At 43.5% G+C, this 60,948-nt stretch overlaps 1 protein-coding gene across 1 annotated transcript; it reads left to right on the top strand.

Moving 5' to 3' along the window:
• Positions 1 to 1,055: 1,055 nt before the first annotated feature.
• Positions 1,056 to 24,636, top strand: ASB9 (ankyrin repeat and SOCS box containing 9). The gene is made up of 6 exons (XM_075263068.1): positions 1,056 to 1,397; positions 11,978 to 12,057; positions 12,329 to 12,436; positions 16,507 to 16,657; positions 22,979 to 23,113; positions 24,431 to 24,636. The coding sequence occupies exons 1-6, from the start codon at positions 1,316 to 1,318 to the stop codon at positions 24,634 to 24,636; spliced, it is 762 nt and encodes a 253-aa protein (XP_075119169.1). The 5' UTR covers positions 1,056 to 1,315.
• The last annotated feature ends 36,312 nt before the right edge of the window (positions 24,637 to 60,948 follow it).

Raw genomic sequence — 60,948 nt, 5'->3', positions numbered from 1 at the left:
AACTGTATTGCAATCTATGGGTGATTCACTACATTACTATTGAGGCTGGTCACAGCTGTCATAGGAATAGATTGGTTCTGTTGATGCCGTCACAGGGAAGCCAGCCTGCAACACAAAAGGTACATTTTTTAATGGGGGCATTTATACATTTTGGAGGGGGGGGGGCACAGTGCAGTGCAGTGCTCTCAATAGGAGTAATGTACAGCGGAGATCCAGCTGCCATTCTGCGACACAGAGACTGCCATCTTTAAACACCCGGCATCCGCCACGGATTCAAATAAAACCCAGATTTTTTTCTAACATATTAAAAAAAAACCACACAGTTAAGTTTCCTTTGTTTTGATGGTAGTATACCATACTTTTGTGTCCGTCAAAAAAACAAAACAGGCAGAAATGCATGGTTTGGGTATTTTAACATTGATGTCTCTGTAAAGAGATGACCATTAGTTTGCATCCGTTTTTACGTCTGTTTTTTGCATCCTTTACACTGATCTGCTCGCAATCTACATTAAAAAAAAAAAGGTTATGGGACCTAAGTCCTATTTCGTGGCAGTCCCTGGCTGAGACTATGGAGGCGCTATGTTTATTAAATACATTCCCATACCGCACTATATACACTATAAATAGTGCATCCATACACTGTACATATATAACTAGACGTGACTCATCCCTACAGTTCCAGCCCAAAAGGTAAGAACTTCATTGGGCCATTTTGTACATTACAATGTCCCTGAACTTTTTGTGCATGTTTTTACTTGCAGATGTTGTGGACAATGCCTAGAAGCCCCTACACGTCTACATACTGTTGTGTGTGTAACTCTATATGTATGGGTGCTGACAGGATGGCAGTGAACTCTTTGTGTTTGCATGTTTTTTTCCCCTCCTGTCTCGCTTCCTCAGGCATTTTTATTTTCTGCTGAAGTTGCCTAACTGGATTACCGTGTCCCACCCCCTCCCTCTTCTCTCACACTTTTTTTTTTTGCAAAGATATATTTTTCATTGAAAGAAAGTGCATGCCAGCTATATTCTCCAGATGATTGGCCGTGGTTTTCTAAAGGATGTGACATCAATGCAGCTTTTTGTGTGTGAACTGTCTGTATTACCATAAAGTTTGGGACAGAATGAAGGAGGGATGATGTTCTTATTGCAGAGTGCCTGCTCTCAGGTTACACAGGTATTACTGAGCTCCACACACAGCTATGATCTGCATCTTCCCACAGGACTCCACTAGTGTAATACTGCACGTCACTCTTGTAACCAGGAGCGTATATACTACGGGGACCCTGGACTCTCAAGGTGCTACTATATACTGAGGATGGAGTCTGAAGATGGTCGACGCTGTCAGGATGATAGGGATCAGCCACCAGTAACGTACATCTCAAACCCCCTGATGAGCGGTAAGTATATATCGTCCCTCTGCTAACAATTGTGTATGTAATGTTACATACTATATGGTAGTAGCAAAAATTGTGCCATGAGTGTCTTTTGCTGTTGCACTGGTCACACAAAGCTGCATGTAAGGTTTTCTATGTGGATGTTTGCAGTGTCGTTTGCTCCTTAGTTGTAAGAAGATATTCCTCGAGTGACAAGAAATGAACAAAAGAAAAAAACCTGCTCATCTAGTCAATAGCATGTAGTGTATATGGGCTCCCGTACATGCCTATGATATCATATTATATGTGCCTTGTTCTACTGCGTATCATATTATGGAAATATTCTACCCTAAGAGCATTAATTGCAATGGCCCAAATCTACTGAGAAAATAGCCAAAAATGTACATCAGCTTGGCACTTTTTTGGTGCACGATGGCACATCTCAGCTCCTGCATACCGCTCACCAGTTTCTTACATGGTGGGCAGAGTAAAGCGAGAGAAATGCCAGTCTTTATAAATTCCCACCAGTGTGTATTAAGACACTTTAAGGTGGCCCTCGAAGTTCCTACTGAACCTCAGCTTGTGCCTTGTGTATGATATCTAAAAGTGATGCTTGACACGCCCGCACAATATGACACATCATACAGTATACATCATTCCACATTATATCACTCCTGAAGCCTAGGGCCTCCTGCACATGGGCAAATATGGTCTGAAAAATCAGAACCATATATTGCCCACATTTTCTGGATGGAAGCAAGAAGTCCTGGTCCCCGGACCACACTCAATCTGGGAACTGTGACCTGTATATAATCCAATCTTTGGGATCACATTTGCCATGTGCATAGTGCCTAACATGGGTTTGTCATTAGAGATGAGTGAACCGGTTCATAATAAGCCAGGTTCGCTATGAATTTTCAAAAGATTTTTGGGGTTCGTCACCCACCAACTGTTGTTATACAGGGGATGTTGCATGACACAAGGATTCAAGGAACACTATAAAAAAGCCTTGTCATGTGATCTACATGTTTCAATGACATATAGTGGTGGGTAAACTTCACAAAATTTGTTTAGCAAATATTTGTGAGGTTCCCCGACATGTTTTAATCAAGTCTGGTCCAAACTCAATGGGCTATTATAATCGGAGGCCCAAGGGAGGTGTGGACAAAATAAAGAGCACAGATACCTCTCCTCATTTGGTCTCATTGGTGACCTCAGGGTGTGTGACATCACAGAAAATTTCACAAAAGGCCACAAGATCCCTTGGGTGAGGACCGGATGCTGGGAAAAAATACCGGACCTTCAGGAGAGGTGAATAAAGGTGAGGATTAGTGTTTTTTAAATTTGCCCGCACCTCCCGAATCTTTGATTATTATACTCTGGGGCTCGAAGGGACCTCAGATTAGAATGATAGCCCTTCTGGTTTGGACAGAACTTGATGGAAACTTGTGGGCGAACCTCGCAAGCATTTGGGAAATTTATGAATCTTGTGAGGTATGCCCATCATTATATGTTATTAAAACATGATATATATATATATATATATATATATATATATATATATATACAATATATATATATATATATATATATATATATATATATATATATATATAATATATATATATTTTTATATACATATATATATATATATATATATATATATATATATATATATATACACTCACCGGCCACTTTATTAGGTACACCTGTCCAACTGCTCGTTAACACTTAATTTCTAATCAGCCAATCACATGGCGGCAACTCAGTGCATTTAGGCATGTAGACATGGTCAAGACAATCTCCTGCAGTTCAAACCGAGCATCAGTATGGGGAAGAAAGGTGATTTGAGTGCCTTTGAACGTGGCATGGTTGTTGGTGCCAGAAGGGCTGGTCTGAGTATTTCAGAAACTGCTGATCTACTGGGATTTTCACGCACAACCATCTCTAGGGTTTACAGAGAATGGTCCGAAAAAGAAAAAACATCCAGTGAGCGGCAGTTCTGTGGGCGGAAATGCGTTGTTGATGCCAGAGGTCAGAGGAGAATGGCCAGACTGGTTCGAGCTGATAGAAAGGCAACAGTGACTCAAATAGCCACCCGTTACAACCAAGGTAGCCAGAAGAGCATCTCTGAACGCACAGTACGTCGAACTTTGAGGCAGATGGGCTACAGCAGCAGAAGACCACACCGGGTGCCACTCCTTTCAGCTAAGAACAGGAAACTGAGGCTACAATTTGCACAAGCTCATCGAAATTGGACAATTGAAGATTGGAAAAACGTTGCCTGGTCTGATGAGTCTCGATTTCTGCTGCGACATTCGGATGGTAGGGTCAGAATTTGGCGTCAACAACATGAAAGCATGGATCCATCCTGCCTTGTATCAACGGTTCAGGCTGGTGGTGGTGGTGTCATGGTGTGGGGAATATTTTCTTGGCACTCTTTGGGCCCCTTGGTACCAATTGAGCATTGTTGCAACGCCAAAGCCTACCTGAGTATTGTTGCTGACCATGTCCATCCCTTTATGACCACAATGTACCCAACATCTGATGGCTACTTTCAGCAGGATAATGCGCCATGTCATAAAGCTGGAATCATCTCAGACTGGTTTCTTGAACATGACAATGAGTTCACTGTACTCCAATGGCCTCCACAGTCACCAGATCTCAATCCAATACAGCATCTTTGGGATGTGGTGGAACGGGAGATTCGCATCATGGATGTGCAGCCGACAAATCTGCGGCAACTGTGTGATGCCATCATGTCAATATGGACCAAAATCTATGAGCAATGCTTCCAGCACCTTGTTGAATCTATGCCACGAAGAATTGAGGCAGTTCTGAAGGCAAAAGGGGGTCCAACCCGTTACTAGCATGGTGTACCTAATAAAGTGGCCGGTGAGTGTATATATACAATATATATATATATATATATATATATATATATATATATATATATATATATATATATATATGACAGTGCGTAACATACGGCTATTTTATGGTGTTCCTTGAAACCTTTTTGTCATGCAACATCCCCTCAGGCCCGGGGCGGGCTAAGGATAACACAGTGCATTCGTTTTTCCTACACATATACATTTTGTAGTCATTTAATCTGTGGCTAACCATGGTAGACATGAAAAGATATATACAGTGGCGTAACTAGGAATGGCGGGGCCCCGTGGCGAACTTTTGACATGGGGCCCCCCCTCCCCAAACCGATGCCGAAGACCTTGACTGACCCCCTCCTCCGCACTCTATTATGTCCCTTAGTAAGCCCTGCACACAGTATTATGTCCATTAGTGGCCTCTGCACACAGTATTAACCCCTATAGTGTCCCCTGCACACACAGTATTAACCCCTATAGTGTCCAATGCACACACAGTATTAACCCCTATAGTGTCCCCTGCACACAGTATTAACCCCTATAGTGTCCCCTGCACACAGTATTATTAACCCCTATAGTGTCCAATGCACACACAGTATTAACCCCCATAGTGTCCCCTGCACACAGTATTAACCCCTATAGTGTCCCCATATGTCCCACTGTGGACACCTATAAACATTTATTATACTCTGGGGTCTGAAAAGACCCCAGAGTATAATAATCGGAGACCCGGGGGATTAAAACCATTAAAAGAACAGAGATAGTTGCTTACCTGTTCTTGTCGGCTGCCGCTCTGGTCCAGCTTTAATGACGTCAGACGTCACATGACCCGGGAAGCTGGCCTGGGTCATGTGACGTCAGACACGAATGACGGAGGCCTGGCAGGATCGTGGAGAGGTAAGTAACACTGTTTTTTATGTTACCTTACCTCTCCGGTCCGCCGATCATTATACTCGGGGGTCTGCAAAGACCCCCGAGTATAATGATAGCCTCTGTGGGGCCCGCAGTGTCACTTGCCGATCCCGGCCCAGCCAGGATCGGCAAGTGAATAGGGCCCGTAACGGACTTAAAAAAAAAAAACAAAAACGCAGCGGTAGCGGCTGTCACCGGGCCCCCTAATGGCCCGGGCCCTGTGGCAGCTGCTACTGCTGCTACCACGGTAGTTACGCCCCTGGATATATATTTCCTAGGGTGACAGATTAATTTCAGAGCTGTAACATATCTGAAAATCCCGCTCTCTTTTAATATATAATTTAATATAACTATATACATAAATTTAAAAAAAAAATAAAAAAAAAATATATATTATATATATATTTACCATATATACTATATATATATATATATATATATATATATATATATATATATATATATATATGTGTATACAGTAATATTATATATATATATATATATATATATATAATATATGGTACATATATAATATATGGTACAAGTAATATATGGTACAAGTTTTATGTAGCAATTTTGTCTGTTTCACCTATAAATCGTGACAGCAGGCAGAAAGGAAGCTCAGTGCATTCATAAGGGTAATGGAGCGGTTTGTACATAGGCCAAAACACCTCTGGGACAGAAAACATTCAGCACTGGCTCATCCAGCAGGAAAACTACTGGTTATCGGAGCTCGGAGTGACAGAGAATAACTGTTGTTGTAGTCAGTCTCGGGAACTTTGGACTCTATTCTAGAATCATCTGCGTTTTTCATTAACTTGAAAACCTGAATTAAAAACAAATATTTTTAGGTCAGGGACAAGCGACAGAGTGACTGTGACATTAATACTAATATATTCACAATTATACAATGGAGATGAATAGAAAGTATATTTATATAGTGAGAGAGAAAGTTCTGAGTTCCACAATGTATCATTTGTATGTACTGGAGTTCTATATGTAGTGGAAACACTGCAAAAATCCTCAGCTCTATTACATTTCCTTTTATTCTTGCACAAAATCTTTTTTTGTTTTATTTTATTTGTGATACCCCCATAACATATGGTAACGCCGACAGTGTACCCCTATCCATATAAAAGTAACAGCTAGACTATTCTCATGTCCACCTAACAATGAGGAGAGTGGCTACATGGGGTACAGTATGGGGTTGTATATCGAATATATGTAAAATGCAGCACCAAGAAATCTTTTTTTTTTTTTTTAAATGTAGAGTGTGAGCCCCACATAGAGCTCACAATGTACATTTTTCCCCTTTTTGGAATATGGGATGGAAATCCATGCAAACACGGGGAGAACATACAAAATCCTTGCAGATGGTTTTTTACCCTTGGCGGGATTTGAACACCAGGACTCCAGCGTTGCAAGGCTCCAGTGCTGACCACTGAGCCACCGTGTGGCCCCCAACAAATCCCTATAACGCTAGATTCACACTAGCGTTCTGCAGTCAGTTCTGTGGTTTCCTGTCAGACCAGGTCCGGCCGTGAGCGGCGGTGAGCGTTTTATGCTCTCCGCCGTGAAACCATTCTTTTAAATCGGACACAGAGTACTGCATGTCCGACTCTGTGTTCGATTTAAAAAAACGGTTTCGTGGCGGAGAGCATAAAACGCTCACCGCCGCTCACGGCCGGACATCTTTCAAACCCATTCAAATGAATCACATGACATTACTTGACCATGTGCCGTCCATCATATGACCATGGACCGTCCATCATATGACCATGGGCCGTCCATTACATGACCATGGGCCTTACATCAAACAACAATGGACCATCCATCACATGACCATGGGCCGTACATCACATGACCATGGACTGATTTTTATTCACTTGTAGTAAGCAGAATGAATGACACAGCTAAGTTCAGGTTTACTACATCAATGTGCATTACAGGTAACTTTACTTCTCACTAAAATTGTGCGTACTTGTTATGGCTGAAACATTACAAGGCTTTATTTTTTCTTGCACACGAGCTGATCATTCAGTCCCCAGACAAGTCTGAACTGGTCACTCTACAATAAGCTTAAAGTAATGCAAATTCTTAGCCACAAAAAACAGGTTCTCTGCTAAAAAAACACAGCGATTAGCAAGACTTTTACCTTCTTGCTGTCATCGTACACAGAGGAGACATCATCAATAAGGATAATAGGTTTTTCGTTAATCAACCCTTATAAAATACACCCTAGTAGCAAGTAAATAGGGCCGTCTTCAGCTGGCCTTTATGGGGTTGAATAATACATAAAGGCTTGGGCTTATTCGGTATCCTCTGTTGGACAGGGCCAACTCTGACTGTAATGGTTCTGATCCCTTCATTAGTGACACCCAGCCCACCTTGGCATATACAACTATAGTATCAGGGCCACATTTACCGTACCTATTTAAGAGCTGTTCAGCTAAGGTTAATGGTAGCTTATATATCTTAGTACTCTATCACCCCTAGGGTGCATCCACAATCACCTGCGTTCACATATTTGGGTCATTCCTTGAAGGGGCTCTATCAGCAAAAGTATGCTGATAGAGCCCCACATATGTGTGAATAGCCTTTAAAAAGGCTATTCAGGCACCGCTAAATTTATATTAAACTACCCCCCTCCCCATTTTAAAATAAAACCCTGAAAAAGAATATGTTAATCTTATCTATCGTGCACGGTGGGCGGGCATTCAGGATCCGACGTCATCTTCAGCCACGCCTCCTCTTCCAGCGATGTCCTCGGGTCCTGTCTTCCTCCAGCACTCGCGAACTGCCATTAATAAAAAACGGCACGGGCGCATGTGCAGTAGCAGTAGTGGCAGCATGCTACTGCGCATGCACCTGCGCCATTTTTTATCAATGGCAGTTCACGAGCACCAACGGGACCCGAGGACATCGCTGGAAGAGGAGGCGTGGCTGAAGATGATGTCGGACCCTGAATGCCCGACCACTGTGCACGATAGATAAGATTAATATATTATTTTTTAGGGTTTTATTTTAAAACAGGGGGGGGGGGGATAGTTTAATATAACTTTAGTGGTACCTGAATAGCCTTTTTAAAGGCTATTCACGCATATGTGGGGCTCTATCAGCATGATTTTGCTGATAGGGCCACTTTAATAAACAGTGTATTTATTAGGAAGGCCATTTATTATTGGGCATTGACTTGGTCATTGCAATGAATATATTAGTCACATGACTCAGATTACACATGTCTTTAGGAGAATATGGAGAGGAGAGGGGTGAGCCGAGGATAAGGGAACAGCTATCACAAGCAAAGCATTTTCTTCACTTTTTTACAGGTCAGTTCTATACATGTGCTTGATCCTGTTTAACAGCAGATTCTCCTTTACTTACTGTGAGCAGTGTATGATAGCCAGTTTCTACCCACCAGCTTAGAGACAGATGAAGAGGAGAAAATGCTAAATGTAGAATATAAGTCATAAGTCAGTTTTAAAGGTATCATATATATGTAGATAAGACACAGAATCCACCAGTCACAATAAATGATGTCACAGCTTATCTACTCCCCCCTGTACACAAATCTCTCCCAAAGTTATTAGGGTCTGCTCCAGTCCACTGTGTTTATAGCCTATGGTCCTTCTATAGGAAACAGGAATGGTTTTAGGCTTAGTGGCAAGATTTTTCTTAAATATAGATATTAATTTGGAAAATTAAAAACATTTTCAAAAATTCTTACAAAAAAATATATTCAACATAAAAATGGGATTTAAACAATAGGTCATTCACTGGCGACATGTTTCTTTTAAAGTTACCCTTTAAGGCCCCTTTACAGAGGCTGATATGGAAGGTAATGATCGGAGTTGGAAATTCCTAGGATCCTTCACTCCCAGGCATTTGCATTGTTTGCATGCGGCATTGCCAACTATCTAACATATTTTATGATGACTCTTTACACACTTAAATAGACCAATGCAAAGGGGTCCTTACATTATGAGCCCCACTGGGCACAGAGACTCAAGACAATCTATGTATGCTCCTATAGAAGCAACAAGGAAATATGTCAAAGTAACATTTACCATCCAAGACTTGGAGAACACACAGATGTTGATACAATACATGCAGTGTACATGTACATGTGCTTGTTTTCATCCTACTCCAAACTCCCAAAATAGAAGCAAATGTTCTAAAGGACGTCCAAGTGGGAAAGAAGAGAATTTCTTAAAATGAGGTCCAATCCCTGTAAGCAATTAGTTTTCTACTATCATTTATAGATACACTATCATTCAGTGGGAGAAAAATAATACTCAATAGCTGATAATACAATAATCTGCAAGTCTCAGGACCATAAGAAAGCTTGAAGGGAATATATTATTTTATATGATTATTGTTAGATTTTGATACTGAAACATGTAATTTATACCTTGTTTTTTTAATGAATGAATGAATGAATTAATGTATTAATTAATCAATTTTCTTGATATGATTATGGGGCGGCTCTTTGATTATAAGGTCACTGCTGACCCTGTCCCCTCTGATGGGGCCATGTTCCTGAATTGACATCTTTGCTAGCCAGTAGTGAGGGCGGGTTCACATCTGCGCCCCGATTTCTGTCATCTGCCCGAGAAACTGGACAGAAGATGGAAACCGACAGTCACTTTTCAAACCCTCTTATGTGAATGGGTTTGCAAAGTGTCCGCCCGTGAGCGTTTTATGGTTTCCGCGGAGAAACCTTTTTTTTTTTTTTTTTTTTTTTTACCGGATACAAAGTCGGACATGCAGGACTTTGTGTCCGGTTAAAAAAAAAAAGTTTCTCTGCGGTGACCACAAAACACTCACAGGTGCTCATGGGCGGACACTGTCTGCCGGATTTCCGTCTCCTGTCGGCAGAAGATGGAAACCTAAAAGCGGAGACCGGGGCGCAGATGTGAACCAGCCCTTAGTTGGCATAAATGATTATAAATCTGGTGGGACTCGTGGCTGGCATATGCCATTTGCAACAATGTTTGTTGTAGACCTCAGGTTTTCAATTTTTAATAAATGTGCCCCTATCTGTGTTATCCCTGTGCGTAAAGTAGAACAAAATAATCGTATACATCTGAAATTCTTCAGATTGTAGCCTTGCTGATTAAGGTGGTAATGGTAGTGTGCGGTCCAATTACAAGTCTTGGTATGGGGTCTCCTGGTTACATTATACACCCCATGTCCCCCCTTTTGAATGGTATGGTGGATGTAGATATGCATTGCTGCTCTATTTAATTTCATTGGACTGCTAGATGTAACCAAGCACCAGGGGTGTAACTAAAGGCTCAGGGGTACTGGTGAAAATATCTCACCCTGGGCTCCCTCCACAGGTTCTCTTTACAACTGTCTACAGCATCCCATTATAGCAGCATTTATATTTCCTTTTCTTCTCTACCTGGACCTAGATATACTTGTTCACATCATGTTTGTGCTTACAAGCTTCCTATCATTTCTATCCCCTGTTCGTTCCCCCCACATTATGCCCCCTTTTGTGCCACAGCCTCCCTCACAGCAGGTCTCTTGACTATATGCTGCTAACCAACTGCCATGAAATGGTTAATATTGGCTTTTCTGATGAGAAGGCCGTGTATCATAAATCTCGTCACTCCAGTGCACCAGAGGGTAGGGGACATACATTTACAATGGACAGACTACCAGCCATAAAAGGATACACACAATCGCATAGGTAAATGTAGCAACAGTGTGTATTGCAGGTGTTAGGAACCTGATGCAACAAATAACTCAGTAAGTCCTGGGAAAGTAGTATCCCCAAGCACTGAGGCAAAAACAGTTCTGGGTGTGCCCTGTTCTCCTAACTGGAGCAGAACTAGGCCCCAGAGTTCTTCACCAGAACCCCTGATGGTGGAGTTGGACTTGGTAAAAGTCTGAGCCTGGATCTGCAACTGCCCAGAGAGCGACGCACACCCAGCGAACCCCAAGAAGGAGGAACCAGACACTAACCTTACCATGAAGTCCAAGAGAAGGGGAAGGAATGGAGTAGCAGATGAGCAGGAGGGTAATACAGGGAATACACGCAGATATCCGAGGAACAACACCGTGGTCAAGCAAGGTTACCTGGAGGTCACGTGGTAGCAGAAGGCAGAGGCAGAAGCATAATCAGGGAAGCCGGATCATACACAGGAGGTCAATGAAGTAGCCAAATCAGGATCCAAAAGGGAGGTCAGGTGAAAGCCAAAGGTCATACACAGGAGGTCAGGAAGGTACCAAATCAGGATCACGGAGAAGAGGTCTGAAAAGCAAGCCTCGTCATACCCATACAGATTGTTCAGGAATAGCAGGGACAGGAGTCAGGCAGGGAGATATAGCTAGGGAGCTGATGCCGCGGGAAAATGAATAACCAGTGGTGGGCCAGGACCAGAACAATGCCTAAATAGCCTCAGGCCTGACGCTGATCCCCCTGACTCTGGAAGTGCTGGCTCCGGCGCAAGGGGAAAACTGGAACCTCTGCTAACTCCAGTGGAGGCCTTTGGCCTACCCTGCACCAGAATAGCATCCATCCCGGCTCTGGACACAGAGCGGGCCAGGAGCCTCCGCACAGCACAGCGGAGGCCCCGTCCCGTCCTAACAACAGAACTTCCATTTATTCAAAAGAAGGGACTTAGGACCGCCCAGCATTTGGACCCCTACAGATATAGCAGTTATCCCCTATCCTGTGAATAGGGAATAATCTCATAAATTCAGGATATTCATTAAAACTATGAATTGGTAAATGTATTCATATTGTAAAATAGAAATATGTGATGTGTATTACAGCGTTTCCTTCTTCCTCTACAGACTTTGTGTCTGACTGGTCTCTGTTACACGAAGCATCAATACATGGACGACAAGTGACTGTAAACAAATTAATAAACCAGGTAATAAAATCATTATGTGCTCGGCCGTAGACCACACACTGGGAACCCCAAAAGTTACACAATCCGTCAGACATGTATGTAATGGCTCATTTACAGCTGGGATCATGGCATCCACATATCCTCTTATATACATGACATATCCTAGAAATATACTAGGAATCACTATGATGTTTTCGGATGTGGCCCAATGTATTAACCAGCACTTTAACCAGATTAAATATTGAACATTGTACCACTTTCGCCATATTTTGCTTTTTTTGGTTATCCACAGGGATACAGCGTAAACTTGATCACAGCAGATCATGTGACTCCACTTCATGAAGCGTGCCTTGGGGGCTATCCCGGTTGTGCCACGATCTTACTAAAACATGGAGCGAAGGTACGGAGTGATTCTGATCTATCCTAACAATAGAGATGAGACCTGGACAGCACTGAACACTAAAGTAACTTGATGTTCTCATTTACATTTCCAAGTTATGACAGGTTAACACTATTGTCGCCTCTCCGTTGTTCTGGTTTGTCAGAGAAACAGAACAATGGTGAGGTGGACCGCTAAAATAGTGGTAACACACGGTTCCCAACGAACCCCATTGACTTAAAACTGAAACCGCCAGAGAAAAAAGTCCTCTGTGTGGGACTTTTTTCTCCACTGATTTTCAGGTGATTATGAAAATTAACCTTAAGGGTTATTCCGATTTTCAGCATTTTATGGCTAAAATGCATATACTCATACCAATGCCACACACTACTAGCTGGCTGTACTATACTGTTTCTGTAATTCCTGTGGAACTGAATGGGAACTATAAAAACAGAGTAGCTTAACATTTTTAGCTGCTTTCATTGCTCCTTGCTCATGGAAAACATTGAATGAGAAATTCACTATCACACGGTAACTGGAAATCATCTGCACAAAAAATGCAGCAATTTAAAACATACTCCATCTCCCTTCATCTCCTGTTTTGTCTGAAATGACACTTAAAACTGAGAAATATGTAAAGATATCTTTTCTCTGTGTCTCAGAAGCTCAGAATCCTGCAATACAACTGGCTGGAGCAGGAGATTCCCTGCTGTGCCCTGTTGCAGGAGAACAAAAAGATTGATGGGATCATCCAATGTCAGCAAATAAATATTATTGTTTCTATAATGAAACGTTGTACATTTTTCCACTATACTTTCAGTATCAATTCCTCACAGTTTTCTAAATCTCTGCTTGCTGCCATTTGGCCATTTGATCTTTGTTACTTCCAATGAATAAAAATCAGTCCACGGTCATGTGATATACAGTCCATGGTCATGTGATATACAGTCCACGATCATGTGATATACAGTCCACGATCATGTGATATACAGTCCACGATCATGTGATATACAGTCCACGATCATGTGATATACAGTCCACGATCATGTGATATACAGTCCACGATCATGTGATATACAGTCCACGATCATGTGATATACAGTCCATGGTCATGTGATATACAGTCCACGATCATGTGATATACAGTCCACGATCATGTGATATACAGTCTACGATCATGTGATATACAGTCCACGATCATGTGATATACAGTCCATGGTCATGTGATGGGCACAGGGATGCATGGTTTGTTATAAGACAGATCTCTGTTTATTGTGCTGTGACAGCATCAAAAAGCATACAGCTAGGAATCTGGCTTCTGGCTGGTATCGGGGCTAATACATTAATGGTATTATCTCATGAAAATCACAGGATAGGGAATAAATTGCTAATTGTCATACCCCTGAAACCCTCAATAATTCCAAGAACAGGGGTGTTTCACCCCATTGTGAATGTCGCAGTGGATACAGAATATGTGCCCTGCTCCATTCAATTAAATGGGAGTGCCAATGATATCTGAGCGCTGTACTTTGGCTACTTCCGGTTCTCCCATTGAAGTGAATGTTTTAGGATCAGTGGGGATCTGTGTGGTTGGATCCCACCAGTCAGATATCAATCCCATGTCCTGTTGCATAATCCTTTAAAATTAATGTTGGCAAACCACTCATTTTGGCAACAACTGTATCCACCTCCATGCTCATCTGAAAACTATGTTGCTGCTTGATGCTGACAGTATCTCCTGTAAAAATAAGGAATCAAACATGCTGAAATCTAACAGATCCAATTCTTCTTCCACTGTTTTCCCTCATACACAGAAAATACAAATGGACCAATGATCTTATATGTATGAGTCATATTAATAGGCTTAGACAATGATCTTTTGTGTATGATGGACTCCTGACCCACTGCCAGTGACAGATTTCTGGGAAGGGTTTGAAGGCTCCTATAACCCAGAACAGTGTTAGTCAAACTCAGTGTTGTAATATGTGTATGTCCATAGGTTCAAAAGAGAAATAGGTAAACTGGCATCAGTAACAGGTACATAAATGCTACATCCTCCAGACATAGATGAGTTGACATCAATGGTGAAGCAGTGGTTTACCATTTGGCCCCTGAGTCTTGTTCCCACTGTCTTGGGAGCAGTTAGCGCAATGTGGTGACATCACACCTGCTGCTCTCTTTATATGTATTATATATATATACAGTCCTATGAAAAAGTTTGGGCACCCCTATTAATCTTAATCATTTTTAGTTCTAAATATTTTGGTGTTTATAACAGCCATTTCAGTTTGATATATCTAATAACTGATGGACACAGTAATATTTCAGGATTGAAATGAGGTTTATTGTACTAACAGAAAATGTGCAATATGCATTAAACCAAAATTTGACCGGTGCAAAAGTATGGGCACCTCAACAGAAAAGTGACATTAATATTTAGTAGATCCTCCTTTTGCAAAGATAACAGCCTCTAGTCGCTTCCTGTAGCTTTTAATCAGTTCCTGGATCCTGGATAAAGGTATTTTGGACAAACAATTCAAGTTCAGTTAAGTTAGATGGTCGCCGAGCATGGACAGCCCGCTTCAAATCATCCCACAGATGTTCAATGATATTCAGGTCTGGGGACTGGGATGGCCATTCCAGAACATTGTAATTGTTCCTCTGCATGAATGCCTGAGGATTTGGAGCGGTGTTTTGGATCATTGTCTTGCTGAAATATCCATCCCCGGCGTAACTTCAACTTCGTCACTGATTCTTGAACATTATTCTCAAGAATCTGCTGATACTGAGTGGAATCCATGCGACTCTCAACTTTAACAAGATTCCCGATGCCGGCATTGGCCACACAGCCCCAAAGCATGATGGAACCTCCACCAAATTTTACAGTGGGTAGCATGTGTTTTTCTTGGAATGCTGTTTCTTTTTGGACGCCATGCATAACGCCTTTTTTTTATAACCAAACAACTCAATTTTTGTTTCCAAAATGAAGCTGCCTTGTCCAAATGTGCTTTTTCATACCTCAGGCAACTCTATTTGTGGCGTACGTGCAGAAACGGCTTCTTTCTCATCACTCTCCCATACAGCTTCTCCTTGTGCAAAGTGCGCTGTATAGTTGACCGATGCACAGTGACACCATCTGCAGCAAGATGATGCTGCAGCTCTTTGGAGGTGGTCTGTGGATTGTCCTTGACTGTTCTCACCATTCTTCTTCTCTGCCTTTCTGATATTTTTCTTGGCCTGCCACTTCTGGGCTTAACAAGAACTGTCCCTGTGGTCTTCCATTTCCTTACTATGTTCCTCACAGTGGAAACTGACAGGTTAAATCTCTGAGACAACTTTTTGTATCCTTCCCCTGAACAACTATGTTGAACAATCTTTGTTTTCAGATCATTTGAGAGTTGTTTTGAGTAGCCCATGATGCCACTCTTCAGAGGAGATTCAAATAGGAGATCAACTTGCAATTGGCCACCTTAAATACCTTTTCTTATGATTGGATACATCTGGCTATAAAGTTCAAAGCTCACTGAGGTTACAAAACCAATTTTGTGCTTCAGTAAGTCAGTAAAAAGTAGTTAGGGGAATTCAAATCAATAAAATGATAAGGGTGCCCATACTTTTGCACCGGTCAAATTTTGGTTTAATGCATATTGCACATTTTCTGTTAGTACAATAAACCTCATTTCAATCCTGAAATATTACTGTGTCCATCAGTTATTAGATATATCAAACTGAAATGGCTGTTGCAAACACCAAAATATTTAGAACAAAAAATGATTAAGATTAATAGGGGTGCCCAAACTTTTTCATAGGACTGTATATATATATATATATATATATATATATATATATACAGTATGTATATATATATATATATATATATATATATATATATATATTTATATAGATATAGAATATCTATATAAATATATATATATATATATATATATGTATATATATTTATTTATATATATTTCTTTCAGTTCTGTTATTTTAGTAGTAGTATCCCTTTAAAAGACATTTGCAGGAATGTAAGAATTGCTTAATAAAAATGTTTCTTCTTTTCTAGTGGTCTCTCCTTGTTTCCCCACTAGGTCAATATCCCTAACATTGACTGGAAGACACCAATATTTAACGCCTGTGTCAGCGGCAGTGTATCTTGTGTGAATTTGCTTTTACAACATGGGGCCAGTCCGCACGCCGCATGTGATGTGGCATCACCCATTCACGAGGCTTGTAAGAGAGGTAAAAATTGTGTAGTGTCATATTTACTTTAATAGGTTATGTGTAAGGTGTTGACAAGTACACTCACCGGCCACTTTATTAGGTACACCATGCTAGTAACGGGTTGGACCCCCTTTTGCCTTCAGAACTGCCTCAATTCTTCATGGCATAGATTCAACAAGGTGCTGGAAGCATTCCTCAGAGATTTTGGTCCATATTGACATGATGGCATCACACAGTTGCCGCAGATTTGTCGGCTGCACATCCATGATGCGAATCTCCCGTTCCACCACATCCCAAAGATGCTCTATTGGATTGAGATCTGGTGACTGTGGAGGCCATTGGAGTACAGTGAACTCATTGTCATGTTCAAGAAACCAGTCTGAGATGATTCCAGCTTTATGACATGGCGCATTATCCTGCTGAAAGTAGCCATCAGATGTTGGGTACATTGTGGTCATAAAGGGATGGACATGGTCAGCAACAATACTCAGGTAGGCTTTGGCGTTGCAACGATGCTCAATTGGTACCAAGGGGCCCAAAGAGTGCCAAGAAAATATTCCCCACACCATGACACCACCACCACCAGCCTGAACCGTTGATACAAGGCAGGATGGATCCATGCTTTCATGTTGTTGACGCCAAATTCTGACCCTACCATCCGAATGTCGCAGCAGAAATCGAGACTCATCATACCAGGCAACGTTTTTCCAATCTTCAATTGTCCAATTTCGATGAGCTTGTGCAAATTGTAGCCTCAGTTTCCTGTTCTTAGCTGAAAGGAGTGGCACCCGGTGTGGTCTTCTGCTACTGTAGCCCATCTGCCTCAAAGTTCGACGTACTGTGCGTTCAGAGATGCTCTTCTGGCTACCTTGGTTGTAACGGGTGGCTATTTGAGTCACTGTTGCCTTTCTATCAGCTCGAACCAGTCTGGCCATTCTCCTCTGACCTCTGGCATCAACAACGCATTTCCGCCCACAGAACTGCCGCTCACTGGATGTTTTTTCTTTTTCGGACCATTCTCTGTAAACCCTAGAGATGGTTGTGCGTGAAAATCCCAGTAGATCAGCAGTTTCTGAAATACTCTGACCAACCCTTCTGGCACCAACAACCATGCCACGTTCAAAGGCACTCAAATCACCTTTCTTCCCCATACTGATGCTCGGTTTGAACTGCAGGAGATTGTCTTGACCATGTCTACATGCCTAAATGCACTGAGTTGCCGCCATGTGATTGGCTGATTAGAAATTAAGTGTTAACGAGCAGTTGGACAGGTGTACCTAATAAAGTGGCCGGTGAGTGTATTTATTCTATATATCCGAATTGTGCTTTTATAATACTGACCTTAGATGTAAAATAGACTGAGAGATCCCTGCAGCACCTGTACCACCAATCTTCAACAAAGGTTTGGTCGTAAATAGAGATGAGCGAACACTAAAATGTCCAAGGTTCGAAATCCGATTCGAACAGCCGCACACTGTTCGACTGTTTGAACGTATTTCGAACCCCATTATAGTCTATGGGGGGAAATGCTCGTTTCAGGGGTACACAAAATTCTATAAAATTATACTTACCAAGTCCACGAGTGACGGTCGGGCTGGATTCTCCTTGAAGTCTTCTCCCGGCGCAGCGCCCCCGCGGCGTCTTCTGGCTGGAATTCACTCTGCCTAGGCATCGGGGCCTAGGCAGAGCCGTCTGCGCATGCGCATACTTCTAAAGGTAAGAGAAGAACCAGCGTTGATTGGCAGAATATATAGCATTCTGCCAATCAACACTGGTTCTGCATCGAACCTTAAACTTCGAACAGCTAGTAGTGTTCGATCGAGTACGAGTATTTCGAATACCGTAGTATTCGATCGAACACCTACTCGATCAAACACTACTCGCTCATCTCTAGTCGTAAACTAAGCAATTGTAGATCTATTTTATGTAGTATATATAACCTGGCACCTCCTGTAGATGATTTTGGAGGCTGACATGTACTTGTGCAAAGGGACAGTCTTGTCTGGTGTCCAAGCTTGTGGTTAGAGCCCCCCACCATACTTGGTCTGTACCATTCACCATGATAATTGTGGGTGGTGAAGTCATTTTTTATTGCCCAGTTTGATACAAACTTTTAGAATTTATTCCTGCAGTTTTGGAAGTCCAAACCTGAAGTTTGTTGAAAATAATGAAGTCCTATCTGTCCTTTACTTCTCACCCTTTATAATCCTGGCTGTTGCTTCAAAAACTGCATCAACAAAACCTGGATGTCTGTCCTTACCTTAAGTCTAAGGCCCCCCGTAGCGAGCCACAGCCAAAAAGTGCTATGGAAAAGATCATGGCGGAAACTCATCACAGTTTTTTCCTGCAGAGCTTTTCACAGAAAGTCCGTGGAGTCTTCCTCTGCGGACTTTTTGCTTCTATCATACTTATATAGAAAATGCCAGCGTTTCCGTAGGTATAATTGACATGCTGTGATTTACAAAAACACAAACATTTTTTAAAATTAACGCATTTCCGCTTCAGGCTTTTTAGTACAATATATGGTTAGGATTAGCCAGAATCGCATCCACTTGGCAGGTACTGTAATATGTGGTGTGATCTGCTCCTTAATCTGCCCCTGCTTCAGTACATGATCATTACTTTTCTTTTAAGTAATTCAGCTTGGATCATTGTGACCTCCATGTTGGGTCGATATTACTTCTGAAAGCCTCTTGCTGCACTATGTGCAAATGACAGAGTTCTTATATAACATACATGGAACTTGCTGTCATGTTTTATAAACACAAATATGTATGTATTAGAGCATAAAGGTCAAAATTTATTTTATAATCTAATTCACAAATTGTGTTATGGCTGTATCAAGATATTCTCGGAGACTCAGGATATCACCTGTTCAGCACCAATGCGTCCTTGAAGATTATTTTGAAAAGTTGGCAACAACGTGACTCTGCGGATAAGATCAGTAACATGTTTTTGCAAAACCTTTGTGTGCGACCCCGCATACACACGACTGAGTTACAGTCGTGAAACTCCGTCTGTGTGTTCGCCAGATTCACCTGCCTGAACGGTATGCCAGGAGAGGAACGTCTAACATTGCAGTTATCTATGATGTTAGGAGTCCCTGCCTCCCAGCGACATACTATATTGCTTGCAGGGCTTTTCTCTCCACATTTTTCAAGCAGACTGGGGGACGGAATCCCCAAATGGTGACTGAGCGCAAATGTGAACCCAGTGTCTTAGAAACACATGCATTTGAAATCCCCCCCAACAGAAACCACAGACGGACTGATACTGTATGAAGCCCTCCATTGATAGATTTTAGTTCTTTATTTTAAGTCGATAAATTCAATTCCGGCCATTAAGGCACGTTCATTTTCTTTTTTTTTTTTTTTCTTTTAATGTAGATTGTGAGCCCCATTTAGGAATCACAATGTACATTTTTTTTTTAACCTATCATTATTACAGATGAACGAGTACTGTTCGGATCAGCCGATCCGAACAGCACGCTCCATAGAAATGAATGGATGCACCTGGTACTTCCGCTTTGACGGCGGCCGGCCGCTTAACCCCCCGCGTGCTGGCTACGTCCATTCATTTGTATGCGAGCGTGCTGTTCGGATCGGCTGATCCGAACAGTACTCGCTCATCTCTAATCATTATGTCTTCGAAGAATGGGAGGAAATCCACAGAAACACAGGGAGAACATACAAACTCCTTGCAGATGTTGTGCCTGGCGAGATTCGAGCCCAGGACTCCAGTGCTGCAAGGCTGCAGTACTAACCACTGAGCCACCGTATTGCCCCCGGGGCACGTTCATTTTCAACATGTCCTTGTCACTGGCAGAAGGTGCACCTCATTTATCGGGAGGTGTGTGGGTGTACCCTCCACCGGGTCATGTGCCTGCAACCTACAGTAGATTTCAGGGATCACTTATGCTAGTAAACTAGTGTAAATTATCATAAATGTAGTGGGACCACCCACAACATGCGTCCTTCCAGGAAAGTGACGATGGTAGCACAAAAGTGACAAACGTTGCAAATTTATATGCAAGAATCCCATTTGCACAAAATTTGTGACTTTTTTAATGCCAGAATACTCTCCAAAGTAAGCATTGGTTGTCCCTATGTCTTTTGTGAGCGCTATAACAACTTACAGTATATGACCACCATTACAGTTCTCAAAGGAGTCACGTCTTGCATGGCAGATTCAGCAGAACTATGGGAAAGTCACATAGATACTATATTATTCTGTTCACATGAATATCTTTATGTTTGAGGCTGGCAGAGTGATAAGGAGGTGTGAGTCTTCCCAGCTGTGTTGCTGGGATTGAGCCGTGAGTGTATTCTTTGCTATTGTGACCTTGATGATGCTTCGCCTCCTCTTTTGTAAGAACTCCTAACCTTGAGATTGTGTAGGTTTCACAGGTTGTTACAGCCTGCGGCTCTTGTAAAGTTAGTACTCCTTCCTCCGTACTGTTACTTCTTTGTACCGCCATGTCCAGAGATATAATAATTTCTGGCTGAGATGTTATCAGTTGCCAAAAGCCTGAGTAGTATTACAGCAATGTCTTGGATGTCTCTGCATCAGATGGTATTAGTTTATAGGGATCACAGATCTCATCATATGGTTCCTATTTCATGTTCCGAGACAGTAATGTAAAATCAATAACATATCAGTAAGGGCTCTCATTATGTGCTACAAACATGGACTAGGGCTGCGGGTAATGACTGATAAGGAGGTGGTTTTAAGGGCTAAGGGGGTTTGCTGGTAGCGCATAAATCTTGTCTACATCAGGTATTAGGTAGAAAAATAACAGAGGGGGAACATTAGTGCAGATATTTCGAGGCAATAAACTATGTATGGATTGTATGGTTCACCTATCCCTGTGGCCAGCATCCTACCCTCCATAATTGGAGGCACCACTTGGACTTTGATTCTGTCTGCTGTTATATACGCTACTACATACACATATCTAACTCTGGACCTGAGTTATCAGCCCTGACCTACTGACTGATCTCTGACCTCACACATACTTCGCCTGACCTGACCTCAGACAATTCTCTTGACTGTTCCCTTGGTGTTATGTACTAGTGTTTCAACCACCACTTACACATCGACTACTACTAGGAGTGGCAACCTGGCAGTTCCCTGCAGCAAAGTCCACATCCCTGTACAGTGGCGTAACAAGTGTCTTGTGGGCCTGGGTGCAAACTTTTGTCCAGGGCCCCCCACAGTGCCCCCACTCCCCAGCAGTGGCCCCCACACAGTATATAGTGTCCCCACACTGTCATAGTGGTACCGGGTCCTGGCCATCTCCAGCTGGCTGCAGGCCCTGTACCTTGCCGGACTCAGGCCAAGGCCCGGTTGTGGTTGCACTCCTGCAACCATGATCATTACACCCCTGTCCCTGTATAAGGACTAAAGACTGAAAACCAGGGAGCCACTTAAAAATGCCCTCAGAAGTCACTCTAAACCAAACTGGTTAAGAAGCCCAGAGGGTCCATATTCACTACTTTGTACAGCTATTGAGATTATTCTCATTGTATCGTATGGCCTTTGCAACATAGCGTATGAGAAATAGTCCATCATCCGTACACAGTTACTCTTCACATTGACAAAATGGGAAATTCAAATAATCCTTAGACAGACATTTGGTGATTCTAAAATTGTGAAAAAGAATTCTGTTGAATACATTGTGTGATATCTAGCCGTACCACTGAGCTCAGGGGTTAGCACTAGAGATGAGCTAACACTGTTCGGATCAGCCGATCCGAACAGCACGCACCCATAGAAATGAATGGAAGCACCTGTGACGCTGACTTTGCTGGCGTCCGGCCGGCGTCACAGGTGTTTCCATTCATTTCTATGGGTGCGTGCTGTTCGGATCGGCTGATCCGAACAGTGTTCGCTCATCTCTAGTTAGCACTGTTACCTTGTAGCACTGCAATCCAGAATCAAACCAAGGGCAACATCTGCAAAGAATTTGTATGTTTCCTCCCACACCTCAAGACATACTGATAGGGAATTTAGAGAATGAGTGATGACAATGACACAGCTGCAGTATCTTATCACAGAAGACAACAAAAACCAATGAAAAATCATTGGAAAAACTACAAGCGCTCGCTAGCATCTGGATCGCAACACTCAGGTGCTTGGAACACAAGACACGCAACTATTTGTTTCTGAAAATTTACCAGTCGAGATCAGATCCCAGTCTGTTGTATAAAACTGAAGATTGTATCCTCTGATTTGTAAAGTGCTATAGAATATGTTGGCGCTATATAAATAAAGTTATCATTATTATTGATAAGGTAGATGTCCTTATATTGTACAATATTGTGTATTCTCTAATTTTAGGTCATACAGAGTGTGTGGAGTCTCTTACAAATGCTGGAGTCAGTATAGAGCAATCCATAAAACACTTGGGTACTCCACTATATGTTGCCTGTGAAAATGGAAAGGTGGAGACCGCTAAAAGACTACTGGAACTGGGTAAGGAAATGATTTTATTCTTCTTCACAATATCAGATCTGTCTATTGGGATAGGGCTTTGGTCACACCATAGTAAAGTCTTGAGAATGATCATTGAAAAGCGCTGAGTTGTACAAACTGCAAAGACTGATCTATCTAAGGTTAAAGCTGGCTACATTTGTGATGCAATGTATCTCAGACAAGAGCTATTTCATTTGTTTCAACTTGAGACGTCCAAATATTCTGTGGAATCATTTGCCATTACTTGACCATTTAAAGTAAATTGAGGAAAATAAGGAAGACAATATAGTTGTGCGAGAGAAGAGCTAAAAGAATGCGCAACTAGAAAATACAGAACCAAAGTGTTCAATGGATTTATCTAAAGTGTGTTAGACCCTAAGTTAAAGGGGTTGTCTGGGACTGCAAACCCGTCCATCCAATTTCTTTCTCTGCCTGGATTCTTCCAGGGTTGTTGTATGTTTGTGTACATGGGCCGCCCTCACAATTCACACGGCTCGCTCCCCAGTTCATTGCTGTGTGCAATAAACAGTAAGCCATTGCGTGAGCGCTGGGCATTGCTGGGACTGTGGATTTTCACAAAGATATAATATCGCTGCCCAATACGTGTCCAGCTGTCACCAAACAAGAGGAAGATGAGACTCCACGGACTGTTATATCCCAAACCGCCCACCCCACCCCACCTCCCCATATAGCGGTCACCAACTTAGAGGAAGATGAGACTCCATGGACTGTTATACCCCAAATCAGCCACCCCCCATACTCTCCCCCTCGACTCCAAACACCCCCCCCTCACACACACACATACTTTACTAGTTTTGGTAGTGCCAAATATCTATTTGGACGTGCCAATAAAGCCTATTTGATTGATTTGATTTAATAAACCCCAAGGACTTTGGGTAGAGAAGGCCTGACGTGTGCATGCGCAGGCTTTCAGGTACACTTCTGGAGATAGGAGGGGATCTGGCTGCCAAAGTGAAGATTGCCAATCATGCCATGAGCTCACAATAACCACACAGGACTGTGTCTAGGAGTACTGAGGTGCTGCCCACTGTGACTACCCGAGGCTAATTTTCATACGCCGAGATGACTTTATAACAGGTAATAACTGACGTTTGGCATCAGTTTTGGTGACATGATTGTAATGTACTACACAGGATGCATATACTGCTAATCCTAAATGGTCTGATAGAGCTTTAAGCTCTAAACTAGCGGGTTCACAAGCAAGCAGGTCAAAAACATGTCAGAAATATAATGTGTATATACGCTTTTAATTACTGATGTAGTCATCTGTATTAATTACGTGCTTTACGTCCCCAGGAGCAAATGCAAATACCGGTAAAGAGCTGGACTCTCCATTACATGTTGCTGCGAGAAATAACAACCAGGATCTGGCAAACCTTCTCATCGACTATGGAGGAAACACACAATCCAAGAACGCAGATGGCAAACGTCCTTCAGAATTGGTCCCACCACACAGCACTTTGCACCAGCTCTTTATAAAAAGAGAAGGTAGAAATAAGTAATTCACAAGCAGTTTGTAGTCAGATATCAGATAATCTGTCGTGTCATCTAATAATAATAACAATAATAATAACTTTATTTATATAGCACCAACATATTCTGCAGCAATTTACAAACCTAGTCTACTCGAGATATGTTAAAATAATTTTTTTTTTTAAATATTTGCTCAATTTAACTACACTCAGAATAAAGAATAATTTTCTGTATGATTTGTATATACTTACATGCCATTATAAATAGCAAATCATCAGGAGTTCCTTGTAGACTGGATTCACGGTGAGGCTTTTAAGTTTGTTCTCTCTTTCTGATATTCTGCCTGATGGAAAATAAATGGGTACTTATCCTGTACTGTTCTCCTTCTGCTGTCAAATGGATTACAATGCTGTTGTATAAGCCTCTCTAGGACCAGGATTAGATGTTCTTCACCAAAGTTTGATCCTAAACTATTGAAAAGCTGTGAAAATTGGCAAAGAACCCCCAACCATAGGCTTATAGTTTTCCACAGTGAATAACTGGGAGAGCCTTAGATTCTCGGCCTGTTTGACCTGATATTAGGGTTAGGGTGAGACTAGGGTTTATCCTTGCTGGATTCACAACTCTCTATTATACTTTTTGTATAGGAAAATTCCTTTAAGAGAACTTTTCAACTCCTCTAACAAGTCTAGCTCTTTACATCATTTACTAACTGCTGCTCCACTGATTCTTGAACAGTTGGAATTTTTTTTCTCTAGCCCCCACCATTCCCGAGCAATCAGTGCTGTTAGTTTTGCTGTCTGATATACTATTTAGGCTATGTATTGTCAAGTGGGTGGTGTCAGGCAGGAGCAGACAAGGGGTGTGATTCTGAACTCTGACACTGGCTTCTTCTGAATAACACCACCTGCCTGGCACCGTCCTTCTGACATTACAGAGCTAGCTTACATAGGCATATCAGGAACTTGAGAAAAAAATTATTAACAGATATTAAAAACTTGAATAGGTAGATGTGATGAATTGTCCTCTTTAAATGGCATTTTTTTACTTAAAGTGTCACCAAAAATGGCCCTTTTTAATACCAATACACTGTCTATCAATGAGTATTTGGACACCTGTGGTAGAATACAAAAACAACATTTATTCCTATTCAATAGTTGGTAGAGCCTCCACGAACGGCAATTTTGGCCTCAACCCTCCGGGGCTTTCCACAAGTCCTTGTATGACGGCTAGTGGTATTTTATTCCATTCGGCTTGGAGAAGACTGGTAAGTTCTTTCACCGATTTTGGGCGGCTGCTGCACCCCTTAGGGTTCAAGTCTGGGCTCTGGGCAGGTCAGTCCAGTCGGCTAACCTGATTGTCACTGTACCAAACCATGGTAGACCTCACTACATGACAGCTGGCGTTGTCATCCTGGAAGTAACATTGATCAGGTCTGTGGTACCTGACAATTACCTCTTTCTCAGGGGCATAACTACCTGGGTAGCAGCGGAGGCAGCTGCCACAGTGCTCGGGACACTAGGAGGCCTGGTGACAGCTGCTACCACTGCAGATTTTCTTTTTTTTTTTTAAATAGGAAGTTACCTGCTGGAGTAACTCTAGCACATAACAGGCCTTATTTACTGCAGCGCCGCGGGCTGCCTGAAGATGGAGAGGAGCTGCCTCCTCTAATAGTCCATCTTTTAACAGTAGTAAAGCCAGCAATTGCTGGCTTTAATATTGTACCAAGCAGGGGCCGCCTGCTGTCCCGGCCCCTGCCTCCTGGCACTTGCATGTTGACAGCGGGCAGGAGAAACTTCTATCTCCTGCCCGCTGTCCCAAGCCCTGTGCCAGCATCTATCCTAGTAAATTGAAGGACCTGAGACATGACATCATCAAAGGTCCTTTAACCTACCAACAGACTCAGTGTCTTTTGTGGGCGGAGCTACCCGAATCATATAGGTCAGTTTACAATGGGGGGGAGGGGGAGATGGGTTGTAGGCTGTGAGGAAGAGGGGTACATGGGCGTGCAGGCTGTGAGCAAGAGGAAGAAATGGGGGGTGCAGAATGTCAGCAAGAGGGGAACATGGGTGTGCAGGCTGTGTGTGAGATTCTGCAACCCCATTCCTTCCTTTCTCACGCACAGTCTGCACACCCATGTACCCATCTTACTCATAATCTGCACCCCCAATTCTGCCCTATGTGAACAAGAGGAGGGAATGGGTAGTGTAGGCTATGTGTGAGCAAGAGGGGTACATGGGCGTGCAGGCTGTGTGTGAGCAAAGAGGGGGAATGGGGGTGCAGGCTGTGGGTGAGCAAGAGTGTGGTGAAATGGGGGGTTCCCCCTCCACATCACCCTCTTGCTCGCACACAACTTGCACCCCCATTTCCCCTCTTTCTTATACACACCCTGAACCCCACGTCACCCTCTTAGTCACATACAGCCTGCACGCCCATGTATACTCTTGGAGGGGGCCCCATATCAAAAGTTCGCCACGGGGCCCCAACATTCCTAGTTATGCCACTGCCCTTTCTCGAAATCGGACAACTCTGCACTTCGTGGCATGCGACTAATGCCAATGCTGTTTCCTACACGATATTTGACGGCGGAAGGCGTGACGTACATCACGATCGCAGATATCTTCATTTGCATGGGTGTCCAAATACTTATTGGTAGACAGTGTACTAAGGATAACATCCATCTGAAGAGGACACTAGTGAAGGGCATAGGAGAGTCCACAGTCAGCCAATCACATCACCAATGTCAATTCCAGCTGGATGTGAGCCATATTATACATACAGTTCAGGGGGAGCTCAGGACACTGGCAAACTATGGACCCTTTATGTTTACAATACACAGTATACAGTATACCTTTATGTAACGTTCCTCTTCAGTATGATAGTATATACTTGTATGAGTGGACACTAGTGTACGTGCCAGATGTGTTTGCTTCTTATTTATTTGACCTATGAGTTTCTGCTGTTAACATTTATGGAATTCTTTTCCCAGGGCCACTGACTTTGAAGCAGATATGCCGCCTCTGTATTAGGAAGTGCTTTGGACAAAAACAACATCATAAAATTTGTCAGCTTTTGCTTCCAGATACTTTAAAACAATATCTTTTATACAGATAGCTTATACATACATTGTTCTGTTAACATATTATATGAATTTTCATGAAAAATTGTGTTTTGATATGACTTGAATTATTTCTGTAGACCTGCTGTATTTTAAATATATTGTATACTATGAAAGCCACGGGATGTGATTATTTACTTTGCTTACTTATATAACACCGTCATATTCCACAGCGCTTTACAGATACTGTCAGTCATTGTCCCATACATTCCCTATTAGTACGACTTTGGAATGTGGGAGGAAACCAGAATACCTGGAGGAAACCCGCACAAACATGGAGAGAACATACAAACTCCCTGCAGATGTTGAGCCGCCATGCAGCCCATGTGCCTTTTGTTATCATTATACACATTGTATGCCCATGTCCGCAAAGAAAAGCCACTTGTGATGTCACAGCAACATACCTTGCAGTAACAAAGTAGTGATGACACAGCAAGGTACCTCACAATAACACAGTTGTAATGTTGCACTAGGTTCTCTGACTGATAGCCGCTTACCGTGTCAAAATAGTTAGAGGACCGAAACTGTTGTCATGTTACTGCAAAAGTTCACTAGTGATATCACAACAGCTTACTTCATACCTCCCAACCGTCCCAGATTCTGCATCTGGAGAGGACACAGATGAGTTGAATACTGTGGTGGACTATTATTTATAAGGGAGCACTGTTATTTATAACAGGACGATGCTACTAATATTTTAAATGTGAACGTTTGTATGTTTGTTCCTCAATCACGCAAAAAACGGCTGAACGGATTTGAATGAAATTTGGCACATAGATTGTAACCTCAAATAAAATATAGGGTATTTTTTATCCCGGTAAATGACATGGCTTCACGACTGTTATGAATTTATGTTCACATACTATATTAAGCAGCTCTAGGCAGCACCTTATCTCAGCTTCTGATAAAGCCAGGGCTGTTATCTGTCTGTGTAAACACATGCTAACCCTCAGTGAATTGTGTACATACATTTGCATATTATCTGATCTTCTCCAGACAGTGCAGACAAACTGACATAGGCAAACACCTTTCATCCAAATTGGCAGTTTGCCAATTTTAAACATGCCTGGAAAAAGAGAATCTAATTTGTCGCAAACAATGAGAGCTATGAAGGTAGCCAGAAGTCACAGAGTTCTTCTCAAGTGGAGCAAAGGGGGATCATCAACGTCAACAACACAGTCATTATATGCTGTCCCAGTGAGCTGCTGAGATGCCCGAACAATCACGGGCGAGGAATGAGTTCAGTGGCAGGCCAGCTTGACAGCTGTCAAAACGCCAGAGCAGGCGGATCATCAACACCAACAACACGCTCATTATATGGCGTCCCAGCGAGCTGCTGAGATGCCCGAACAATCACGGGCGAGAAATGAGTTCAGTGGCAGGCCAGCTTGACAGCTGTCAAAACGCCAGAGCAGGCGGATCATCAACACCAACAACACACTCATTATATGGCGTCCCAGCGAGCTGCTGACATGCCGGAACAATCACAGGCACGGTGTGACAAACAAGTTCAGCAGCAGGACAGCTTGAGAGCTGTCGAAATGCCGGAGCAGGCAAACCATCGACGGCAGCAATTTGCTGAATATAGGCGGATCATCGATGCCAACAACACATAGACGAAGTTGCGGGCAGAAGCTAGTTATTAATAAGGGAGACTATTTATTAGGAAGCACTATTATTTATGAAGGGGCTATTACTGATATACGGCACTGTTTATAAGGAACTTTTATTTATAAGGAGGCACTATAATAACCGAGGAAGTGCAAAAACCTATTAGTTGGAACATAGGTGGTTATTTGATTTGTATGTGGGCATGGGCTGGTGCTTGTTACTGTTTTGGGGGCAGAAAGGGGGCGTTATTAAAGGGGTTGCCATTGGAAATATAAAAGCATTGTTAATATATCAGCATTTTGGGCCCTGCTTTTAAATTTGCTAAGAGCCACAGTTTGTCTAAAACCATAACCGGATCCTGAACACCACAAGTGTGAACCTGGCCTAAGCTAAAATGCTCTAATAGAGGTATAAGTCAAATAGATCATACAAAAAAAGTATCAAAAGCAAACATTCACCTGCTCAGGAGTTGTGCAAAGAAAGCAAAGCTGTAGCTCAGGTGCGGCGCCCACCCTAGTCAAATAGGACCATATAAGATTTTAGAGGGACACAAGAACAGTATTTGCACTCCTCTTCCATATACTTTATATAAAATGTGGTATACTTCAAGAATATTTACTGAGGAAAGAAATGTAGTACAGTTAAGTATTGAAACTTCTGTTCTATGAAATTTCGCATTTTTCATGTCATACCACTATCATACAGCAGGTGGCGATAAAGCTACACACTTGTTTTTTAGAGCCTGAAATTCCCTGTATGTTGGTAATAGCGCCGTCTTTATAGGTTATTGTTACGGATTTATTCATCTCAGCAAGCAATGCAAATGACTTTACAAGTCAATATTAACACTGTTGCTATAATTGTCTGCGTTTAGGCATAGTCACTGACTGGTAGTAATGTTATAAGACCATCATGTATCTCTTTAAGAAGACTCGACAAGACTTTTACTTTGTAATAAAATAATTACTAGTTGTTTTTTCTAATCCTGAGGTCCATGATAATTGTGTATTGACCGCATTGCTCCTCCTTGCTTCTTTTTATAGATATCAGAGATGGTTATTGGGATAAGGATATGCGACCAGTAGAGATTTATTGATGTTTGCATTTAAAACAGCGGATAATTTGTAATGAGAATACGGCTTAAAGCCCAGGGGCAGAATTCACACTAAGACGTATTGACAGCAGGAAAATCACATCATGTGAAGACCTCATAGCCGATGAGCAATGTACCAAGAAAGATGGGATAATTGCATGTTTGACTTGGCTCCGGAGGTAAGGATGATGAAAAGAGAACCAGGCATGTCTGTATACAGAAGCCTGTGATGTAAAAATAGCCGTGTCAGGGTCTCCTGTCACTATACAAGAGGCAAGGCTTCTATTTCTAACAATAAAAAAAGGCTTCTATAAATTGACATAAATACTTCATTTGTGTTTAAAAAGTTTGGCAAGTTTGGAAAACCTTGATCTATGTTATCGTTCCTTTGAGCTGATTTTAGGAAACCTGCTGTCACGACACCCCTGGGGAAAATGGATAGTAAGTGCCCGTGTTAGGCCTCTGTGCTGATGGGTAGAGTTCCATTTGGAACACAAAAAAGGGGCATGTTTAATTTGTGCCTTTGGTGATTTGTTTGTACTGATTTTATATATATATATATATATATATATATATATATATATATATATATATATAAACACTATGTGATCAAAAGTATCCGGACACCTGGCTGAAAATGACTTACAAGTTTGTGACTCCCTCCATCGGTAATGCTGGATACAATATGGTGTTGGTCCACCCTTAGCCTTGATGACAGCTTCCACTCTTCAAGGCATACGTTCAGTCAGGTGCTGGAAGGTTTCTTGGGGAATGGCAGCCCATTCTTCACGGAGTGCTGCACTGAGGAGAGGTATCGATGTAGGTCGGTGAGGCCTGGCACGAAGTCGGCGTTCCCAAACATCTTAAAGGTATTCTATAGGATTCAAGTCCGGACTCTGTGCAGGCCAGTCCATTACAGAGATGTTATTGTGGTGTAACCACTCCGCCGCAGGCTGTGCAGTATGAACAGGTGCTCAATCGTGTTGAAAGATACAATCGCCATCCCCGAATTGCTCTTCAACAGAGGGAAGCAAGAAGGTGTTTAATACATCAATGTAGGCCTGTGCTGTGATAGTGCCACGCAAAACAACAAAGGGTGCAAGCCTCCTCCATGAAAAACACGACCACACCATAACACCACCGCCTCCGAAGTCAAGGGCTGTGTCAACAATGAATTGAATAAAGTAAGATAGTGGACAAACAAAGCAGTTTTGCTGAAGCAGTGTATTTAGGAAAAGTCTTACATCCACATTAACCAGCAGTATAGATAGGATCCTTGTGACGGGACAACCCCTTTAACCCCTCCCTGACATCCACCATAATAGTTCGGTGGATGTTGGGTATTTAAATATGGTATGTGACAGGAGCCAGGTCTCTGCGGCATTAAGGCTCCCTTCGCTTTAGTCAAAGCTGACGGAGGTGACACTTTCCTGGCCGCCATTCGGGTAGGATCGCTGGCACCCAGAATCAGATTCATTGTCATGAGAGAACGCGATCCGTTGCCATGACAGCCAGGAACCTATTGAAGGCTCCCAGGCTTGTCTGTCATTCATTTGTATGACGAGCTTTATGTCCGATGCCTACAGAAGGGATACCGATCCTGGGTGTTAGGTGGGCACCCTCATCCGAGGCAGAAGACCCCGTATTATTCCTCTGTAACTGACGTAGAAAGTCAGTTTTTGAGAGAATAAGGTTCATTAGTGACTGATGCAGAGAGCCTATACGCTAGTCACTAATGGGTCCAAGGAAGTCTGTCATCAGAACGCACCATATCAACCCTGCTCTGCAGACAGATAAGTTAGGGTCACCTGAATCAATGTCCTCTCATTGTGAGTTGCTGCCTCCGTTGCCTAGTTAGAGCTGTTTTTGTCAATATGCAAATCTTTGGAGCAACAAGAGCGTTGCCGCTTACCTCTGTGGAGAAACTTCATTGCTCCAAAGAACTCATTTGCTTATTGACAAAAACAATATCACAGCAATGGAGTCAGAGAATCAAAGATGAAGTAGTCAGTAGCTGCAGTGTCCCAGAACAAGATGTTAATGTTCCGTTTAAAAAGTCATTATGTCGCCATATTGTCTCTTATATTGTCAGATAGTAATCTCTGATGTCAGACATTCTCTGTGTGCGGTATATTCTACTGCATTTCTTAGCATACACTAAAGATTGTCTGCAGCAGCATAGAGGTTAACTAGCTTTGCGCCTTGCCTTCACTTTGCAAACTTGCAAACCCACTTGTTTTAGCATCCTCCTACTTCAGTCACATGTTTTGCTCTCAGCCTATAGGAGCATAAGCTCTTAAGGGGTGAGCTGGGACAAGTCCCTGGTCCAGGCCCTTTGTTCACAGGAAGAGGTGATTGCAAATGGAGTCTAAGCCTGGCTTCTAGCTAGTCCACATGTCTTCCAGCATTGCTCCAGGCTCGTCAGAACCTCACATGGGCTATATACAGCTACCAGTCCATCCCAACTATTGAACTCCTCCCAGTCCACGCCTGGGAGATCATCTAAAAAGTCTAGTCCTGTTCTATTGGCCTAAGTCAGAGGAATAACCTGTTGGATAAGGAAGTCCTCTGCCTGGATCTATGCTTCTTATGGGTTCCCCAGCTGGATCCAATGTAAGCGGCTTCCACGTTGTTGATTCACAGCTTTAGCACCCTGCTATAGGGCATTGCTCTGGCACCTTCTCTGGAAGTATTCTCTTGCACAACATTGCACAGTATAGCCAAGCTGTGTTACATCTCCCAAGGTAGAGCTAAAGCTGCACTGGACTGTGTATCTTAACTATTATCTACCCAGAATCACTATACCTGCTATTGCAGAGATATGGGACTGTGACTGAAGTGTTGCAATTACTTGTGATAAGTGTAAAAGCTGTACTGCTATTTGCTACTAAAGAGACTGTGATATCTGTACTTTACATGCACAAGAGATTTGTCAAGTAAAGTTCTTCAAAGCTGTTGTTACTGGACTCTTTGTCACAGGCCCCCAGCCTGGACACTGGGCCACCATGCCTCATGCTTTAATGCCTCCTCCCTTTCGAGTAACCGCCTGAATTGCCAACTTTGGCATAGGGGCTACAGGTTGCTGACCCTTGTTCTAGAAATGTTCTAACAAAACTATACATGAACCTGCTCAACTCCTCCTGCTGTATAACATGGAGCCTGCAGACTGGACGGCATGGTCATTATGACAAGTTCCATTTACTTGGATGAATTGTAATTCTTCTGCCACCTAAATGCACATAGAAGCAGAATATGACAATCTACTACGCTACTGAGATCGGAGTAAATGCCAGTTCAACAAAATTTGCATGAGCCAAGATTAGATAAAATTTTGCAAATCGCTTGGTGGCATAAAGAATGGCAGATCCCTAATAGTGTTAGCTGGGACACATTTGATGGTGATGGGCGCCCACTGGCGAATGCCTCCAATGTTACCCATTTTACCCACCTTATTAAGGTTCTGCCTGTAATTGGGGAGTAAATTTACCTTTAATTCACAATTGTCTTATTTTTTGTCTCCACGTGGTGTAGCCAGGAGCAGACACGTAAGAAGGGAAATGTTATTTGCTTCAGGAAAATTAAGTCTTCACATCTGATAAACCTGTATCTTCACAGCAGAGAATTCCTCTGGCATTTTGCCTGTCTATATCAATATGCTATCACTGAATAAAGAACACTGGATGACGTCTCCTACCGAGAGCAGCAATTCATCTTCTTAGCAGCTTCACTTAAAACGAATATGATGTACTGTATAATTATACGGAGGAGCTCCAGACTGGTTTAACTCACCAATGTCCTCTTGTCTTATGGAGAATCTATTTTAAATCAGGTTCCAGAGGAACGTCAAGTCAGTTCAGGACTGATGTCAACACCAGTTAATTTCCAACCTCCCCTTTATGCCCAGGAGATTGCTGCTCACTAGTCGTACTGATGAACATGGAAGGGGATAGAGGACGGTGATGGCGTGCCCTGCACGCTGCAAAAGGGAAGAAGTTTGCTTTCAATGCTTTCTTCCTATCCGTAGTATAAAAATAACCTTCAAGAATTTGTTATAGAAATGTAAATGTATAGTCCACATGGTAGCTATCATTGTCTCAAGGCTAAGGGGAGAGTATATGTTAATACTTATACCCATCCATCAGGATAGACATCTTGAATATGACTTGGAAAAATCCCTTTGAATCCACAAAATCTGATTTAAGAGCTCATGTACACTGGCCAGGGGTCCTAGTAATATTCCACCATGTATGGCCACTTAAACACAACCTGTCATGGAGATTTGAGACACTAAACCACCCACAGTGTCAAGTCCTTATGTACTGGGAATCTAGTGTCCCAAATTGCCCTCTTGTTCAGTCATATGTGACAATCCTAAAAATACAAAAGTTTCATACTCGCTGTACTCGCTGCAGTGGCACAATTCTTCACTGAAGTCAGAGGAGTGCACACATACCACATCTCATGCACATGCATAGTGTACCCGAGGTGTACGTCTCCAGGTTCACTGAAGATCTGCACTAGGGGCACAAGAGATGAGGTTTTCTGGCTTTTTTTTGCTACATGAGGCCTTAGCCTAAAGCATACCTCCTAACCGTCCCGGTTCTACAGGTTACAACTCATCTGCGTCCGGAGGACAGCCCCTGCTTCATCGCTGCATTCCGGCTCTGGAGATGTAGGCATGATGTGATGATGTCACTCACATTGCACCTACAACTCCATGAGTGAGACTGCAGACAGAGATGCGAGGGAGCGGTGAGTATCAGTGGTTTGGAGGGTCTGTGTCAGTGGTGGCTCCTACTGAAGGGTCTGTGTGAGTGGTGGCTCCTACTGGAGGCTCTGTGTGAGTGGTGGCACCTACTGGAGGGTCTGTGTCAGTGGTGGCTCCTACTGGAGGGTCTGTGTGAGTGGTGGCTCCTACTGGAGGGTCTGTGTGAGTGGTGGCACCTACTGGAGGGTCTGTGTCAGTGGTGGCTCCTACTGGAGGGTCTGTGTCAGTGGTGGCTCCTACTGGAGGGTCTGTGTGAGTGGTGGCACCTACTGGAGGGACTGTGTGAGTGGTGGCTCCTACTGGAGGGTCTGTGTCAGTGGTGGCTCCTACTGGAGGGTCTGTGTCAGTGGTGGCTCGTACTTGAGGGTCTGTGTCAGTGGTGGCTCGTACTTGAGGGTCTGTGTCAGTGGTGACTCCTACTGGAGGGTCTGTGTCAGTTGTGGCTCCTACTGGAGGGTCTGTGTGAGTGGTGGCACCTACTGGAGGGTCTGTGTGAGTGGTGGCACCTACTGGAGGGTCTGTGTGAGTGGTGGCACCTACTGGAGGGTCTGTGTCAGTGGTGGCTCCTACTGAAGGGTCTATGTCAGTGGTGGCACCTACTGGAGGGTCTGTGTGAGTGGTGGCTCCTACTGAAGGGTTTGTGTGAGTGGTGGCTCCTACTGGAGGGTCTGTGTGAGTGGTGGCACCTACTGGAGGGTCTGTGTCAGTGGTGGCTCCTACTGGAGGGTCTGTGTGAGTGGTGGCACCTACTGGAGGGTCTGTGTCAGTGGTGGCTCCTACTGGAGGGTCTGTGTGAGTGGTGGCACCTACTGGAGGGTCTGTGTGAGTGGTGGCACCTACTGGAGGGTCTGTGTGAGTGGTGGCTCCTACTGAAGGGTTTGTGTGAGTGGTGGCTCCTACTGGAGGGACTGTGTGAGTGGTGGCACCTACGGGAGGGTCTGTGTCAGTGGTGGCTCCTACTGAAGGGTCTATGTCAGTGGTGGCACCTACTGGAGGGTCTGTGTGAGTGGTGGCTCCTACTGAAGGGTTTGTGTGAGTGGTGGCTCCTACTGGAGGGTCTGTGTGAGTGGTGGCACCTACTGGAGGGTCTGTGTCAGTGGTGGCTCCTACTGGAGGGTCTGTGTGAGTGGTGGCACCTACTGGAGGGTATGTGTCAGTGGTGGCTCCTACTGGAGGGTCTGTGTGAGTGGTGGCACCTACTGGAGGGTCTGTGTGAGTGGTGGCACCTACTGGAGGGTCTGTGTGAGTGGTGGCACCTACGGGAGGGTCTGTGTCAGTGGTGGCACCTACTGGAGGGTCTGTGTCAGTGGTGGCACCTACTGGAGGGTCTGTGTCAGTGGTGGCACCTACTGAAGGGTCTGTGTCAGTGGTGGCACCTACTGGAGGGTCTGTGTCAGTTGTGGCTCCTACTGGAGGGTCTGTGTGAGTGGTGGCACCTACTGGAGGGTCTGTGTCAGTGGTGGCACCTACTGGAGGGTCTGTGTCAGTGGTGGCACCTACTGGAGGGTCTGTGTCAGTGGTGGCTCCTACTGGAGGGTCTATGTCAGTGGTGGCACCTACTGGAGGGTCTGTGTCAGTGGTGGCTCCTACTGAGGGGTCTGTGTGAGTGGTGGCTCCTACTGGAGGGTCTGTGTGAGTGGTGGCACCTACTGGAGGGTCTGTGTCAGTGGTGGCTCCTACTGGAGGGTCTGTGTCAGTTGTGGCTCCTACTGGAGGGTCTGTGTGAGTGGTGGCTCCTACTGGAGGGTCTGTGTGAGTGGTGGCACCTACTGGAGGGTCTATGTCAGTGGTGGCTCCTACTGGAGGGTCTGTGTCAGTGGTGGCTCCTACTGAAGGGTCTGTGTGAGTGGTGGCTCCTACTGGAGGGTCTGTGTGAGTGGTGGCACCTACTGGAGGGTCTGTGTCAGTGGTGGCACCTACTGGAGGGTCTGTGTGAGTGGTGGCTCCTACTGGAGGGTCTGTGTGAGTGGTGGCTCCTACTGGAGGGTCTGTGTGAGTGGTGGCTCCTACTGAAGGGTTTGTGTGAGTGGTGGCTCCTACTGGAGGGACTGTGTGAGTGGTGGCACCTACGGGAGGGTCTGTGTCAGTGGTGGCTCCTACTGAAGGGTCTATGTCAGTGGTGGCACCTACTGGAGGGTCTGTGTGAGTGGTGGCTCCTACTGAAGGGTTTGTGTGAGTGGTGGCTCCTACTGGAGGGTCTGTGTGAGTGGTGGCACCTACTGGAGGGTCTGTGTCAGTGGTGGCTCCTACTGGAGGGTCTGTGTGAGTGGTGGCACCTACTGGAGGGTCTGTGTCAGTGGTGGCTCCTACTGGAGGGTCTGTGTGAGTGGTGGCACCTACTGGAGGGTCTGTGTGAGTGGTGGCACCTACTGGAGGGTCTGTGTGAGTGGTGGCACCTACGGGAGGGTCTGTGTCAGTGGTGGCACCTACTGGAGGGTCTGTGTCAGTGGTGGCACCTACTGGAGGGTCTGTGTCAGTGGTGGCACCTACTGAAGGGTCTGTGTCAGTGGTGGCACCTACTGGAGGGTCTGTGTCAGTTGTGGCTCCTACTGGAGGGTCTGTGTGAGTGGTGGCACCTACTGGAGGGTCTGTGTCAGTGGTGGCACCTACTGGAGGGTCTGTGTCAGTGGTGGCACCTACTGGAGGGTCTGTGTCAGTGGTGGCTCCTACTGGAGGGTCTATGTCAGTGGTGGCACCTACTGGAGGGTCTGTGTCAGTGGTGGCTCCTACTGAGGGGTCTGTGTGAGTGGTGGCTCCTACTGGAGGGTCTGTGTGAGTGGTGGCACCTACTGGAGGGTCTGTGTCAGTGGTGGCTCCTACTGGAGGGTCTGTGTCAGTTGTGGCTCCTACTGGAGGGTCTGTGTGAGTGGTGGCTCCTACTGGAGGGTCTGTGTGAGTGGTGGCACCTACTGGAGGGTCTATGTCAGTGGTGGCTCCTACTGGAGGGTCTGTGTCAGTGGTGGCTCCTACTGAAGGGTCTGTGTGAGTGGTGGCTCCTACTGGAGGGTCTGTGTGAGTGGTGGCACCTACTGGAGGGTCTGTGTCAGTGGTGGCACCTACTGGAGGGTCTGTGTGAGTGGTGGCTCCTACTGGAGGGTCTGTGTGAGTGGTGGCTCCTACTGGAGGGTCTGTGTGAGTGGTGGCACTTACTGGAGGGTCTGTGTCAGTGGTGGCTCCTACTGGAGGGTCTGTGTGAGTGGTGGCACCTACTGGAGGGTCTGTGTCAGTGGTGGCACCTACTGGAGGGTCTGTGTTAGTGGTGGCACCTACTGGAGGAGCTAAAAAGCTCTTTGTCAAGTGCACAGAATTAACCTTGCCGGTGATGCTCAAACAAATAAATATTGGGTCCCACAGCTGATTTTAGTTCAGAGAATCCAGCAGTGCATCTGTACAGAGCTTTGCCATTGCTAGTCTGAGGGAAAAAAGGAGCTCCTTTTTTCCCTCAGACTAGCAATGGCAAAGCTATGTACAGATGCACTGCTGGATTCTCTGAACTAAAATCAGCTGTGGGACCCAATAATATTTATTTGTTTGAGCATCACCGGCAAGGTTAATTCTGTGCACTTGACAAAGAGCTTTTTAGCTCGAAACGCGTTGTGCTAATAAAGATTGTGTTGGTCCCTGGGTGAGCGCGGTCTTCTTTCTCTGTATCAATGGAGGACGGTCTTTAACTGATATTCCTTGACGTCGTTTGGCGTGTGACCAGCTGCTGCCTAAACCTGCTACCTATATATCTTTTGCCTTTCATGCTATCAGGGTTGTTGTATCCTTTACAATCCTGTCAGGTGAGCGGCCTAATATTGTTTGTTCACCTTGTGATTACACCCACTACTACACATTGGTCGGCTCTGTGCCTCTTTTTTCTTTCTATTGCACCTACTGGAGGGTCTGTGTGAGTGGTGGCACCTACTGGAGGGTCTGTGTCAGTGGTGGCTCCTACTGAAGGGTCTATGTCAGTGGTGGCACCTACTGGAGGGTCTGTGTCAGTTGTGGCTCCTACTGGAGGGTCTGTGTCAGTGGTGGCTCCTACTGAAGGGTCTATGTCAATGGTGGCACCTACTGGAGGGTCTGTGTGAGTGGTGGCACCTACTGGAGGGTCTGTGTCAGTGGTGGCTCCTACTGGAGGATCTGTGTCAGTGGTGACTCCTACTGGAGGGTCTGTGTCAGTGGTGACTCCTACTGGAGGGTCTGTGTCAGTGGTGGCACCTACTGGAGGGTCTGTGTCAGTGGTGGCACCTACTGGAGGGTCTGTGTCAGTGGTGGCTCCTACTGGAGGGTCTATGTCAGTGGTGGCACCTACTGGAGGGTCTGTGTCAGTGGTGGCTCCTACTGAAGGGTCTGTGTGAGTGGTGGCTCCTACTGGAGGGTCTGTGTGAGTGGTGGCACCTACTGGAGGGTCTGTGTCAGTGGTGGCTCCTACTGGAGGGTCTGTGTCAGTTGTGGCTCCTACTGGAGGGTCTGTGTGAGTGGTGGCACCTACTGGAGGGTCTGTGTCAGTGGTGGCACCTACTGGAGGGTCTGTGTCAGTGGTGGCTCCTACTGAAGGGTCTATGTCAGTGGTGGCACCTACTGGAGGGTCTGTGTCAGTGGTGGCTCCTACTGAAGGGTCTGTGTGAGTGGTGGCTCCTAATGGAGGGTCTGTGTGAGTGGTGGCACCTACTGGAGGGTCTGTGTCAGTGGTGTCTCCTACTGGAGGGTCTGTGTGAGTGCGGCACCTACTGGAGGGTCTGTGTCAGTGATGGCATCTACTGGAGGGTCTGTGTGAGTGGTGGCTCCTACTGGAGGGTCTGTGTGAGTGGTGGCTCCTACTGGAGGGTCTGTGTGAGTGGTGGCTCCTACTGGAGGGTCTGTGTGAGTGGTGGCACCTACTGGAGGGTCTGTGTCAGTGGTGGCTCCTACTGGAGGGTCTGTGTGAGTGGTGGCACCTACTGGAGGGTCTGTGTCAGTGGTGGCACCTACTGGAGGGTCTGTGTGAGTAGTGGCACCTACTGGAGGGTCTGTGTCAGTGGTGGCTCCTACTGGAGGATCTGTGTCAGTGGTGACTCCTACTGGAGGGTCTGTGTCAGTGGTGGCTCCTACTGAAGGGTCTATGTCAGTGGTGGCACCTACTGGAGGGTCTGTGTCAGTGGTGGCACCTACTGGAGGGTCTGTGTCAGTGGTGGCTCCTACTGGAGGGTCTGTGTCAGTGGTGGCACCTACTGGAGGGTCTGTATCAGTGGTATTACCTGCTTCTCTGAAGGGTCCAGTCTTCAACCAGCGATCCATTGCTGAACAACCAAATTAGGAATGTATTTCGAATAACACGCGGCGAATAACTGCAAATACTGCGCAAACTAAACGACACAGCAAGGATCAAGTGACCGCACAATACGAGCGTGAAAGATGACTAAAGCACTTCCGTTCGGTGAATATACGGGAGTGGCGTATTAAGCTGGAGAGAGGGCGGTCTGAGACCAGTTTGGAAGTGCCGTCCGACCATGAAGCGTTAATCCGCCAGCCTTGTATATTCGCCGAACAGACCGTAGTGCCGTTCTGGTAGAATATTAGGAGTGCATGTGAACCAGTCTTTTAATTTTGAAACCCTTCACATTTATCTATTTTTTTTTTTAATGTTAACCGTTTATTATCGCCATATCACGGAGCACCTGTAGATGGTTCGCAGAGCACTTGGGAAACGCTGGTCTATGGGGTCCATGTGGTTTCCTTAGGTAACCGCTTTTTAACACATATAGGTTTCCGCTCAGGGAGTCCCCAAGCGGACTCCCCAAATGCAGATGTGAACCAATTCATGGGACTTGGCTCTCTGTCATGGCTTCAGATATCAAACTAAATTGTCCAGAAATGGTTAATAGACTTCATTAAAATCCCAAAAATCTTGTGAATGCTTAGTTCCTGGGAATAGGAAGTTCTATGGTTAACCAGATAAGTGTTTGTACAGAAAAACGACTCATCTGGATATTTCCAAGTTTCTACCGCTCCAGCATCACAAAGATATGGCGAGGAATTGTCCTTGGAATAATTCAGTCTGATTAAGTCTGTGTTTGTAGAATGGTAAGAATGATGAGAATGAATTGTAAGTGTATGCAAACCGATATGATCAGTCAGGCCAGATCTGAATCCTCTATTAGTCTTTGCAGATGGCGTTTTAATAGAAGCCGAGACGCTTTATTCTTCCAGCCGGGCGCGGGAACGTCTTGTGCAGATGTTCATCGATTAGTTTTGCTGGACACGATAGCTCAGGGAAAGAAAACCCATCTCAGACTTAAATCAAGAAGGTTCATGTCAAGTACGTTCCCGGAATACGTGTAGCTTATCTCTCACATAATTCTAGAATTTCTATGTACAGCGTGCTGATAAAACATATTTATATTCCTATTTATGTTGGTGATAATTCCATAAAGTAGCTGGATTGTACAGTTTATTGTGGATGAAAATCTGTCAATATATTCCACTGAGTGACAGCAAGATCTATTATATATACAGAGAAGTAATCGGCATCTATGTTTTGTATAATACATTACATATTAAAGGGATATTTCATCAATTCTTCCTCATTGGAGATCAGTGACGTCAGAGGTTTCATTTAAGGGATTGCTCTGAATTTTTAAAAATCTAAATATCTGATTGGTCTATATTCGGTTACTGGACTAGACAGTGCACAGAGCCAGAAGCAGTTAGCTCCAGCCACTGTATAGTATCTGTGTACCGTTACTGCAGCTCTGCTCCCATTGACTTCAGTTTCTCCCATTGACTAGGGATGGGTCATGAATAAAAGAAAAAATTCAGAGCAACCCCTTAAAAATATGACATTACAAGAGACTTACAAAGTTTCTAATTAATGCCCATTGTGAAATTAAAGGGATTTCCCTTTTTTTTTTTTTTTTTTTTTTTTTTTTTATAAATGATGTCCAATCCATAGGGGTAAATGAGTACTGCCGCAGTTGTCCCATTCAAGTCTATGGGACAACCATTGCGGGCACCTTTACACAACATTGTCCGCAGAGTTTTTGGCACATTTTAGCAATGGCAGTCTATTCATGTGGCTTATCCATAGTTATACAAACAAAACAGGTTGTAAAGAATTGGAGGCCCTGAAATAGAAATAGCATGGAAAATAAGAAGGGTTACAAAGTTCTTGGGAGACAAAAAGTCTAAACTTTGTACTGTCACTGGTGAATTTCTAAGGTCTCCAAGTCTATTGTGGACGGACAATATTGTCTTGTCTTCCTTAACTACTAGTTCTAAGTTACTGTCCTCTTATGTAGAGGAATCTATTTTATGATATAGAGACACTGTCTTCGCTTCTTTTTTTTGTTCATTATAAGAGTTTTGTATTCTTAGGGGGCGTTCACACTAGCGTCAGTGTCCGACAGGTAGTGTCCGCTCCTAGTGTCTGCTCAAAATCTCGCACGGACATTAGGAGCGGCCACTAGCTGTGTCCGTGACACTTTTCATTCATTTAAATGGCGATCGGGTGCGTTCTTTTGCACTCCGTGCCTGTCCTTCACTGTCCGCATGTAAAGATGTCCGACTTTTCAAGCGGACAGAAAAACCTGACAAGTTCATGAATCTTTGCTACTGATAAAATTACATCTTTTAGTAAAATATTACTCTCCCGTACCACTAGTACTACTCCAGTATAGTATATATTGTATATTGTAACCAGTGGACTATGAGTACTATCCCCGAAAAACAGATATGTGAATACTCCCATAGATTTTCAGGGGTTTTAAAAAGAACATGTGATAACCATTCAAAAAATGGATGTGACATGCTTATTTTTCATGTGAAAACTGATCAATATGCCAATTTTTCATGAAAAATGTGAAAAGCAGAACTCTAGTGTGAATCTTTTTAGGGGGAAACTGGAAGTTGTCACTGTATTCTGGTACCAGTTTTAAGCAGTGCTCTAATGTGTGACTGACATTATTTGTATGAATTTATGACTTCATGTACTATTTTAGCCACTGCCCAGTCTGTTTTTTTGCTTTCATGCAGTCAGTGTGACAGCCTGCGTATCTTGGCTGAGGCAGTATAATAGAGCTGTCATTCTGCATTATCACAGCTCCTCTTACAATGTGCTAAAACCCAATTAATCCCCAGTATTTGCCTGACCACTACAATCAGCAATCAGCTGCAATGGTCTGGACTAAGAAATACAGAAGACCCCCCCCCCCCACACACACACACACACACACCATGGCTACAAGTGTATTTATGGTCAACAGTCACTAATTTATTATACTGTATATCTAATAGGGGGAAAATAATTACATAGTTACCTAGAGGAACGTCAAATTAAACATATATGTAATATGAACCTGTCAGGTAATTTCCACTGCTCTATATGAGAGCAGAATATGATAGAGGGAGAGAAGCTGAGCTGTGTGATATATAGGGTTATATGATAGAGGAGAGAAGCTGAGCTCTGTGATATATAGGTTATATAATAGAGGAGAGAAGCTGATCTCTGTGATATATAGGTTATATGATAGAGGAGAGAAGCTGAGCTCTGTGATATATAGGTTATATGATAGAGGAGAGAAGCTGAGCTCTGTGATATATAGGGTTATATGATAGAGGAGAGAAGCTAGGCTGTGTGATATATATAGGGTTATATGATAGAGGAGAGAAGCTGAGCTCTGTGATATATAGGGTTATATGATAGAGGAGAGAAGCTAGGCTGTGTGATATATAGGGTTATATGATAGAGGGGGAGAAGCTCAGCTCTGTGATATATAGGGCTATATGATAGAGGAGAGAAGCTGAGCTCTGTGATATATAGGGTTATATGATAGAGGAGAGAAGCTAGGCTGTGTGATATATAGGGTTATATGATAGAGGAGAGAAGCTGAGCTCTGTGATATATAGGGTTATATAATAGAGGAGAGAAGCTGAGCACTGTGATATATAGGGTTATATGATAGAAGAGGGAAGCTGAGCTTGGTGATATATAGGGTTATATGATAGAGGAGAGAAGCTGAGCTCTGTGATCTATAGGATATATAATAGAGGAGAGAAGCTGAGCTCTGTGATATATAGGGTTATATGATAGAAGAGAGAAGCTGAGCTCTGTGATATATAGGGTTATATGATAGAGGAGAGAAGCTGAGCTCTGTGATATATAGGGTTATATGATAGAGGAGAGAAGCTGAGCTCTGTGATATATAGGGTTATATGATAGAGGAGAGAAGCTGAGCTCTGTGATATATAGGGTTATATGATAGAGGAGAGAAGCTAGGCTGTGTGATATATAGGGTTATATGATAGAGGAGAGAAGCTGAGCACTGTGATATATAGGGTTATATGATAGAAGAGGGAAGCTGAGCTTGGTGATATATAGGGTTATATGATAGAGGAGAGAAGCTGAGCTCTGTGATCTATAGGTTATATAATAGAGGAGAGAAGCTGAGCTCTGTGATATATATGGTTATATGATAGAGGAGAGAAGCTGAGCTCTGTGATATATAGGGTTATATGATAGAAGAGAGAAGCTGAGCTCTGTGATATATAGGGTTATATGATAGAGGAGAGAAGCTGAGCTCTGTGATATATAGGGTTATATGATAGATGGAGAGAAGCTGATCTCTGTGATATATAGGGTTATATGATAGAGGAGAGAAGCTGAGCTCTGTGATATATAGGGGTATATGATAGAAGAGAGAAGCTGAGCTCTGTGATATATATAGGGTTATATGATAGAAGAGAGAAGCTGAGCTCTGTGATATATAGGGTTAAATGATAGATGGAGAGAAGCTGAGCTCTGTGATCTATAGGTTATATGATAGAGGGGCAGAAGCTGAGCTCTGTGATATATATGGTTATATGATAGAGGAGAGAAGCTGAGCTCTGTGATGTATAGGGTTATATGATAGAAGAGAGAAGCTGAGCTCTATGATATATAGGGTTATATGATAGATGGAGAGAAGCTGAGCTCTGTGATATATAGGATTATATGATAGATGGAGAGAAGCTGATCTCTGTGATATATAGGGTTATATGATAGAGGGGGAGAAACTGAGCTCTGTGATGTATAAGGTTATATGATAGAGGAGAGAAGCTGAGCTCTGTGATATATAGGGTTATATGATAGAGGGAGAGAAGCTGAGCTCTGTGATATATAGGGTTATATGATAGATGGAGAGAAGCTGAGCTCTGTGATCTATAGGTTATATGATAGAGGGGGAGAAGCTGAGCTCTGTGATATATATGGTTATATGATAGAGGAGAGAAGCTGAGCTCTGTGATGTATAGGGTTATATGATAGAAGAGAGAAGCTGAGCTCTGTGATATATAGGGTTATATGATAGATGGAGAGAAGCTGAGCTCTGTGATATATAGGATTATATGATAGATGGAGAGAAGCTGATCTCTGTGATATATAGGGTTATATGATAGAGGAGAGAAGCTGAGCTCTGTGATATATAGGTTTGTGTAATTTAGAGCAGACATTTTGAGTAGAAAGCAAAGTCCTGATGGGACTCCTAGGAGATACAGTAAGAGTCCTGATGACCCCGCCCACACACAGTGATTGACAGATCTCCCCTATATACAGATGTATTTAGTATAAATATATAAAACACTTGGTGTCTCCTTAAGGCTTCTGATCTGTTATTTCCATCTGTTACTGTTTGTGAAAACTTTCTAAAGTTGAATTTTATTCTAAATACCAAGCAATACCAAAGTACAAAATCTAATATACAGAGATACGCTGCCCATAGTAGTTTATCCATTATAGTCATTTTATCTGGTAGAAATGCTTTCAAGAAGCAGCAGCAAAGTGGCTTTTGGAGTTGTTTTTAGGTTCATCTAATGTGGGAACATTGTCAGATTTTTCCGCTTTTTTTTCATGCATTTTTCCATCCTTATAAGAACATGGTAAATACATAATGGCTGCTCTTCTTCGCACACATTTCCTGTTATTTTAGGTTACTGAATTTTTGCATTTGACATCATCGATGCTCCTGCGTGAAGTTAACTCCTGTTTAGCCAGAAATACAGCTAGTGAACCTGCTCAGAATGGTCTATAAAATTCTGGGAATCATTGAGTGAAATACTCAATAAAGGCAATTAGTCCTTGACTTATGCTCAGAGAAACCTTGTGCGGTAACACGTCTTCGTCAGGATGGCGCCAAGTATCGATTCAATCCCTCCCTGTCGTTTAGACATTTATAACCCGGAGTAGTTAGCACATAGTTAGTGGAATTCAATTTCCCGTAGTGTTCTGACAAATTTATTACAATAATACACCAAATTGTCTTCGACTTTGCTTTGTCACCGGTAATGTTTAGCCGGTTATCTACCGATTTATGGTATAACAAATACAATTGGACCCATTGTGAATATGAGTTTGCAATTACATGTGTTAGACAATAAAAACAAATACATTGTTATATTACATATACACATTTGTAACTTGTCATATACAGTATGTACTGCTATAGCATATTTTAATAGAACATCTTGCGGCACCACATAATTCACTCTCCTTGAACTTTGTCGCATTTGATCACCTTACAACCACAAACTTAAACGTATTTTATTGAGATTTTCGGTGATATCCAACAAAAGTAGAGCCATCTTTCACTGCTAGTCCAGTCTTTTGAAGTATGTCTCTACCAGCTTTGCACAGCTAAAGACTTTTTGCCCATTCTTCTTTGCAAAATAGCTCAAGCTCAGCCAGATTGGATGGAGACGTCTGTGAAGAGCAATTTTAATGTCTTACCACAAATGCTCAATGGGCTTTAGCAGTGGCGTTACTAAAGTCCCGGTGCAATCTTTTTTTTTTTTTTTTTTTATTCAGAGTTTATTGGCACGAAGCAACAAAGGAGAATAACAAAAGCAAGAAACCCCGCTAGGGGCAAAGGATTAGTAGTAACCAGAGGAGTCGCAGCTCCCTTAAGCACAATGGGGTATAGAGAATAAACAATTCTATAGTAACAAGCATTATGTCAATAAACTTTTTTAGAAAAATTTTCAGTTTTCCAAGAGACAGGGAAAGGAAAAAAGGGGGGGAGGGAGGGGAAGAAGTACGGGGAAGAGAGTGGGAGGGACAGAGAAGGGACACGAGAAAAAAAAACAAAAAAGGACATCTGCCTGATATGTCGGCATAGGCATCCCCTGACGACAGGTAAGAAGTTGGTAGCATCGAGTAGGAGCGGAAAAGAACAAGTACAGCGAGATCATCTGTGTTCCAGCCATGGTGACCATATTGAAAGGTAGGTTTTCCTGTTTCTCCTAGACCAACTGAGCATTTCTTCAAATTTAGCTATTTGATCTAATTTGGCCATCCAATGGGCAAAAGATGGAGAGGTGGTTTGCTTCCACAGAGCTGGTATCAAGGCCTTGGCAGCCGCAAGTAAATGATAGATTAGACGTTGTGCCAGGACAGGGGTGTCCGGAATCGGAAGGGAGAGGATCATCACGTCTGGTGTAATTTTAAAGTCTCGGAAGCCTAGTGACCTGATTTTCTCCTCTACTTCACTCCAGAACTGGCAAATGTTAGGGCAAGACCACCAGATATGTAATAGAGTGCCCGGCTCCGCACCACACCTCCAGCAAACTGAGGAGTCAGTTAAGTTGTGGGATGCCAGCCAGGATGGGGACCGATACCATCTCGAGAGTAATTTAAAATGGGACTCTTGAAGTCTCACACATGTCGAGGTACCATGAGCTCTGTCCATAACTGTTTTCAGTTGGGCAGGAGTCAGTGTAAGTTCAAGGTCAGTTTCCCAGCTGGACAAATAGAACGGTTTCACTGTTGAAGGAGGGCGAATAAATTTGTGGAGTAGTAGCGACATCTTAAACTTGCTAGAATCTGCTTGCAAGTGGAGCTGTTCAAAGTGGGTAGGCCCTCTTCTCCAAGTGAAGAGTTCTTCAAATTTCCGCCTACATCTGGTGTAGTGAGCGTGGTGCAGAAAAGTCAGAGCATCTTTATGCTGGCTGAGAGGCTCTAAGTCCTTAAGTATCTCGAATGGGGGCAGACCCTCCTGGTTGTAAAAATCTACTAGAGGTTTATAAAGAAGCAGGTCCCAAAAGTCATGCAAAGGGAAAGAAACATCTGGTAAAAGATAAGGTAGTAAGCCAGCTGGTAAACACAAGGATGGAGTAGGAGCTAGAGCAGGTTGAAACAGGTTCCAAGTATGTATGGCCCCTCCAAGTAATAAGTCCGACTTCGTGAGTTCAGAACTCCTAACAGAAGTAGGTAGCGAGGGTAGCCATAGATTCTTGAGTAGGGAGTTACCATATGTGGACTGTAATAGAGCTCTAAGTATGGAGTGTGGAGGAGCAGACGTGACTTCCATCCAGACCTGTAACTGGGTCGCTTCATACATCTTTTGCACGTTTGGAAGATTGATGCCCCCCTCCGCCTTCCTTCTCGTGAGTGCAGAATACGCTAGCCTAGGTCTTTTGCCTCGCCACAAGAACTTTGAGAAGGCAGAGTGGAGAAGTCTGAAGAAGAAAGCGGGGAGCCGGATAGGCAACATCCTAAGAACATAGAGGACTTTTGGAGCAATGTAAGTATTCAAGAGATTTCGCCTCCCAAACCAAGATATGCAGGGTATGTCGTACTTCTTCAAGAGTTTGCGGATATCCAGAAGTAGGGGTTCATAGTTAAGGCGAAAGATGTCTTCTAAAGAGCTTGGGATATTGACCCCAAGATATTTGACATAGGAGTCTGACCAAGAGAACGGGAGTGTCTGTTTAAGAAGCGCTGCACTACGTTCAGGGAAGGAAATGTTGAGAATCTCACATTTATCTAAGTTGGCCTTGTAATATGAAAGAGAGCCATAGGTTTCTATCACATCTAATACAGACTGAAGGCTTTCCTCCGGTTTAGTCAACAATAGCATCACATCGTCCGCAAACGCCAAGGAGTGAAGGGAGCTCGTTCCGAATTGTAAACCATGTATCTGGGGGTGTTCTCTGATTTTCTGTAAAAATGGTTCAAGGGAGAGGATAAAGAGGGAGGGTGACAAAGGACACCCCTGCCTCGTCCCATTGGTGATCAGGAAGGGGGAGGAGAGGGTACCATTAACCTTAATTCTGGCACTGGGGTTACTATAGAGAGACAAGACAGCCTTAATAAATTCTTGAGGGAAGCCGAATTTCTCTAGAGTCATGGACATAAAGATCCAGCTAACCCTGTCAAATGCCTTCTCAGCATCTAAGCTGAGAAGGACTAGGGGGGTAGATGAGGCTTTAGCAAATCTCAATGAATGAAGGAGGCGAGTCGAGTTCTGTCTGCCCTCCCGGGATTTAATAAAACCTGTCTGTTCTTCATGTATTAGGGAAGGTAAGAGTGGTTTAAGCCTCAAGGCCATCAATTTTGCCCAGAACTTCAAGTCTATATTTAACAATGATATTGGGCGGTAATTTTTACACCGCTGTGGGTCCCTTCCCTCCTTGGCGATCAAGGTAACATGGGCCTCTAATGCCTGTGGCGGAAGGCCTGTACCTGAAAGAGCAGCATTCAGAGATCGAGTTAAGGGAGACAGTAAAACATTTAAGAAGGTCCTGTAGTAAATTATTGAGTAGCCATCAGGGCCAGGACTTTTATGTGCAGGAAAAGAACCAACTACATCTTTCACTTCTGATTCAGAGATCGGGTCAAGCAATTCGGCTGCTTGATCAGGGTTAAGGCAGGGTAGCTTCAAGGGTGCAAGAAAATTTCTTATAGCTGTTTGTTTCGCCTCCTCCGTAACCTCAGATGAATCAGCGTTTAAATTATATAGCGCTGCGTAAAAGGACCTGAACTCTTCAGCTATATGTGGGGTAGATGAAAGAGTCGCCCCTGTATCAGTCTTGATGGATGAAATGAATGTCCTGGCTCGTGCTTTTTTGATGAGAGACGTCATCATGCGACCGCCCTTATTACCATGTGCGAATAGCTTCTGTTTATAACACAAAAAGTGTTTTGAGGCTTTTGCCGACAAAATATCTCTCAGTTCCTGTCGAAGGGCTTGTAATTTACTCTGGTGTAGTTCCAACTGAGATCGTTTATGCAAGCTCTCTATGTTAGAAATCTGTTGGAGAAGAGAGTCGACCTGCAATTGCTGCTGCTTCTTATATTTAGCACCCTGTGAGATCAGGAGGCCCCTGACAAAATGTTTATGTGTTTCCCACACAATTGTTGGACTCACATCTGGAGTGGAGTTAAGTTGGAAAAATTCGGTAAGGTGTTTTGAGACGAGATCCCTAACTTCTTGTGAGTCGAGGAGTCTCTCATTGAGTTTCCACGTCATCTCCCCGCGGGGGATGGGCGATAGCTGCAGGCTACAGTGCACCGGAGCGTGATCCGATATGGAGATCTGCCCAATCATTGATTTTTTACAGAGACCGAGAAGCCGTTTGGAGACAAAGATATAATCAAGTCTCTGATATGAGGCTCTGGGGTTGGAGTAAAACGTGAAGTCTTTTATTGTCGGGTGATGGGCCCTCCACACGTCTACAAGGGACAGAGATTGCAATAAACTGTGTACTCTGCGCAAGGCCTTCTGGGAGGTTTGGGATTTCCCAGTCGTGGAATCTATTATAGGGTTTAGAGTCAAGTTTAAATCCGTCCCTATTAAAATTACTCCCTCAGCAAAGAGTTGTAGTGATTCAAAGGTCTTAGACAGCCAAGCTACCTGGCCTGTAGTGGGGACATATAGGTTTACCAAGGTATAAACATCAGATGCTATCTTCCCCTTTAGGAACAAAATCCTACCCTCTGCATCAGCAAATCTGTGTTCACATTTGAAAGGGATGGAGTGGTGTAACCCTATTGATACACCTCTGGAGGCACCCGAGTCACTAGGATTGTGAAACCATTGAGCAAAATAGTTGGTCGGAAGTTTCGGGATCCTACCTTTCTTGAAATGGGTCTCCTGTAGGAAGAGGATCTTAGTCTGTGCCTTCCGTAGCAAAAGATGAACACTGTGTCGTTTCTCCGGGGAGTTTAGACCATGGGCATTGAGAGATGATACCGTAGCGACAGCCATCTTGAGTAGGTAGGGGTTCTTCTCGTATACAACAGAGGGGAATAAGGGAAAGGTGGGGAGACGAGATAGTGGGGGTGGGAGGGAGTAGGAGAAAGAGGGATGGAGAAAAGGAAAGAGGAAGAGCAATAGGTACAAAAGACAACAAATCACAAAACACTAAGCCAAAGTATAATGTGAATGAACTAATAACACTTTAACTGAAAAGTAAAAAAAGCTATATGTGTCCGAACCTGTAAGGACACCGCCGCAAAGATACGAAGGGTCTCCAAATCTATGGAAACCAGGTCAATAGGAACAAACTCCGGGAAGTTCCTGCACAATTGACCACTGGGGAGAAAAAGAAGAACTTGATGACTACAGGCATAAAAAGTGCACCCATAGACAAATTAGCGTGAAAACTAGAGAAAAGTATTTTCGCCATTACTTATGAGCGCTCACATCTCACCCAATAAAGTCTCTATGCATCAAAAGGTAGCTTAAAAGGAAATGTCCAACAAGAAACGTCCAGCAATGCAGCATTAAGTGAATCCAACAGCAAAAGAGGTGCTCCAATCAGTACTCATTAGTAGCTAAACCATACGTATAAAATGTAGATCAGAGGGTTAGGCATGAGTGGGGACTGTTTCTCTATTAATCTATTAGATGCGAGACACACATCGCAACCGATCAAAAAACAGGAGCATATAAGTTCTTATACCAACACTAGTAGTTGTGGATTGACCGAGCTTAGGACTAGGAACTCTAAAAGTAAGAAATTAAAGATACTTAGCATGTCTATCGCAGAAGCAGATAAAGACCTTCCGACGGCAAAATAGAGTAACATAAAGGGTAATGCGTCCAGGCTGTGTAGGAAGTCCTCACGGCGATGACAAAGGACGGAGAAGGGATCTCTTCGATTTTGGGGATCTTGTATGTCTGGATCTTTTCCACGTCGAGCTAGGAGGTAGCTCTGGGAGTGTGCTGAGATCTGGGGTAGGCATCCAGGACGGGATGTCTAACGGCGCAATATTCAGTTGTTCCCACACGAACGGCAAATCCGCTGGAGTCTGAACTGTTATCCTTTTACCCTTATGATGAATGGATAAACCGAAGGGGTAAAGCCAGGCATAAGATACATTCATCTGGCGTAGTGTGTCCAAAAGTGGTCTGAGTTGCCTGCGTTTTGCCAGAGTGGACGGGGCTAAGTCTTGAAAGAAAGTAAGTTTGTGAGTCTCAAAAGTATAGTCAGCTCTTGCTCTGGCAGCTGAGAGAATGTCCTGAGAGTCCACGAACGAGAGCAAGCCGCAAACTACGTCTCTGGGTGGGTCTCCAGACCTCGGTTTGGGCCTCAAGGCCCTATGTACCCTCTCAATTACCATTGAAGAGGCTCTCTCTGGGCCTAAGAGATCCGTGAAGATAGCGGTCACCTTATCTTTTAAGACTACCTGGTCATAATCTTCTGAGAGGCCTTTGATACGCACATTCCTCCGTCTCCCTCTATTCTCCTGATCTTCCAGAAGGGTGAGAGCTCTGTCTATTTGATCCTTCTGAGAGGAGAGGGTAGATGCAATGAGCTCAGCGTGTTCAGACAGGTGTGAGCAGGCCTCTTCCACTACCTCCACTCTGCCTTTCATAGAGGTAAGATCAGCTTTGATGTCGGCGAGATCTGATCTCACCGGTTGCAGGGCCTGAGCTAGAGTGCGGTTCAATGCTTTTTTCAGAAAAGATCTGGATATTAGTGTAGCCGGTCCGCCGTCACTATCCCCCTCACCTCCGCTCTCAATGTCGGATCCTGCAGTCGACTCAGTGTGCGCGCCTGTCGGCGCCATCTTGGATGAGCCGGATCTATGATGCGGGCTTTGCTTACGGAGGAATTTCTGTAAATCCGATTGTTGTCGGGCCGCCTTCGGTGTAGCAAGGACATCTCCTCCCTTGTCTTTACCGGTCCGGACCATTTTCACAGCGAAAATACTGCAGCTAGGGCCACTTTTTGCCTAAACGAAGCGGAGCTACAGGCTCATGCGTCCGCTTCGTCTGACGGTCAAGCTCTGCCCCCCCGGCCCCGGTGCAATCTTTTGTTCAGGGCTCCTTACCACATTCCTACAACAAATTTTTGGTAGTGATTTTTACGGGTGCTAAGGATAATGTGTTGGTCTCCTTGGCATATGGACCAGATATAATCTCAATACTGATTCCAGTGCTTATGGGCCTCCTAAGGCTCCTGGGCCTGGTTGTAACTGCACCCTCTGCACCCCTTCAAGTTATGCTCCAGGGAATTAGATCTGGATTGTGACTGGGCCATTCTAACACATGAATATTCCTTGATCTAAAACATCCACTGTAGCTCTGGCTGTATGTTTAGGATTATAGATGAGCGAGTAGTATTCGATCAAGTAGGTATTCAATAGAATACTATGGTATTCAAAATACTCGTACTCGTTCGAATACTACTCCTATTCGCAGTAAAGATTTGATTCAGAGCCAGCATTGAGTCACTGAATGCTAGGAGTCCGCAGGAGGACACCCCCCTCCCCCCCCGAACGGAATATCAGCGCAACTGCAAGCTCTGTGCAGTTAAAGCGCACGGACCTGTTATAGTCTATGGGGTCCGTGCGCTTTAACTGCACAGCGCTCCTCCTAAACACTCTCCTCCTGCTACTCGTGGACTTGGTGACTCTCCTTTAGTCGAATAGTGGTTTCTAGAGATGAGCGAACAGTGTTCTATCGAACTCATGTTCGATCGGATATTAGGCTGTTCGGAATGTTCGAATCGAATCGAACACCGCGTGGTAAAGTGCGCCATTACTCGATTCCCCTCCCACCTTCCCTGGCGCCTTTTTTGCTCCAATAACAGCGCAGGGTAGGTGGGACAGGAACTACGACACCGGTGACGTTGAAAAAAGTAGGCAAAACCCATTGGCTGCCGAAAACATGTGACCTCTAATTTAAAAGAACAGCGCCGCCCAGCTTCGCGTCATTCTGAGCTTGCAATTCACCGAGGACGGAGGTTTCCGTCCAGTTAGCTAGGGGTTAGATTCTGGGTAGGCAGGGACAGGCTAGGATAGGAAGGAGAAGACAACCAACAGCTCTTATAAGAGCTAAATTCCAGGGAGAAGCTTGTCAGTGTAACGTGGCACTGACGGGCTCAATCGCCGCAACCCAGCTTTCCCAGGATCCTGAATGGAATACACTGTCAGTGTATTCCCGTATACCCGATATATACCCCCGATACCCGTTCCAACGGTGTGCCCCCCCACCTTCACCCCAGAAATACCCTGCAAGTCCCCTAGCAATAGAATTGGGGCTATATACACCCACTATTTTTGCTACTGCCATATAGTGCCATTGTCTCACTGGGAATTCAAAGAATATATTGGGCTTACATATAACTTCAATTCCAGGGAGAAGCTTGTCAGTGTAACGTGGCACTGACGGGCTCAATCGCCGCAACCCAGCTTTCCCAGGATCCTGAATGGAACACACTGACAGTGTATTCCCGTATACCCCATATATACACCCCAAATCCCCGTTCCAACGGTGTGCCCCCCCACCTTCACCTCAGAAATACCCTGCAAGTCCCCTAGCAATAGAATTGGGGCTATATACACCCACAATTTTTGCTACTGGTATACAGTGCCATTGTCTCACTGGGAATTCAAAGAATATATGGGGGTTATGTGCACCCACAATTTTTAATACTGCTATACAGTGCCATTGTCTGACTGGGAATTCAAAGAATATATGGGGGTTATGTGCACCCACAATTTTTAATACTGGTATACAGTGCCATTGTCTGACTGGGAATTCAAAGAATATATGGGGGTTATGTGCACCCACAATTTTTAATACTGGTATACAGTGCCATTGTCTGACTGGGAATTCAAAGAATATATGGGGGTTATGTGCACCCACAATTTTTAATACTGGTATACAGTGCCATTGTCTGACTGGGAATTCAAAGAATATATGGGGGTTATGTGCACCCACAATTTTTACTACTGGTATACAGTGCCATTGTCTAACTGGGAATTCAAAGAATATATTGGGGTGACGTGCACCCACAATTTTTGCTACTGCTATACAGTTCCATTGTCTCACTGGGAATTCAAAGAATATATGGGGGTTATGTGCACCCACAATTTTTAATACTGGTATACAGTGCCATTGTCTGACTGGGAATTCAAAGAATATATGGGGGTTATGTGCACCCACAATTTTTAATACTGGTATACAGTGCCATTGTCTGACTGGGAATTCAAAGAATATATGGGGGTTATGTGCACCCACAATTTTTACTACTGGTATACAGTGCCATTGTCTAACTGGGAATTCAAAGAATATATTGGGGTGACGTGCACCCACAATTTTTGCTACTGCTATACAGTTCCATTGTCTCACTGGGAATTCAAAGAATATATGGGGGTTATGTGCACCCACAATTTTTAATACTGGTATACAGTGCCATTGTCTGACTGGGAATTCAAAGAATATATGGGGGTTATGTGCACCCACAATTTTTACTACTGGTATACAGTGCCATTGTCTAACTGGGAATTCAAAGAATATATGGGGGTTATGTGCACCCACAATTTTTAATACTGGTATACAGTGCCATTGTCTGACTGGGAATTCAAAGAATATATGGGGGTTATGTGCACCCACAATTTTTAATACTGGTATACAGTGCCATTGTCTGACTGGGAATTCAAAGAATATATGGGGGTTACGTGCACCCACAATTTTTAATACTGCTATACAGTTCCTTTGTCTGACTGGGAATTCAAAGAATATGTGGGGGTTATGTGCACCCACAATTTTTAATACTGGTATACAGTGCCATTGTCTGACTGGGAATTCAAAGAATATATGGGGGTTATGTGCACCCACAATTTTTAATACTGGTATACAGTGCCATTGTCTGACTGGGAATTCAAAGAATATATGGGGGTTATGTGCACCCACAATTTTTAATACTGGTATACAGTGCCATTGTCTGACTGGGAATTCAAAGAATATATGGGGGTTATGTGCACCCACAATTTTTAATACTGGTATACAGTGCCATTGTCTGACTGGGAATTCAAAGAATATATGGGGGTTATGTGCACCCACAATTTTTACTACTGGTATACAGTGCCATTGTCTAACTGGGAATTCAAAGAATATATTGGGGTGACGTGCACCCACAATTTTTGCTACTGCTATACAGTTCCATTGTCTCACTGGGAATTCAAAGAATATATGGGGGTTATGTGCACCCACAATTTTTAATACTGGTATACAGTGCCATTGTCTGACTGGGAATTCAAAGAATATATGGGGGTTATGTGCACCCACAATTTTTAATACTGGTATACAGTGCCATTGTCTGACTGGGAATTCAAAGAATATATGGGGGTTATGTGCACCCACAATTTTTACTACTGGTATACAGTGCCATTGTCTAACTGGGAATTCAAAGAATATATTGGGGTGACGTGCACCCACAATTTTTGCTACTGCTATACAGTTCCATTGTCTCACTGGGAATTCAAAGAATATATGGGGGTTATGTGCACCCACAATTTTTAATACTGGTATATAGTGCCATTGTCTGACTGGGAATTCAAAGAATATATGGGGGTTATGTGCACCCACAATTTTTAATACTGGTATACAGTGCCATTGTCTGACTGGGAATTCAAAGAATATATGGGGGTTATGTGCACCCACAATTTTTAATACTGGTATACAGTGCCATTGTCTGACTGGGAATTCAAAGAATATATGGGGGTTATGTGCACCCACAATTTTTAATACTGGTATACAGTGCCATTGTCTGACTGGGAATTTAAAGAATATATGGGGGTTATGTGCACCCACAATTTTTACTACTGGTATACAGTGCCATTGTCTAACTGGGAATTCAAAGAATATATTGGGGTGACGTGCACCCACAATTTTTGCTACTGCTATACAGTTCCATTGTCTCACTGGGAATTCAAAGAATATATGGGGGTTATGTGCACCCACAATTTTTAATACTGGTATACAGTGCCATTGTCTGACTGGGAATTCAAAGAATATATGGGGGTTATGTGCACCCACAATTTTTAATACTGGTATACAGTGCCATTGTCTGACTGGGAATTCAAAGAATATATGGGGGTTATGTGCACCCACAATTTTTACTACTGGTATACAGTGCCATTGTCTAACTGGGAATTCAAAGAATATATTGGGGTGACGTGCACCCACAATTTTTGCTACTGCTATACAGTTCCATTGTCTCACTGGGAATTCAAAGAATATATGGGGGTTATGTGCACCCACAATTTTTAATACTGGTATACAGTGCCATTGTCTGACTGGGAATTCAAAGAATATATGGGGGTTATGTGCACCCACAATTTTTAATACTGGTATATAGTGCCATTGTCTGACTGGGAATTCAAAGAATATATGGGGGTTATGTGCACCCACAATTTTTACTACTGGTATACAGTGCCATTGTCTAACTGGGAATTCAAAGAATATATGGGGGTTATGTGCACCCACAATTTTTAATACTGGTATACAGTGCCATTGTCTGACTGGGAATTCAAAGAATATATGGGGGTTATGTGCACCCACAATTTTTAATACTGGTATACAGTGCCATTGTCTGACTGGGAATTCAAAGAATATATGGGGGTTACGTGCACCCACAATTTTTAATACTGCTATACAGTTCCTTTGTCTGACTGGGAATTCAAAGAATATGTGGGGGTTATGTGCACCCACAATTTTTAATACTGGTATACAGTGCCATTGTCTGACTGGGAATTCAAAGAATATATGGGGGTTATGTGCACCCACAATTTTTAATACTGGTATACAGTGCCATTGTCTGACTGGGAATTCAAAGAATATATGGGGGTTATGTGCACCCACAATTTTTAATACTGGTATACAGTGCCATTGTCTGACTGGGAATTCAAAGAATATATGGGGGTTATGTGCACCCACAATTTTTAATACTGGTATACAGTGCCATTGTCTGACTGGGAATTCAAAGAATATATGGGGGTTATGTGCACCCACAATTTTTACTACTGGTATACAGTGCCATTGTCTAACTGGGAATTCAAAGAATATATTGGGGTGACGTGCACCCACAATTTTTGCTACTGCTATACAGTTCCATTGTCTCACTGGGAATTCAAAGAATATATGGGGGTTATGTGCACCCACAATTTTTAATACTGGTATACAGTGCCATTGTCTGACTGGGAATTCAAAGAATATATGGGGGTTATGTGCACCCACAATTTTTAATACTGGTATACAGTGCCATTGTCTGACTGGGAATTCAAAGAATATATGGGGGTTATGTGCACCCACAATTTTTACTACTGGTATACAGTGCCATTGTCTAACTGGGAATTCAAAGAATATATTGGGGTGACGTGCACCCACAATTTTTGCTACTGCTATACAGTTCCATTGTCTCACTGGGAATTCAAAGAATATATGGGGGTTATGTGCACCCACAATTTTTAATACTGGTATACAGTGCCATTGTCTGACTGGGAATTCAAAGAATATATGGGGGTTATGTGCACCCACAATTTTTAATACTGGTATACAGTGCCATTGTCTGACTGGGAATTCAAAGAATATATGGGGGTTATGTGCACCCACAATTTTTAATACTGGTATACAGTGCCATTGTCTGACTGGGAATTCAAAGAATATATGGGGGTTATGTGCACCCACAATTTTTAATACTGGTATACAGTGCCATTGTCTGACTGGGAATTCAAAGAATATATGGGGGTTATGTGCACCCACAATTTTTAATACTGGTATACAGTGCCATTGTCTGACTGGGAATTCAAAGAATATATGGGGGTTATGTGCACCCACAATTTTTACTACTGGTATACAGTGCCATTGTCTAACTGGGAATTCAAAGAATATATTGGGGTGACGTGCACCCACAATTTTTGCTACTGCTATACAGTTCCATTGTCTCACTGGGAATTCAAAGAATATATGGGGGTTATGTGCACCCACAATTTTTAATACTGGTATACAGTGCCATTGTCTGACTGGGAATTCAAAGAATATATTGGGGTTATGTGCACCCACAATTTTTAATACTGGTATACAGTGCCATTGTCTGACTGGGAATTCAAAGAATATATGGGGGTTATGTGCACCCACAATTTTTAATACTGGTATACAGTGCCATTGTCTGACTGGGAATTCAAAGAATATATGGGGGTTATGTGCACCCACAATTTTTAATACTGGTATACAGTGCCATTGTCTGACTGGGAATTCAAAGAATATATGGGGGTTATGTGCACCCACAATTTTTACTACTGGTATACAGTGCCATTGTCTAACTGGGAATTCAAAGAATATATTGGGGTGACGTGCACCCACAATTTTTGCTACTGCTATACAGTTCCATTGTCTCACTGGGAATTCAAAGAATATATGGGGGTTATGTGCACCCACAATTTTTAATACTGGTATACAGTGCCATTGTCTGACTGGGAATTCAAAGAATATATGGGGGTTATGTGCACCCACAATTTTTAATACTGGTATACAGTGCCATTGTCTGACTGGGAATTCAAAGAATATATGGGGGTTATGTGCACCCACAATTTTTACTACTGGTATACAGTGCCATTGTCTAACTGGGAATTCAAAGAATATATTGGGGTGACGTGCACCCACAATTTTTGTTACTGCTATACAGTTCCATTGTCTCACTGGGAATTCAAAGAATATATGGGGGTTATGTGCACCCACAATTTTTAATACTGGTATATAGTGCCATTGTCTGACTGGGAATTCAAAGAATATATGGGGGTTATGTGCACCCACAATTTTTAATACTGGTATACAGTGCCATTGTCTGACTGGGAATTCAAAGAATATATGGGGGTTATGTGCACCCACAATTTTTAATACTGGTATACAGTGCCATTGTCTGACTGGGAATTCAAAGAATATATGGGGGTTATGTGCACCCACAATTTTTACTACTGGTATACAGTGCCATTGTCTAACTGGGAATTCAAAGAATATATTGGGGTGACGTGCACCCACAATTTTTGCTACTGCTATACAGTTCCATTGTCTCACTGGGAATTCAAAGAATATATGGGGGTTATGTGCACCCACAATTTTTAATACTGGTATACAGTGCCATTGTCTGACTGGGAATTCAAAGAATATATGGGGGTTATGTGCACCCACAATTTTTAATACTGGTATACAGTGCCATTGTCTGACTGGGAATTCAAAGAATATATGGGGGTTATGTGCACCCACAATTTTTACTACTGGTATACAGTGCCATTGTCTAACTGGGAATTCAAAGAATATATTGGGGTGACGTGCACCCACAATTTTTGCTACTGCTATACAGTTCCATTGTCTCACTGGGAATTCAAAGAATATATGGGGGTTATGTGCACCCACAATTTTTAATACTGGTATACAGTGCCATTGTCTGACTGGGAATTCAAAGAATATATGGGGGTTATGTGCACCCACAATTTTTAATACTGGTATATAGTGCCATTGTCTGACTGGGAATTCAAAGAATATATGGGGGTTATGTGCACCCACAATTTTTACTACTGGTATACAGTGCCATTGTCTAACTGGGAATTCAAAGAATATATGGGGGTTATGTGCACCCACAATTTTTAATACTGGTATACAGTGCCATTGTCTGACTGGGAATTCAAAGAATATATGGGGGTTATGTGCACCCACAATTTTTAATACTGGTATACAGTGCCA

Source organism: Leptodactylus fuscus, chromosome 2, assembly GCF_031893055.1.
Source record: "Leptodactylus fuscus isolate aLepFus1 chromosome 2, aLepFus1.hap2, whole genome shotgun sequence".
In the NCBI taxonomy this organism is placed as follows: Eukaryota; Metazoa; Chordata; class Amphibia; order Anura; family Leptodactylidae; genus Leptodactylus; species Leptodactylus fuscus.
Note: the sequence above shows the minus strand (reverse complement) of the source record. Positions and strands in the feature narration are given on the sequence as shown.

What these genes read in the sequence shown, in the direction of transcription:
- ASB9 (XM_075263068.1), top strand. Translation starts at nt 1,316, where the DNA reads ATGGAGTCTGAAGATGGTCGACGCTGTCAGGATGATAGGGATCAGCCA. An exon ending in TACTAAAACATGGAGCGAAG is followed by an intron (nt 12,437 to 16,506) that starts GTACGGAGTGAT and finishes TTTCCCCACTAG; the next exon opens with GTCAATATCCCTAACATTGA. An exon ending in TCACGAGGCTTGTAAGAGAG is followed by an intron (nt 16,658 to 22,978) that starts GTAAAAATTGTG and finishes CTCTAATTTTAG; the next exon opens with GTCATACAGAGTGTGTGGAG.